The sequence below is a fragment of the Rattus norvegicus genome, chromosome 20 (assembly GCF_021556685.1).
Source record: "Rattus norvegicus strain SHRSP/BbbUtx chromosome 20, alternate assembly SHRSP_T2T, whole genome shotgun sequence".
NCBI lineage: Eukaryota > Metazoa > Chordata > Mammalia > Rodentia > Muridae > Rattus > Rattus norvegicus.
In genome coordinates this window covers 36,859,157-36,931,245 of record NC_141553.1, presented here as the reverse complement: position 1 = coordinate 36,931,245, position 72,089 = coordinate 36,859,157, and the positions used below count along the sequence as shown (strand labels likewise).

The 72,089-nt window shown below is 42.5% G+C and overlaps 1 protein-coding gene and 1 pseudogene across 5 annotated transcripts; both read right to left on the bottom strand.

Moving 5' to 3' along the window:
• Positions 1-17,404: 17,404 nt before the first annotated feature.
• Ldha-ps19 (lactate dehydrogenase A, pseudogene 19) lies at positions 17,405-18,741 on the bottom strand (annotated as a pseudogene). The gene has a single exon (XR_015645225.1). The product of XR_015645225.1 is annotated as a lactate dehydrogenase A, pseudogene 19, transcript variant X2 (transcript).
• Positions 18,742-36,041: 17,300 nt separating this feature from the next.
• Gja1 (gap junction protein, alpha 1) lies at positions 36,042-48,598 on the bottom strand. 4 transcript variants are annotated; one of them, NM_012567.3, is given in 2 exon segments: positions 36,042-39,013; positions 48,331-48,598. In NM_012567.3, a coding segment is annotated over 1 exon segment (1,149 nt). In that variant the 5' UTR covers positions 39,001-39,013; positions 48,331-48,598; the 3' UTR covers positions 36,042-37,851.
• Positions 48,599-72,089: the final 23,491 nt, after the last annotated feature.

The following is a 72,089-nucleotide window of genomic DNA, read 5'->3' as shown; positions in this document are numbered from 1 at the left end:
TAACGTTAATTATAACTTGGGTGGATATGTTGCAGCTCGCTCTCAACCTATCTGATGTGACAGTCAGGGGCAAAGCTTCTAGGAGACAGCGTTTTGCCTCTGTTATTATGGGTTTTGCCTGCAGTAATCCATGGCTATTTCTTCCCAGAAAACCTTTATAGATGTATTTATTATATGAAAAATATGAGCCTTTATTAGAAGCTAACACTACGGTCTGTGTCTACTCAGTTTCAGTTATGTACTTTGGGCAATGAAATGTTTTATTCTTATGTATCAGCGTAGAGCTTGCTACCTAAAAGATATTACGTTCAGAGAATTTATTACTGTTGAAAAGTACGGGCAACCATCTCTGAACTCTTGGTAATCTCTGGTGTCCTAGGTGAAGGTCATCGGCAAGTCTTTTTGGAGGGGCTGGGGGGAACAAAGGTCCAAAATAGTTAACATACTTATTGTTTCTGTAAGTGAGAGGTGTGTGGTTTAAAATGACCCTCACCAGATAAAACGCAGGCGAATAACTCAAAGTTAGCTGAAACACTCATATTTCTGTTTGTTAGGCCATCCTGTTTGCAGTCTGATTTTATTTAGCACGAATATTGTCATTTTTTTTTTTTTTGGTTCTTTTTTTTTAGGAGCTGGGGACCGAACCCAGGGCCTTGCACTTCCTAGGCAAGCGCTCTACCACTGAGCTAAATCCCGAACCCCAATATTGTCATTTTTTAAATAGAAATACTTGTCAAATTGGGCTCTTATTTTTAAATTACAGCTTCTTGAGCTCGCTGTGCACTGACCCATCTATAAATAATCTCCAGTTATAAGTGAATTCTTCAGTTGATATTTTACCTACTGCCTACCCAATGCCTACGTTTTCCTTTCTGGCCTCTCCTTTGTATGTTTATAGACTTCATGACTGCACACATGCAGTAGCTGTGATTTTCTTATCTTCGCCATTCTCAGATCCAGTTGAGAATCAGGTAATCATGTTGGAATGGCGTACCTTTACGATATACATCGTCGTAACTTATTATCGACACCTGAAAAGTACGAATGATTTCTGTCCTGGCTAGTTTCCCATACTTGCCGCAAGCTGGAGTCCTCAGGGAGCCTCCGTTGAAACAATGCCTCCATGAGATCCAGCTGTAAGGCATTTTTTTCAATCAGTGATCAGTGAGGGAGGGGCCAGCCTATTGTGGGTGACACCATCCCTGAGCTGTGAACATAATGACTATATGCTTGAGTCTTTGCTGTCATCAATAACTAATGATTCTGGGGATGGCAAGATGGCTCAGTGGTTAGAAGTACTTGACACCCTTGCAGAGGACCCAGCACATGGTAGCTCACAACCACTTGTACCTCTAGCTCCAGGGGACCAAGAGGAATTAGGCATGTACATGCACAAACATACATGCAGGCAAAACACTTATACGCATAAAAAATTAAAAATAAAGTCTTTTAGAAAAGTGACGTTAACCCCTAGTTAAGGCTTTCTAGACCTGACAAATCAGAATATGAGCTGCAGCAGCAGTTAGATAACTTACCCATATTACTGTAATGTTTTATGACATTGGAAAGCATTTATCTATTGTCAAACTTGCATAACATCACTGCGGATTGCTAGGAGACAGTAAATGTTTTTACAAGCAAAAAGCCTTCACTTTTTCCTACTGCTATCTACGGAAGGAAACAAAAGAAAGAAAGAAAAGTTTGCCCGGCTACTGGTCTACAACACAAGCCTTGTGTTTCGAAGCAAAGGAGAAACGCTTTCAGACCTGCCTGAGGAAGAGCGGTGTCTGGTTCTTTTCACCTAGTCTTCAGCATCCCTAAGGAGTGGGGGAGCACGGCTGGGTTGGCAAGTCTCTTTTCTATTGTATCAGGGCCTGAGATCCCCCAGTTTAGTTTTTTTTTTTTTTTTGGTTCTTTTTTTTTTTTTCCGGAGCTGGGGACCGAACCCAGGGCCTTGCGCTTCCTAGGTAAGCGCTCTACCACTGAGCTAAATCCCCAGCCCTGGGTTGGCAAGTCTCAAATTGACTGTACACCGCTGAGGCTGTGCATGGTGGCACACGATCTGATCGCAGGACTCAAAAGGTAGAGAAGAGAGGAAGGTTCAGGCTACCATGGGCTATCTAGCAGGTCAACCTGGGCTACATTACAGGATAGGTTTGAAATCAAACAAAACAAAACAAAGCCAGAATGTCACTGAAGAACTCTTGCAAGTAGTCCTCTGGCTAACTGAAATCCACCAAACACTGTGTAATTTGAAAAGCAGAGAGATAAAACTCTTCAGATCATGGAGACAAGACCACACCTGAATACTCCCACTCTCTCAGGAGTAAGCACCTACCTCATAAAATTCTCTTCTTATGCAAACCCACCAGACAGCCTCAACATTAATTAATATAATAAACACATTATCAATAGATGCCCTTATCACCCCACTATGTATTCCCAGCTTCCTGTCAGCACAGATCACAGCTCTTCTGAACAGCCAGCATTAACCTTACCCTCTTTCCCACAATTACCTTCCGAACTGAAAACCATCACACCACAAAAACTGAACACTGAGCCAGACAAAATTATACACTGGACAGAGAACTGGTTAGCCATGAGAACGACCAGGAACACGCTTCACAAGTTTATTACATCGCTGCTTAAGAAAAAAATACAATACTCCATTATTGTGCTTAGTACTCATGTGCGAGTACATGGGACTAAGAAAACAAAATAAAGTGCAAGTGCAGAAATGAAGACTAAAAACTACCGAAAATTCAAAACATTGCAATCATTCTCTTTGAGCTGTGTAACATTTATTTTATGTACTTAAAAGAAAAATATCAGCAAATAAGGTGTCCCAGAGCGGGGAGTGTGTCAGGCTCACCAAAGTAGCAGAGAATGTACACTAAAAATGATCCTCTGTGCGCCATTATATATCGTCTGTGCCACTAGGAAGTTGGCTAGATAAGAGAAAATTTTGTTTCTATTCTGGAACAAAAATAAAACTAGAAGCTGAGGTTATATATAACTCAGTGGCAGGGGTTTTACCTAGCATGCATTAGGCTCTGGGTTTGAATGTCAGGAAAAAACTTATTTTAGATTTAAAATATTAAGCCTGGTGCAATTGTGCACACATTTAATCCCAATACTAGAGAAGCAGAAGCCTTGTCTACCTAGTTTTCAGCAAGTCTCCATCTCAAGAAACAAACAAACAAAAAACAATAAATAGATGATAGATAGATAGATAGATAGATAGATAGATAGATAGATAGAGATAGATAGATAGATAGATAGATAGATAGATAGATAGATAGATAGATATAAAACTATTGTTTCTGATCTGTCCCTGAATTTCATTCTTCTGAGTGGTCTTATCCATTAACCATGGTGTATGTTTCAGTTTTTAATCTCCTTTATTTTGAGTGTTTCTATTTAATTTTTTTTCAAAGTTTCGATCTCCTTATTACATTTTCCCTCCAACTTTCACCTCTATGTTACTGTTACATTTACTTTGGAAACTATGTGGGAAAGGCCAGATTTCCTTAGCTCACCCATCTGCTTGACTTTCCTCTATAAGTGGTCATTAATTCTTCTCCAGTTACCTCTAATCTTGGACTTCCACACATGACAGGTAATGGTAATAGTTGTTTGGTAATGGGTGGGGGTCACGTCATTTTTTTTAATGTTGTTTTTTTTGTGTTTTATGCACCAAAATAATAAGAAAGGGTTGGGAAGGTAGCTCAATGAGAGAGCGTGACTAACATAAGGCCCTGGCTTCAACTGTCAGAACTAAAAGGGAAAAGAACTCATTACCATAAGCAAAAAGTCATTTATCATATCAGTATTCCTTACCAGCAAATAAAGGTTCCACGTCAGTAGCACCTGCCCGTGACATGTACAAAACAACCAGCATAAGGCTAACAATATGTTATACTCCATACATGTGCATATATGCCTGGTAAGTCATGTAAAGAGAAAGAAAACTCTGTTAGATCAGAGTTAAGTAACCCGATTCTATAAGATCACTTAATACCAGCAAGGACACACATGTATGCTCAGTTACTCAGGAGGAGGAATGAGCAGTTAATCCCAGGAGTTCCAAGCTTTTCTGGGAAATGTGGGAGGAAGAAGGAAAAAGAGGGGGGGAAGAGAGGGAGACGGGGAGACACAGAAGGGAGCTAAGGGAGGGAAGGGAGGGAGGGCTCTCAACTTCCTGTTTTCTGCAATGTTGAGATCTTAGTGAATTTAGGACGGTGCTTAAAAAAAAAAAAAACAAAAAACAAAAACGGCGGGCTGGAGAGATGGCTCAGTGGTTAAGAGCACTGACTGCTCTTCCAGAGGTCCAATTCCCAGCAATCACATGGTGGCTCACAACCATCCGTAATGGGATCTGATGCCCTCTTCTGGTGTGCCTGAAGACATTGTACTCATATATAATAAGTAATAAATAAATCTTTTTTTTTAAAGAATGGCTTTGTATGATGCTAAGCAAAACAATTTTCTTTTTGTCCAGAAAAATTTAACAGGTTTATTTATAATTGTTATATTTTGTTTGCATTAATGGCTCACATCTTACATTGATATTAAAAATCCACACATAAATGAACGTGGAGAAACTGACAATCCCTGATTCTGTCCCCTGCGTTTCCACTCGCAATCATGTACTTAGGTACCTTTGACCCCATGGAAAAAATATCTAATAACAGAAAGAAGAGGGAAAAACTTTTTTTGAGAATGAAGTGTTGACCCTCACAGTGGACTCTTAAGCACGTTCTCCGCGTATGCGGCGTGCTAGCTGGATATCTCTTGACATAATTGTTACTCATTGGGCATGGCTAGCCCACAGGTTCACATCTTCAAAAGGCCAACCAGACAGGCCTCACTCGCCTCCTGCGAAGCACCAATAGCTGCGCTCTGGAAGCGCAGGTCTGTTTTGAAGTCCTGAGCCATTTCTCACACCAGACACTAAAAGGGGAGCTTGTGAATCAGGACTTCAGTGGACTTCTGATAGCGTCTGATTTCATGGAGTGCCACAGTACCAGCCCTGTAACGATGAGGTTTCTTCACCCCTCCAGTAGGGGGCGCATTCTTGCGCGCAGCCTTTGTAGCCGGTTGTTTCCTGGGTGCTTTACCACCCGTGGATTTGCAGGCAGTCTGTTTTGCATGAGCGGTGGTATAGGCACCTCCTTACTTAACCCACTTCTTCGGCTGGAGCCCAGCAAGCGAGAGGTGGCGCTGGCGTTAGAGAGCGGAGGCAGCACAGCAAAGGACACCCTATACCCCGTAAATTTTAATTTTATTCCCAAGGGACAGTGCATAAGAATGTGGTAATTGGGGGGATTAAATAAAAATACTTACGCAGACAAAGTCATAGGATGGGGTAAAAATATAGCAGAAAGAAAAGGGCATATGAAGCAATTTCCCCCAATTTCCACAAATCACAAAATAGTGTTCTGTATATAATGGAAATAATGCTATCTTTTGAATACTTAACTAACTAGAGAGCCATATCCTGGACTTTGAAACCCTGATGGAAGAAATAGGAGACAGCTAGGTGGCCTAGCACACACAGGGACATCTGAGAGTGACTAAAGTGTCTCTCTTTCCAGGCTTCTTACAGCCTTCGTCTTCACGGGAAACATGTACATGTCCTCATGATTTTATAATTATTAAATATGAGCATAAACAAAATATTAAGTCAAAAATGATAAATCTCATATACAAGATTGGTATTTGCGCTTTTGTTCTGTGTTGAACACCGGGCATTCAAAGCAGACTGTTTCCTGTATAGTCCACTAAAGCATAGACTATATATGCTGGGGGCAGCTCTTTATTCTCAACAGGATGATGTCCTTCATACTGATTGCTGGAGATGACTTGTGTGAAAAAGCCTGGGGGTCGATATATCAAAGGGAAGAATAGCTATGGCCATAGTTCTAATAACAATGGTTACTAACGGTTAAGAAGCACATTAGAACATTCCATCTTCTAAGTTTGAAAAGTAAAGGTTGAAGGGCTGGAGAGAGGGCTCAGTGGTTAGGAGCACTGGCTGTCCTTCCAGGCGAGCTAGATTCCATTCCCAGCACCCACATGGTGGCTCACAACTGTCTGTAACTCCAGATCCAGTGGATCCCACATCCATGCACCGACAGACATACAGACAAAACACCAATGCACATAAAATAAAATTTAAAAGAAAAATTAAAAAAAAATAAAAAGGTCAAGAGACCCATAAGACAGAAGGGAAACAAAGAACCCGCTCTGGAGATGCTGGGCTCACTCCCAGCCTACAGCTTGTGTTGAGTGAAGGACAGATGAGCTCATCCTGAAAATTCTCATGGTGGGTGAGAGGCAAGAACATAACTCCCACCTGTGTGAGAGCGGTCAAGTGCGTCAGTTCAGTGCTGGCTTGTAATGCAGTGAATAAAATCATTTACGATGTATAATTACTAAGAGAATTAATACAAGCCCGCACAGGAAAGGTGCTGCAGTTTTGCAAAGGCAAAGTTTAATTGCGAGTCCTCCTTTCTAGCTAAATACCAGGTGAAGACCGATCAGGAAGACTATCTCAGTGAGAGGATCTCAGGTGAAAAGGATCTCTCTGCCAAGGACTAGCATTACCTTAATTAGACCTTTCTGTTCGAGATCCTGCCCTCTAGAAATTGCAGATGAGTTTGAAATTCAGATACAGTTAGTGATTGGATTCAGCTAACGCTTAAGAGAATAAGACATGGAGCTATGGGGTGTATCTGTGTGTCTGTTCATATTTTGTAGCCCATAAGGTAATGTGACATCATGACATTTATTTTGGGTAGTCTGGTCTCCATGGAACGTTAACTTACTTTTTTCTTTTTCTTTCTTTCATTCCTTCTCCTTTTTTGTGAGATAAGGTCTTCGAGAGCCCAAGATGACCTTGAGCTCCTGATCTTCTTGCCTCTGTCTCAGTGGAGCTGGGATTATAGGACTGTGACAGCCTACTTGGCTTTATTCATCCTGAGATGGAACCCAGGGCTTTGTACACACCAGCTGAGCATTCTATCAAACCCAAGCCACACCCTCAGTTTCTGGAAAGTGCTCTTATGGTTAGACTTAAGTATCAGAGGAGAGTCAGAAGACGGGCATGGTGATACACTGTTGATTTCCAGCCCTCAGAGACAGAAACAGAAGCATACAGAGTTTGGAGCCCTTCCAATTTATGCAGTGAGATCTTGTCAAGAGGATGAGGAGGGCGTACGGACCCAAAAACAAAACAAAATATTCAGAGTCAGTTTTAGCTTAGTTTTAGAATTATTTTATTATTTAATGTGCATAGGTATTTTGCCTGAATGTATGTCTGTACATACATGAATGCCTACTGTTTGCGGAGGTCAGAAGAGGGCATCACATCCCTTGAACTGGAGTTATAGATGGTTGTAAACCTCCATGTAGGTGCTGGGAACCCAGAGCAGGAAGTGCTTGTGACCGCGGAGCCAACTCTCCAGTCCTCTTATTGAAATATTTTATATCATCAAATCTCATTCTGGGGCCTGCCTTTCACCACAAGAATGAGACGGTTTTAGACCTTTAAAGATGCACATGTGAATGTCTGATCCACTGAGGTTTTGTTTTCTATTTTTCTACCTTATCATATAGTCTTTCACTATTTCTTCTCTTTTGTGTTACAATTGATCGGATCTTAGCTTAGTAAACACTTCAATAAGGTACCAAGAATGCTTTGTTCGACTGTTGGGTGTTTCCAAGCTCTTGGTTAAAAATTTAACCCTCTCTTAGCTGCTCCCACTGATAGGAACTATTGTTCCACGTGGTGGATTAAGTGACTTCAATTCCCTATTGTCTGGTGTTTGGAGTAGCACTCATTCTTTTCAAATACCGTTTAGCTGTTTGTCCATACAACCACCTCACAAGGATAATCGGTGGACACAACGTGTTTTTCAATCAGCTAATAAAAATGTTCAGACTTTAAAAAATTCTGTCCCACAAAACAGCCATATCCTTCAGGCCATACAGCTACTTGTACATTGTGAAATAAAGACAGAGTGAACACTGGAGACTGAAACGCGTCCACCTACGGAGTGTACTAGCGTTACTGAGCGGCCAAATTCCAAGGAGAAACAGATTCGGTGGGCATGGGATTAATTTTATCTGGAACCTGATATGTTCTGCATTCCTGTGAGATACCAAAGTATTTTTCCAGGAGATAGCACTGACCAAAATGAGGCGGTTGTTTACAGTGACAAATGTTTCTCAAGGTTCAAACAAGGAAACAAAAAAAGGTCTTTAGGGTCTAACAATTTGTGTGTTGTTGGTGACCAAGGTGAGACTGCCCAGAGCTGATGGGTGAGACTTCAGTGGGTGGCAGGGTGAGTTGGGCATGTTTAAACAGAACATGCATGAGATTCCTTCTACAAATTTGGCTGTGAACACCAGAAAAGAGATAACCACGCTGGTGCTTGGTGGAGGCAGAGGTGAAAGAGGTTACTTATTATTTTCCTTTGTGTTCCAACTGGTCGGAGTTGAGCACAGTTAAATGCTAACTACAAAGAGCTCAGAAAGAAGAACTGGAAAGGATCACAAAATCAGACAAGAGGAGCTGGAGTCCGGAAGCTCGGCAAAGTCACAGACTGGAGGTATCAAGTCTGGCTGGATCCGTGCAGTTGAGATAACCAATATTTCAGCAGGTGTGCTGGTTGGTCTGTAGGACCTGAGGAAATGCCAATGCCTGATAGTCCGGGGCCCAGCCATGAGAGCTGTCCCGTTGCTGTCAGGATAGTACCTGTGCCTGGCTTCTTAGCCACCTGTGGTAACTATACCAAGGAATCTGGGCCTTCGTACCACTGATTTCTATAAGAGAGAAAAAAAGAAAAAAGGGAAACAAAGAAAAATCCACCTACCATATTAGCACATTAAAGCTCAAACCAATCCATATATCTGACCTTACCTTACAGAGAACAGGACTTGAAAAGAGCTAACTCAAATGGTTGGAACTGGAAAATATCATCCTGAGTAAGCTAACCCAATCACAGAAAGACATACATGGTATGCACTCATTGATAAGTGGCTATTAGCCCAAATGCTTGAATTACCCTAGATCCCTAGAACAAACGAAACTCAAGACGGATGATCAAAATGTGAATGCTTCACTCCTTCTTTAAATGAGGAAAAAGAATACCCTTGGCAGGGAAGGGAGAGGCAAAGATTAAAACAGAGACTGAAGGAACACCCATTCAGAGCCTGCCCCACATGTGGCCCATACATATACAGCCACCCAATTAGACAAGATGGATGAAGCAAAGAAGTGCAGACCAACAGGAGCCGGATGTAGATCGCTCCTGAGAGACACAGCCAGAATACAGCAAATACAGAGGCTAATGCCAGCAGCAAACCACTGAACTGAGAATAGGTCCCCTATTGAAGGAATCAGAGAAAGAACTGGAAGAGCTTGAAGGGGCTCGAGACCCCAAAAGTACAACAATGTCAAGCAACCAGAGCTTCCAGGGACTAAGCCACTACCTAAAGACTATACATGGACTGACCCTGGACTCTGACCCCATAGGTAGCAATGAATATCCTAGTAAGAGCACCAGTGGAAGGGGAAGCCCTGGGTCCTGCTAAGACTGAACCCCCAGTGAACTAGTCTATGGGGGGAGGGCGGCAATGGGGGGAGGGTTGGGAGGGGAACACCCATAAGGAAGGGGAGGGGGGAGGGGGATGTTTGCCCGGAAACCGGGAAAGGGAATAACACTCGAAATGTATATAAGAAATACTCAAGTTAATAAAAAAAGAAAAGAAAAGAAAAGAAAAGAGCTAACTCTGAGTTAAGATTATAACTTCAGAAAAAAAAAAAAGAATCACATTGAAATGTTTGGGGTGTTTTCATGTTGAGTTTCTCCAGCACTCGGGAGGCAGGGACCACAGATTCTTGTGAGTTTGCGGTCAGTTTGGTCTATCCACAAGGTGAGTTTCACATCAGCTAAAGCTACAGAGAAAGACTTTGTTACACAAAAACAACAATCAGTGATTATCTAAAATAGACAATGGAGGAGCTAGGAATGAAACTCAGTTAGTAACGTGCTTGCCTACCATGTTCCAAAGTCCTGGACTCAGTTCCCACCACCACATAAACTAGGGTCACAGAAACACGCAGTGTGGTGCATGTCTAGGATCCTAGCGTTCTGGAGGTAGAAACTAGAGGACCAGGAACTCATGATCAATCTCTGTTATATATTACCTATTTCAAGGCTAGCCTGGGATGTGGCAGACACCCTGCAATGAAACAGAAATGAGAGAAAGAATGCACCATGCTTGAGAACTAAAAACAAACTGGGCCTTATAACTTCTTCATGCCATGTTTTCATATTAATGGGATTCATTAATTCATTTGACATTTTCATAAATACATACAGTGTGCACGGATCTCATCCAAAGTCCTCCTTACCCAAAGTTACATCCCATCTGAACATCACCAAGACCCCGGGGAAGGAATTCCATGAACAAGGCTAGCAACGGTTGATGGAAACAGAGGCTAACGTCACAGCTTTGTGAACGATGGCTCGCCAAACCAGCAACATGTCCTGGGTACCACAAGGAAAAACGGGGGTGTTGGGGTTGTCTGGTCTCAAAAGCAAGTGTTTCTTTAACTTGCTAAATATATTAAAATTCACTATAATAATAAGCTCTTGGGAAGAGCAGTTGAGGATGGACAAAATGACATACACACCCATGGAAAAATAAAACACTAACAAAGAATGATGTTACTACAGTGGCTAAAATACCCAGACGCCGGTCCCTTTGGCCTCTGGGCCAAAGGGGTTGTAAAGTCTAAAATACAGTCGATAAGACTTTTAGTTTTAGAGGGGGGTTTGTTTCTGTTTGTCTTTTTTATATTAGAAAAGTGAATTCTGTCCTTTCACTTTCCTACAGTAAAAATTAAAAAATATAATATATATAATATATATATATATATATATATATATCCTGTGTCTACTATTTTATGCTACGCAGAATAAAACTCATAATAGTATTTAAAACAACAAGTATCCACAAGCATCCAAGCATGGTTAGAACATTCTTATAATTCCAATACTCAGAATGCAGGGAGGGGCAGGAGAGTTGCCACACCTTCAAGGCCAGACAGACTAACATAGTGAATCCCAGGTCAGGTAGAGCTACATAAAGTAAACTTGTCTCAAATAGAATAAAGTTAACCAAAACCTGAGACATTTTATAAAATGTTTTCTGATTCTGTGTGCACACACCCCAATTCCTTCGCACTCCTGGCCACCTCCCCTCCCATCTGGGTCCACTCGCTTTCTGTTTCTCATTAGAGGACAAACTAACATGCAGAACCTAGTAATTCAATAAAAGAAGGTAAATCATAAACAAAAAATATGACAAAACAACCAAACAAGCAAAAGAGCCAAAGAAAATGCCTAAGAAATACATATAGACACAGAGACATACGTGTTCACACACACACACACACACACACACACACACACACACACACACACACACACACACAGGAATTCCACTAAAAAACCAACTAAATAAACAAACAAAAAAGAACACAAAATAGACACCATAGTATTGTAAGGTTTAAAAAATTGCCCTGGCTTAATTATGAGACAAAGAACCTCCAAACCTGTATTTGGAGTTTGTTTCATGTTGCCTGGTAACTGCAGGACCTGGGGCCTGCTTTAAGGATGGTTAGTTTCCCCTTATGAATGACCTGAGACTGCCTTGGAGAAAATTAATTTTGTATTTGCAAGTGGTTATCAATTGGACACAGCTCCTGGGTTAGGGATGGGGCCCTGTGTCCACCTCTCCCTTTCGTCCTAGGATCCCGAGAAGGCTTATGCATGTGCCAAAGTCTATGAGTATGAATGTATGCTGGTTCTAATGGATTTAGAAGGCCTGATTACCTTGGTGTTCTCCATCCCCACTGACTCTCATTACTCTTCCTGCCTCCTCTTCCACAGGGTTCCCTAAACCTTGATAGGAGAGATTTAATGGAGACCTCCCATTTAAGACTGAGTGTTCCAAAGTCTCTCACTCTCTCCAAATGTGTCTGGCTGTGAGTCTCTGTATTTGTTCTCATCTGCTGAAGAAGGAAATGATGATGACTGAGTAAGACACTGGTCTAGGAGTATAACAAAATGTCTTTAGGAGTTGATTGATTGCTACACTCCTTTAGCAGAACAGTAGTATTTGGTTTTACCCTAGGCCACTGGCCTATACAGTGTCAGGTTCTTGGTCACCCAAAAAGTATAGGTTCCCATCTCATGGAGTAGGATTCCATCTCATGGAGTAGGCTTGGAGTCAGTCAAATGTTGGTTAGTTATTCCCACAAGCTTTGTGCCTGTATTGCATCCCCATGCGTTTGCAGGCAGGTCGCTCTTGTAGAGCTGAAGGGTCCATACCTGAGTTGGTGTTTCCCTTTCTCTTTGGTAATAGGAAGAATACCTTCCAGCACCATAGGGACGAAGGCTCTGGGTAGGCATCCGCTCAACATCTTTGTGGCTGACGTGTTGTTTAGGTGCTGTCGTCAGTAATAGGGTCTTGCTTAAAGTTTGTGGGGTACAACCTACATAGTCTTGGGAACAGCCTTGGTTGTTTGGGGGTTCCCATGAGACCCCTTTGGCCAGGAACCTGGTTAGACATATAACCCATCCCTGGTACTCAAGAGGTTTCTTTTGGTGATGACAGATGTCCAGTGAGAGCTGTGTCTCCCTTGTTATTTGACAATTTTACTTGGGTCACCTTCATATTTGTAGGTATTACAGGAAGTGTCTCCTGCTTTAGGTCTCCATATGGCCCCTCAAATGGCCTTTAGTTTTATCTATCCCTCTATTTCCTCCCTCACCTTCCTTATTTGAGCCACTTATTCCAGTCCCCATCCTTATCCATCCATAACTATCTATTCTCTTTCTCTTTCCTAGGGAGATCTATTAGTTTTCCCTAGTCCTTTCCTCTATACCTAAGCTCTGTTGTTCTGAAAATTCTAACTACTTATACCTGGCTTAGCGACTAACATCCAGCCATACATGTCATATCTGTACTTCTGGGCCTGAGTTATCTTACTTGGGATGATTTTTTTTTCTATCTCCATCCGTTTACTTGAAAATTTCAGGATTTTATGATTTTAGTGGCTGAGTAATATTCCAGTGTGTAAGTGTACTCCATTTTCTTTATCTATTAATCTGCTCGGAGACCTCTAAGTTGTTTAGGGTTTCTGGATAGAAATAGTAATAGAGCAGCAATGAACATGGTTGAGTAAGAGTCTTGTAATCGGAGGCAGAGTCCTTTGGGTCTGCCAAGAGTAGAACAGCTAAATCTCTAGATAGGTCTGTCGCCATCTTCCAAGGCACAGCCACACTGGTTTCTATACTGGATGTTCGAGTTTGCACTCCCACCAGCAGTGAATGAGTGTCCCCTTTACTCCACATCCTCACCGGCATGAACTGCCGTTCATTTTGGCCGTTCTTACTAGCATAAGATAACATCTCAAAGTAGTTTTGATTGTTTCAATGTCTCAAGATGTTGAATATTTCTTTACTTCTCAGCCATTTGAATTTTCCCTAGTGAGAATTTTATGTTTAGATTTTGTACCCCATTTTTAGATTTGTTTATTTGTTTTCTTGATGTACAGATTTGTGGGTTCTTTATAAATTTTGAATATTAGCCCTCTAATGAATGGGTAGCTGGAAAGAAAAAGAAAACAAAACAGGAAGAAAAAAAACCTTTTCCCTTTCTATAGTTTGCTGCTTTATCTGAATGATGGTTTTCTCTGCCATACAGAAGCTTTTGAGTTTCATGAAGGACCGCTTACTAATTATATATCTTAGCGCCTCTGCTATCAATGTCCAGTCCAGAAAGTCTTTACCTGTACCAGTGCATTCACGACTATTACCCAGTTACTATGCTATTGGTTCAGCATATGTGGTTTTATGTGAAGGTCCTTGATTCATTTGAAGTTGAGTTTCACCACAAGGTGATAAGCATGGATTTATTTGCATTCTTCTCCCAGCAGCCATTCAACTTGACAAGCACTGTTTGTTGAGGATGGTATCTTCTTGCTACTGTGTATTTCAATGGCTTCTTTACCAGCAATCATGTTTCTGTAGGTGTATGGACTTCTATCTGAGTCTTCAATTTGATTCCATTGATCAACATGTCTGTTTTTGTGCTAAAGTTGTGCTGTTTTTATAACTGCAGCTCTGTGGTACAATTTGGGGTTAGGAAGAGTGATACCTACAGCAGCCCTTGTACTATAGGATGATCCTGCCGGGGGGGGGGGTTGTATTCCCATATGAAACTGAAATCATTCTTTCAACTTCTATGAAGAACTGTGTTGGAATTGGGATGGGGATTACATTGAATCTGTAAATTGTTTTTGGTAATATGGGCATTTTTGCTGTATTAATCCTAGTGATCCATGATCATTGGAGATTTTTCCATCTTCTGATATCTTCATTTTCTTCAATGTCCTGAAGTATTTATTATACAAGTCTTTCATTTGCTTGGTTAGTGATACCTCAAGATATTTGATATTATTTGAGGCTATAGTGAACCTCAAGGTATTTCGTATTATTTGAGACTATAGTGAAAGGTATTGTTTCCCTGATTTCTCTCTCAATCCATATTCCATTTGTAAATAGGAGGGCTACTAATTTTTCTGTGTTAATCTATATCCAGCTACTTTACTGAAATTTTTCATTACCTGTAGGAACTTTCTGGTGGAATTTTTAAGGTCAATTATATATACCATTATATCATCTTCAAATAAAGCTATTTGACTTCTTCCTTTCCAACTCCTTGTAACTTTCTTTTTAACCCCTTGATCTCCTTCAGTTGATTTATTCTTCCAGTTTAGACTTCAAGTACTATATTGACTAGGTAGGGCAGGAGTGAGCAAAGTTGTCTTGTTTCTGATTTTAGTGGAAATGATTTGAATTTCTGTTCATTTAAATTGATGTTGGCTATGGGCTTGCTATAAATTACCTTTATCATGTTGAGTTATCCCATTTGCACTTCTTAGCTCTCCTGGAGTTTTATCATGAAGGGGTGTTGAATTTTGTCAAAAGCCTTTCTGCATCTAATAAGATGATCATGTGACTTTTGTTTTTCAGTCTGTTTATATAGTAGATTACATTTACTGTTTACATATATTCAATTATTTCTGAATCTCTTACATGAAGCATACTTGATCATGGTGGATAATAGCTTTGATGTGTTCTTTGATTTAAAATATTTAATTCACAAAAACAATCTGTAATTATTTTATTGAAAAATTTAAATATATTTATAAAGGAATTAGTCATTAATTGTCTTCCTTTGTTAGTTATTTATGTGGTTAAGATGTCAGGGCAACTGTGACCTCACAAAAGGAATTGGACAATGTTTCTACTATTTCTATTTTTTCAAATAATTTGAGAAGTGTTGGTATTAACTCTTTGAAAGTCTGGTAGAATTATGTGCTAAAATCATCTCGTTCTAGGATTATCATATTAGTGATTGTTTCTACTTTACTAGGGGTTATAGGTCTGTTTAAATTGTCTATCTGATCTTGATTCAACTTGGATAGATTGTATTTATCTATTTTCTTAGCTTTTCCAATTTGATAGAGTACAAGTGTGGTAATTTGAATGTAATTGGCCCCTTTAGTCCCATGGGAGCACTACTAGGAGGTATGGCCTTGTTGGAGTAGGTGTGGCCATACTGGAGAAAATGTGTCACTGTGGGGGTGGGCTTTGAGGTCTCCTATGCTCAAGCTACACCCAGTGTGGCACACAGTCTCCTTCTGCTGCCTTCAGATAGTAGATGTAGAACCCTCAGCTTCTTCTCCAGCACCAAGTCTGTCTGCATGCTGCTGTGCTCCCCACCATGATGGTAATAGATTTCTCCAGGGTTTTACTGTAGGCGCTCAGTGCTGTGAGCTTGCCTTTTAGAACCTTCATTATGCCCCATAATCTTGGATATGTTATATTTTTATTTTTATTCACTCTATGAAGTTTTAAAATTTGCTCTTAGTTTTTGTCTTGAGCCATTTTTTTCATCCAGTAAACAGTTATTAGGTTTCCATGAGTTTGTAAGCTTCAGTTGTTTTTGTTATTGCTGATACCCTGCTTTAATCTATGGTGGTTAGATAGGACGCGGGGTGCTATTTCTACTGTCTTATATCTGTTGAGATTTCCTTTGTGCCAAGTATGTGGTCAATTATGGAGAAAATTTAATGAGCTGATGAGAAGAATGTATAATCTGTGTTTTAGTGAAATGTTCTACAAATATCTGTTAGTTCCATTTGACTTAATACCTAATACGTAATACTTAATACCCGTAAGCTCTACCATTTCGGTGTTACTTCTGGATTTTTGTCTACATGACCTGTCTATTGGCAAGATTTGGGAATTAAAGTCACCTATTATTAATGTGTGAGTGTCGATATTCAATTTAAGCTGTGGTGGTGGTTTTTTTCTTTTTCTTTCTTTCTTTTTTTATAAATGTACATTTGGTGCACAGATGTTATGAATTGCAATGTCCTCTTGGTGGATTTTTCCTTTGGTGAGTATTTTGTGACCTTCCCTATGTCTTCTGACTAGTTTTCAAAGTCTATTTTGTCAGATATTAAAAATGGCTTCCCTGGCTTGCATCTTATGTCTGTTTGCTTGGAATATCTTTTTGCAGCCTTTTATCCTGAGATGGCGTGCATCTTTTTTAAATTTTTTTTTAAGATTTATTCATTTATTATATATAAGTACACTGTAGCTGTCTTCAGATACACCAGAAGAGGGCATCGGATCTCTTTACAGATGGTTGTGAGCCACCATGTGGTTGCTGGGAATTGAACTCAGGACCTCTGGAAGAACAGTCAGTGCTCTTAACCGCTGAGCCATCTCTCCAGCCCGATGGCGTGCGTCTTTGATGAAGATTTTTTTCTTGGATGCTGAAGGAGAGCAGTTCCTGTGTTTGCATCCATTCTGTTAGTCTGTGTCTTTTTATTGATGAATTGAGACCATTGATGTTGACAGTTGTAAACGAGCAGTGTTTGTTGATACCCACTATTTTGTGGTATGAATTTTTCCCCACTTTTGATTTGCTGGTCTGAGGATACTTATTCTTTGTGTTTCCTTGGGGGTGGTTATCCTCCTCGGGTTGGAGTTTTCCTTCTAGCACCTTCTGTATGGTTGGATATGTAGATAGGTATAATTAAATTTGGTTTTTATCATGGTCTGTTCCTTTCCCATCTGTTGTCATTGAAAGTATTGCTAGGTATAGTAGTCTGGAGCACCATATATGATCTCTTAGAACCTATGTAACATCTGTTCAGGCCCTTCTGGCTTTTTGCGTTTCCATAAAGAAGTCAGGTATTATTTTAATAGGTTTTTTTTCAACTTTTAATATTTATTTTGTTCTGTGATTTTGATTATTATGTGTTCAAGGTTTATTTGGTGTTTTCCTTGGCATGACACTTGAGTGGTTGGTTCCATCATCCATATCCAGCTCTTATATTTCACATAATATTGCAATGTACACTACAGACACATATAATACAGAAAATATCCTGTAGAACATTTATCTATGCACAAGATATGCATGATGGACTTAACACTGGAGCCAGGTTAAGACTAACTGGGAACTCATTGGCCTAGGCATGTTTGGTGAGGGTGAGCAGAGCAGCAATGCAGTAGGCTCACAGGGTAATCAAAGCCTGCTAACAGTTGGCAGTGTCTTGGAGACAGTGGGACTGTCACACTAACCAGGTTACCACTACACCACTTAGCATCAGGGTAGAGCTGTGGGAACTGAGATTTTCCCCAGACCACCTCAACACAACTGTACTAACCACAGCTCAGATGAGAAGTGTGTGGTCTCCATAGAAACCTTGCCACAGCCTGGACAGTGAAGTGCCAGGACACTGGGAAGACTTTAGAACTGCAGCTCCTTCTGGATTGCCCAGAGGGTATCTGCACTCTTCTTCAGGTGGGTCTCCTCCTCAGGAGTCAGTGTCACCTTCACAACATCTGAGATTCCATTTTGTCCCAGGATACACGGGACACTAAGGAAGACGTCATCGTTGATTACATAGAGACCCTTAATCATGGTGGAAATGGGATGTACCCGCCTAAGGTTCTTCATTGTACTCTTGGCCAAGTCTGCCACGGAGAGGTCAATGGCCCAGGATGTGTAACCTTTCAGCTTGATCACTTCGTATGCACTGTCAACCACCTGCTTGTGAGCCTCCTTCCACTGCTCCTTGTCTGCATCGGTGCCTAGTTCTGGGTTCAGAGACTTCCGGGAGACGCTGGCAACGTTCACACCACTCCACACAGGCACACTGGAGTCGCCATGCTCTCCCAGGACCCACCCACCCGTGACAGCTCAGCGGGTGAACTCCCAGCCTTTCTGGTAACAGAACCGAGCCGAATCCAGATTGCAACCACTTCCAATAACTCCGCTTTTGGGAAAGCCACTGATTTTCCAAGCCACGTAGGTCAAGAGATCCACTGGATTTGAGACGATGAGCACCTCGCACTGTGGACTGTACTTCCCAATGTTTGGAATGATGAACTTGAAGATGTTCACGTTTCGCTGGACCAAATCGAGCCGGCTCTCTCCCTCTTGCTGACAGGCCCCCGTTGTGATAATGACCAGCTTGGAGTTTGCAGTCACACTATAGTCTTTGCTGGAGACAATTTTTGGCGTCTTAAGGAAAAGGCTGTCATGCTGGAGATCCATCATCTCTCCCTTTAGCTTGTCTTCCATGACATCAATAAGGGCAAGGCTCATCGGCCACGTCCTTAATTAAGATACTGATGGTACAAGCCATGCCAACAGCACCAACCCCAACAACTGTAATCTTGTTCTGGGGGACCCGTTCTTCCTTAAGAAGATTGACAATCAGCTGCTCCTTGAGGGTTGGACTTCATATCTTTTGAGACTGCTAGTGCATGTTGGGAGACGACGGGTGAGCATCAGCAGTGTGTCCTGGGCTCTGCAACAGTGGCTCCAGCACCAGGTAACTTCTTTTCTTATACAGTCTGTTTGGTATTCTCTATCCTTTCTGTATCTTGATAGGTCCCTCCTTCTGTAAGTTGAGGATAATGTCTTCCGGGGAATCTGAAACCCTCTTCTGGCATCCTTGGGTAGCAAGCACACACATGGTTTGCAAATATGCATAAAGGTAAAACAATCACCCACCTAAAATAACAAGTAGATAAGATGTTATATATTAACCTGGTGAACAGAACAATATCAGGGGAGGGGGTGTCTTCATTACTTTTCCTATCACTGTGACAAAATAACTTGACCAAGACAACTTATAAAAGAAAGCGTTTAATTTGAGGTTTGTGGTTCCAGGGTGTTAGTGCTAGACATTAGGAACAGTTGAGAGCTCACATGTTGATCCATAAGTTGGAAGTAGAGAAGGGGGAGGGGAGAAAGACAAAAAGAGAGGGGAGAGAGAAAGAGAATGAGAGAGACAGCAAGAAGGAGAGAGAGAGACAGACACAGAGAGACAGAGAGACAGACAGAGAAAGAGAGCAAGACAGAGAGAGACAGAGACAGAAAGAGAGAGAGAGAGGAGAGAGAGAATAGGAATAGGAATGGGAATGTCGGAATGGCAGGAATACTTTGAAGCCTCAAAGTCCACCCTAGTGACACACCCATTCCAACTAGAACACACTTCCTAACCCTTTCCAAACAGTTCGCACCGATTGCAGACACAGTATACAAACATATAAGCTCCTGGGGATCATTCTCATTTAAACCACCACAGGAAGGGAAAAAGGAATAGAGAAAAAAGAAACCCAAAAACCTCATATCCTATTTTTATTTTGTTCTGCTTTTTCAAAAAGTGTGTCCTTGTGTAGCCCAGACGTATCTGAAACTGAGGATCTTTCTGAAGCCTCCTCAGTGCTGGAATTACAGGTACAGCCTAACAATTCAGAAACTATTTGAGGATGGACAGATGGCTTAGTGAGTAAGAACATTGCTTACTCTCTCAGAGGACCTAAGTTTGGTTCCCAGCACCTGTGTGGTAGCCAACAATTATAATTCCAGGTATTCAACACCCTCTTCTAGTCTCCAGGTAGGACACAGACATAGCTGGAGGCAAGACACCATATACATAAAATAGAAATAAGTAAAATCTTGAAAGATAAAGGTTTAGTAGATATGATGCCAAGTTGAACTGTGCTTAAAAACCAGCGGCAAATTGTGCATCGAGTCTCATACCTATGACCTCATGACCCAGGGAGTGGGGGCAGGAAATACAAGAATTCACATCACTCCTGACTGTAGAGCAAGTCTAAGGCCAACGTGGGCTGCATGAGATACTGCCTGAAGGGGTAGACAGACAGACAGACAGACAGACAGACAGACAGACAGACAGGGAAACCAATGCCACTGTTTAAAGAAGAAAATGATGAACAAGAAATTAAGCGATAGAAAGGAGGCATGCCTGATGCGACCACTGAGATAAAAAGAGGTACCACTCTCTGGGTATTTACTTTGGACCAGCAGGCCAGCATGTGGACGGAGGAAAGGATGCACAATGAAAACAAGAGATTTTGGGGTTTTTTTTTTGTTGTTGTTGTTGTTGTTGTTGTTGTTTTTTCCTTTCTTTCTTTGAGTCAAGATTCCATTGTGTAAGCCTGGATGATCTAGAGCTCTCTATGTAGACCATGCTGGCCTCAAACTGGCAAAGACCTGCCTTCCAAGTTCAGAATTAAAGTTAGCTTATTTTTAATTAACTATGTGTTGGTGGCATGATTTTCTTGGAGGTCAGAAGAGGAAATCTGATTCATGGAGCTGGAATTATAGATGGTTGTGATCAGTTAAACGCAGGTCCTGGAACAGAACGGAGTCCTCAGGCAGAACAGCAAGCACTCTTAACTACTGAGCTAGGTCTGCAGCAAGATGTTTGCATTAGAATACCAGTGCCCTGGGTGGTGCTAATGCTTAGTGAGGTACTAGAAAACACAAGCGAGGTCAGCAATGCTATGCAAAGCTTCAGTGATACAACTCAAGCCCGTGAGGTTTTTCCTGATACCTAGCCACCTATATCTCAGGCTGGCCTTGAACTTGAATTTACTTGAAGTTGATTACCTTGAACTTCCCTCAGCTCCTCAGGCCAGGCCAGGATTTCTAGGGTGGGTACCAGCACCACTTGTTTATCAGTAGCAACTTCTTCCTCTCCTTGTTCTCTATTTCTTCCTCCTTTTTAAAGAGATAATGCAGCCCAGGATGGCCTGGAGTTTGCTGTGACCTTGCTATGTATTCCCAGGCTAGCTTTGAACTCATAATTCTCCTGCCCCAGCCTCTCTGGGTTTGAAATCACAGGTATTGCACTTCTCTGTGAGTTCTTGTTTTTGCCTGTAAAAGCCAAACAGGAAATGCTGGGTGTGGTGACACAGGACTGGAATCCCAGCAGGGTGAGATGGGAACACCATGTGTCTTAGGCCAGTCTAGGTTTCATCAAGGGGGAAACACATACATGCGTACGTGTGTGCACACACTCAAGCACACAGAGAGAGACAGAGACAGAGAGACACACAGAGAAACAAACAGACAGGCAGACAGAGACAGACAGACAGACAGAGATGGGAGCAATAAGAGAGGGAGAGAGAGAGAGGCAGAGAGACAGAGAGAGGGGGAGAGAGACAGAAAGAAAGGCGGGAGAGTGAGAATAAGATGATCTATTGCGTAGGCGACGCAGTTGAACCAACAAAATTGAAGATGTGGTGAAAAGGTTTTCTGTGCTTTTGAAGCTGGCAACTCAGATCTTGCAGGGAATCTAGTCAATTTATCTTAATTTTCTTTTCACCTCAATACACAGTGACCTGCCCTGTGTTGAGAAATCAGCCAGTTACCCCTAAGCAGCCTCAGATGTCAAAATCTCTCACGCCTCATTTTTTAAACAAGTTAAGCAAGTTACAAAACCTAGAAACTTCTGTCCTCTGTGGACCCGGTGTGCAATGAAGAGGGAGAGTGAAAATAATCGCTATTCTGAAGCCAAGCCAGTTTGCTGGGTCTCCAAGGACGCCATCTTTCAAGAAGGGAACTCTATAAGCTTGCTTTTTTTTTTTTTTTTTCTCTTCTTCTGCCCTTCTTGATGAGATTTATATCAGCAAAATGCTTTGGCACCATCTCCCCCGTTTCATCAGCAATTTTATCTCCGGTTTCCCATCTTCTTACTTTTGCCCTAGACTCAGCTCAGAAGTAGTAGCTCCGAAGTCCAACCACCCAAGGCTTCCCTTTTCACTGAGTATGGGCCAGGTGGGTTCTTATGAAGTCCTTTCTTCTTTGATTTAACTTTGGAAACAATGAAGATACTAAGTACACTTTGTTTCTAGGATTGCTTTCAGAAACGTTGAGAGATTTTTTTTTTAAATTGTATTTCTTTATTTTATGTGTCTTGGTGGTTTTTTGCCTGCATGTATGCCTATGCATGTCAGATCTTGGAGTTACAGATAACTGTGATCTGCCATGTGGGTTCTGGGATTTGAACCTGAGATTTGAACCAGAGAACTCTGGAAGAGCAGAAAGTGCCTTAACAGTTGAGCCATCTCTCCAGCATCCCCTCCTCAGCCCCCTGCTTTTTGATTTTTTAACATTCTGTAGCCTGGGTCGAACTGGTACTCACCATGTTGCCAAGGCTGGTCTTGAACTCAGGAGTATCAATCTCAGCCTCCCACACAGATACGAGTCGTCACAGAAGCAAAGCACTGCTATTTTCAGAAGTCGTTAGCTCAGTTTCTGTACTATAGGAACTATTGATTTAGCTCAGCTTTTGTCCCATGGAAACTGGTGTGACTCAAAACTTTGGAATTAGAAGCAATGTTCTTAGAAAGTTGAAGGGAACTGAAATTGTGCCTGCATGAATAGGGATCTTTATTATAAATACATACAAAAGTGGTTGACTGAATTATAAATCTTCCTCTAGGTAATAAAACCTATCCTGAGCATAAAGTGTGTGTTTTTTTTTTTTTTTTTTTTTTTTTTTTTGGTTCCTTTTTTTCGGAGCTGGGGACCGAACCCAGGGCCTTGTGCTTCCTAGGCAAGCGCTCTACCACTGAGCTAAATCCCCAACCCTCCTGAGCATAAAGTAACCCTCACGAGGTTATGTTATTGATAAAGATTGAAGCTCATGCCAGGCAGGTACTAAGCCATATCCCCAGCCCCCCCCCCCTTTTTTAAATTTCTTTATTTATTATATATGAGTATACTGTAGCTGTCTTCAGACACACCAGAAGAGGGCATCATATCTCATTACAGATGGTTGTGAGCCACCATGTAGTAGCTGGGATTTGAACTCAGGACGTCTGGGAGAGCACTCAGTGTTCTTAACCGCTGAGCCATCTCTCCAGCCCCCCGCCCCCCGGGCCCTTTTTATATTGACTTTTTTTTTTTTTTAATTTTGAAAAAGGGATTCACTAAGTCATCTAGGCTGCCTTCGACCTTGTAATCTTCCTGCCTCAGTCTTTAAGATGTGGGGTTTGGTGGTGCACACCAGTAATCTGAGGCAGGAGGAATGTTTAAGGCAAACCTGGGAAAGTATCTAATTTAATAGTGCTAACCTATCTTATGTATGGAAACTTGTTATAATAATAATTGTCTTTGTTTTGTTTTGTTTTTCCCTGACATAAAACCCCATGACTAAAAGTAAGGTGAGGATGAATGGAGTTTACGTGTTTCATTTACACTTACAGTCCATCTTCTAGGGACATCAGAGCAGAAACTCAAGGCAGGAACTGATGCAGAGGCCATGGAGGAGCACTGCTCTCTGGCCTTATTCTTCAACCTGCTTCTTACATAATTCAGGGCCACCTGGCCTTGACGTACCACACAAACTGAGCTGGGCCCTTGCACATCCATCATCAGTCAAGAAAATGCCTCATGGGGTTGGGGATTTAGCTCAGTGGTAGCGTGCTTGCCTAGCAAGCGCAAGGCCCTGGGTTCGGTCCCCAGCTCCGAAAAAAAAAAAAAAGGAAAGAAAAAAGAAAATGCCTCATAGGGTTGGTTGCCCATAGGCCAACTCTGGTAGGGGAATTTGCTCTATTGAGAGCACATCTTCCCAGATGAACCTAGTTTATGTCAGGCTGACATACAACTCGTCAGTACAATAATATATTTTTTAAAAGTTGGTGAGAAAAAAACAATACCAAAACAATGACAACAAAAATAACAAACCCAAGGGAAAAAATCAGCATTACAGAAAAAGATTGTTAAGAAAAGGATATAGCATATGACTTCCAAATCCCTTTTTTCTTCTTCTTTTCCTTTATTTTTATTTTAATTTTTTATCTCTTTTTACTTTTTTGTGAAACAGGATCTTTCAGCCCTGACAGTCCTGAAACTCATTATGTAGACCAGGCTGGATTTACTTAAAAAAATCTATTTGCCTCTGCTTTTTAGTAGTGAGATTAAAGGACTGTGCCACCATACTGGTCTAGAGAAATCACTTGCAGACTCTCTGGGGAAGAGAGAAGTATACCAGTGGTTAATAACACATGCTATTCTTCCAGAGGACCTGGGTTCAGTTCCCAGCAGCTACAACATGTGGTTTATAACCACCTGGAATTCCAGTTCCAACTCCTCTATCCTCCCAGGACATAGGACATCTGTGCGCACCTGTACAGAAGCACTTACAAGTACACAAATAAAATTAAAATGAACCTTTTAAAAAGACTCTGAAGTATCAGAAAAGTCTAAATATGGAAGGTTAGCTGATTTTAACAAATTATAGTTAAATTTCTTAGGTGGAATAATGGCATAAAATTACACTTTGAAAAGTTATCTTTCTCAGAGAAACATAAGAGGGCTTAAGAGTAACTATATTCGTAGAATGCTTGCATAGCCTGTATGCAGCCTTGGGCTCCATCCCTAGCCCCACATAAAATTAGGCAAAGCGACTCGTATATATTACCTCAGCTGATCAGAGATGGAGACAGGAAGGATAGAAGTTCTACCGCAAAATTACAAACAAGAATTTCAAGGTCATCTTGGATATATCATGACTTCAAAATTAGTTTGAGAGAACCCAACTCAAAACAAACAGGACGGGAGAGACGGTTCAATGGTTAAGAGCACTGACTGATCTTCCAGAGGTCCTGAGTTCAAATCCCAGCAACCACATGGTGGCTCAGAACCATCTGAAATGAGATCTGATGACCTCTTTTGGTGTGTCTGAAGACAGCTACAGTGTACTTATATAGAATAAATAAATATATCTTTAAAAGCAAACAAATAAAAAAAAAGTGGCGTTAAGTGGATCTGAGTGAGTTTGTTTTCAATATGGTCAACCCAGAGAGTTCTAGGTAAGTCCAGACTACATAATAATCCTGTCTCAAAACAAAACAAATTTTGTGTGTGTGTGTGTGTGTGTGTGTGTGTGTGTGAAAGAGAGAGAGAGAGAGAGAGAGAGAGAGAGAGAGAGAATCAATGAAACAAAGATACCAGATTAAACAAAAGGAAGACTAAGTAAGGTAAATTAAGAAAGAGCCAATGATTGTTCTGAAGAATTATTTTGTAAATTTCTTATAGTTTGGGAAATTTCTACAAAAACAAAGTTATGTAAAAAACGCTAGCTTTTTTTTTTTTTTTCATTCTCACATCAGAACAGAGTAGGGAAACCAAAGGTAGTTTTCCTCAGGTGGAAGAGAAAGGAGGAGAGAGTTAGAAAGGCCTAGTTCTTCTCCTTTCCTGGGAAAGCTCCTGAATGTGGATTGGAGACCATTGGGTCGGCTTCAAGGCCATCACCTGATGGCTCACGCTCTCCCTGTAATTGCGTGGGTTTTGTGCAGGCTGCTCCTGTCAGCCTAGACTTTGTTACACAGTTGCCGCTATAATTATCTGTGTGACTCTTTCTACTCCCATGGTAGGGCTCTTCTTCTGTATCACTCTGACGTCCCACCTTCTTGCTCTGGGTGTCTTCACTGGTGCCATGGGAACAATGTTTCGCCAAACGGTTAATGAGGGTAGCTCTGCTCAAAGTAAAAACTATTGTTGAAAATAATACAGGAGGCTGGAGAGATGGCTCAGTGGTTAAGGAGCAATGACTGCTCACCCCAGAGGTCCTGAGTTCAATTCCCAGCCACCTATGGTAGCTCACAACCATCTGTAATGGGATCCGATGCTCTCTTCTGGTGTGTCTGAAGACAGCTACACGGTACTCATGTACAAAATATTATTGCTAAACTCAGTTTTTAAAAGGTTTAAAGCCGGGGTTGGGGATTTAGCTCAGTGGTAGAGCGCTTGCCTAGCGCCTTGGTTCAGTTCCCAGCTCCGGAAAAAAAAAAAAAAGCTGGATGTAGTGGCTCCTTCCTGTGAGTTCTAGCACTCAAGAGGCTGAGGCAGGATGATTGCCACAAGTTTGAGGCCAGTCTGGGCTCAGTGATAAATTTCAGGCTAGTCTGAACTTTAGTGTGAGATCAATGTTCAAAAATCTTACACTAATTCTTAAAATTATAATTAATATTTCTTAAAATTTCAAAGAGGGAACAACGTTGTTTAGTATATGCTACACACAATAGCAATTTATGGAGTAAATTAAATATTTTCGCCATGGACGGTCCCTCACATAAATTACGGTAGCAGTGCCTGAGAATTTCTGTCATCACTCGCCTGTATGATGGAATATGGATACAGGACAGGGGTAGAGTGACTAGCATGTACTCAGTCCTGGGGTCAATATCTAACAGCAGCCAAGAAAACTACACTGAAGACCCCACCATGAACTATAACTAAGAGATGAAGAGTATAGATTTGCATATAAAAGTGTCTCTCATGCTTTTGACGATATAGCAAACGCGTATGCCCCAAATGTAGCTCAGTTGGTCGTGTGCTCGCTTAGCGTTAGGGAAGTCCTGAGTTTGATTCTTACTTAGCACTGTTCGAGTTTGTAATCTCTGCACTGCACAAGTAGAAGCACATGGTTACAAATTTGAGGCCACTTTGATCAACATAGCCAGTTCTGGGTCAATCAAGACTACAAGTGTAATCCTGTCTCAAAACAAAACAACCACAACCACAACAACTACAACTACAACAAAACTACAGGACACACGGAGAAGAAAATTCTATATTTAGCTACTATCTTTCTCCACTCTCACCCACCCTTCTTGTTGCGAGATGGAGTCTTGTTACACAACCCAAGCTTTCCTTGTGTTCTCAGCCACGCAGCTGCCTTACTTTAGGACTGATGGGTTTTTAGGCATTGGCCACTATGACCAGCTTCCCCTGTAATTTTCTTTGTTTATTTGGTTTCGTTTTGGGTCTTGATGCTGGATTAAAGAGTTTTCGTTCCTGTTCAAATTTAAAGACTCTTTTAAAAATTCTGTAATAAATTTTCATTTTCTTATATTTTTGCAAGCTATTGTTTAGACCAAGAGGTACAGCTTAGCTATAAAGCCCTTTGCCTGGCATGTGCAGATCCTGTCCCCAGAAAGGCAAAACCATAAATAAACAAACAGACAGACTTTAAGCAAGGGCATAGGATCCATGATGAAGACTTCTTGTGCTTATTAGGAGGAGTAAGCCAGGAGTACGGAAACTCACCTACTTGATCTTCACACTGATAGTTTGCTGTGTTGAAATCTATCTTGTCCTTTAATTATAGCTCTCTGTGTGAAGGAGCTAGGCAGGCAGAAAACAAAAAAAGAATTGCTGAGTGACGATGGACTAGAGAGCTCTGAAATGTTCTCGGTCTTCCCACAGAAAAATTTGACAGATACGACTTCATATCCTTCTGAACTGGTAACTAACTGCCGCAAGCCTGGAGGCTTCCTCCTGTCTTGAGCTAGAGAAGGCCAGGTACATAAAGAATCCTCACAATGACTGCAAAGCCATAAGGGGAGCAGTCGATGTAGATCCCGGGGCATTCAACCAGCTAAAGAGTATTCCTGTAACTTTACACACGTTGTCAAAGTAATGCACAAACACCGCACTATTATTTATAATTAGGGCAAGTGAGGAAAATAAAATATCACACGATGAAAGAATAATTCTTTGCAGTATGAAATTGTCACTGTATAGAAAGCTATACAGTTATTTCACCTGAGGTAAATTTGCTGGGTGTGATGACTTACTTCTATAACTGCAGTGCTTGGGAAGCAGAGTCAGGACTGTGAGTTCTGGTACAGCCTGCGCTATGTAATGAGACCCTGTCCCCAAAAGAAAGCAAAATATCTGGGGATGTGGGTGGCTCCCACAACTACCAGCTTCGAAAATTCCTAGGTCCATATATTAAAAGGAAAAATTTCCAGAGAGACTAAATAAATTTGTGTTTGACATTATAGACATGGAAAATCATGAGAAGAAAAAGGTTCTGGTCCACTTCTAACCAAATAAAGTAAAACCCAGATCAGTGATGAAAAATATCCATGTTCTGTGCTCTCCGTAGCAGTCAATGGTTAAAAATAACAGGTCCAAACCTTCCGGACAGCTTTGCACGGACATCCGCTGATCCTTACAGTGTCTTTGGGTTTGGGAAGAAGATACTAAAAATAACAAGAAAGGACAAGTTTTGTTTAAGTCTCCCTTTTAGTATCATGAGCAGATGAACACATGATTAAATCTTCCTGAACAATTCCTTCAGTCACCCCATCCTTGCTTGTAACACTGCTTCACCACACTGAGTGTCTGACTCTTACAAACACTTCTCAAAATGGGGCTAATTTATGTCATGCGCGTTTTGGAAATCCCCCAGAAGCCCTGGGATTCTTGGAACCCCTGAAGATCTGCATGCTTCTAACTCCTGCCAACACACCCAGCCTTTAATGTAGCCACCTCAAAAAGGTCGTGGGGGCATCTAGTCACATAGTCATTCACGAATATTTTAATGAAAACTGAGACACCCATTGCATTCTGGGATGAATCGTTGCCACCACTAACTGTAAGTTTAGTAAAGGTCTTAGACTGGATTGAAAATGACGGAATGTTAATTTTCTTTCTCCTGTGATGTAGTCAGAACTGGGGCATCCTACAAGGCAGGAACTCTGCCACTGAGCCAACCTGGCCTTGAACATTTCCCTTTAAGGCTTTACTTCTCAAACAGACGCGCTGCTGGCACAAACAGAAAGTCTAAAGATGTCTCTGACACAACAGCTGTGCAATGACCTTTTCTCCCCTTCTCTCTATCAGAATGTCTGTCTTAGCCAATTTGCCTTCCTTCCTTCCCTCCTTCCTTCCTTCTTTCTTTCCTTTCTTCCTTCCTTCCTTCCTTCCTTCCTTCTTTCCTCCCTTCCTTCCCTCCTTCCTTCTTTCCTTCCTTCCTTCCTTCCTTCCTTCCTCCCTTCCTTCCTTCCTCCCTTCCTTCCTTCCTCCCTCCCTTCCTTCCTCCCTTCCTTCCTTTTTAAACAGTTTTTTATTTTGCTTTGTTTTTTTGAGATAGGGTCTACAGAGATAGGGTCTATAGGGTCCAAGCTGTCCTGGAGCTCTCTGTATAGACCAGGCTGGCCTTGAACTCACAGAGACCCTCCACCTTCCTCTACCTCCCGAGTACTGGGATTAAAGGCACTTTCAGTACACATGGCAACTAGTTCTTTCGACTTCAATGTATTTTCGTGTGAACAGGTTCCTACTCTGAAAACTCCTCTAATTCACTTACTTGTATCGTATAAGTCAAATACTTACACTTTAAGATAGCCTAGCATATAACCTCAGCTAGCCTTGAACTCCTGATCCTCTTGCCTACAAGCTCCCAAACCGGGACTCGGGGTGTGTGCCGCTCGCCCAGTTTATATTACAGCCTCTTTAGCTCTTCTCACTCGTAAGAGCTTATTATCAGGGAGAATCATCAGTTTAGAGTTTGAGCTTGCTCTAGCGCTGACTGAAATCACTGGTCACACGCCAAGCAGTACCCTTGTTCCCACATTTGCTACGTTTGGAGTTTTAGATAATGATCACCTGCTTCTCTCGTTCTCTTTAATTAGGAAATACTTCAAGTCCCCCAGACAAGTGAGAACCTGAGGGAAGATAAAAATTCAACACGTTCCTGATGGTTCCCAGTGGCATGCTTTAATTACAAAGGTGAAACATCTGCTGGATTACCCAGAGTTACTTTTGAGCTATTTCACTTGGCACTTGTTTTTAAAAGGGAACTATGTGTGGGGCTGAGATGTGGGGGTGTCGAGGTATTTGCATGAAGGGTGCTTGAGTTCACAGATGAGCCACAGGAATCTAATCAAAGATGGTTCTAAAATATGATCAAGAAAAAGAAAGGAAAGAACTTGATTTTTTTTATTTTTTATTTTTTTTATTTTTTTTTAAAGATTTATTCATTTATTATATATAAGTACACTGTAGCTGTCTTCAGATACACCAGAAGAGGGAATCGGATCTCTTTACAGATGGTTGTGAGCCACCATGTGGTTGCTGGGAATTGAACTCATGACCTCTGGAAGAGCAGTCGGGTGCTCTTAACCACTGAGCCATCTCTCCAGCCCTTGATTTTTTTTTTAAAAAAAGCTTCATGTTTAATCCATTTAAACCTCAATTGTAGGTTTAAGGTTAGAAGCTAGTTATAGAACTCTAACTCCACAAACGCACACACAAATACATGTATACATACACACACAAACACACATGTGAGCAAACACACACACAAACACATATACACACAAACATACCCAAATATATACACAAATACATACTCATAAACACATACAAACACACACACATACACACACACACAAATACATGTATACATACACACACAAACACACATATGAGCAAACACACACACAAACACATATACACACAAACATACCCAAATGTATACACAAAAATATACTCATAAACACACACACACACATATGAGCAAACACACACAAACACATATACACACAAACATACCCAAATATATGTACAAAAACATACTCATAAACACACACACACACACACACACACACACACACACACACACACACAGAAAATAAAGGTCAGCAACAATCACGTGTGTGGTGAAAGTATCATGTCTCTCCACACCATTAGAGACCAACAAAGCTTCAAGCAGTTAAACACAAGCAGAGGAAAATAACAGATTGGAAGCTTTTCGTCCGAAGCGATGATAACTTCGGCTGTGTTATACTTTATCGTATCTGCTGGTTTTGTTTTTGAACTATGAAGTAAACATTATAAATTGTGAGTTCTACAAAATACACCAGGGGCATTGGCTTTTGTTGCTGTTGTTTGGTTTGGTTGCCCTAGACCTCCTGGTCCTCCTCCCTCTACCTCCAGAGCCCTGAAGTTACAGGTGCGCATGCATGCATCATGCCTGGCTTCTGCAATAATGTTGACATGCACTGAGTTATTCATGACAGAATGCCAGATGTAGTTAGGCTTAAATTACAACCATCTTAGTATCATTAAAATACAGTTCTTTTTAAAAGACATGGACTCTACATAGTCCTGTAGTTCAATACATAGACCAGGCTACCCTTTAACTCCCAGAGATCCACCTGCCTCTGCCTCCCAAATGCTGAGATTAAAGGTGTATTCCACCATTCTCAGCCCCACTAAAATCACGAAGGTAGGATGGCTCTCCCGAGATATTTTGTGTCTATTTATTTAGCTAGTTAGTGAGTTTGTTGTTTTCCACATCACTATGCAGTTCTGGATGATCTTAAACCTCTGATTGTCTGTCCTGCCTGCACCTCCCTCATCCTGAGATTACAGGTACAGGCATGTTCCACCATGCTTACTTTTCTTTGCTGGGTTTTGAAAGACTCTTGTTACCTGGCCCCAGCTGGGCTGAGCTCACTAGGCTCCAGGCTGGCCTTGGAGTTACCTTTGTCTCCTGTCTCTGCTGCTCAAGTCTCACTGCCACAGTCTTGTCACTTCCCCAGAGAATATAAACCCTTCTACTTCTCTTGATGGTCAGGAGCTCTGTGAACTGAGGTCCGTATTCTAGAGAACTGCTCCAATGAGATTGCATTCTAGTGGCTCTGAGTTGGGGGGAAAAAAACATGAGCTTGAGCCACGGCTGTGTCAGGAGCAGAGTTTTGCTAGGCTTTGGACATTCAGACTCTGCCACTCCGGCTACGAATGAGGCTCCCGGTTCTGTTTAACAAATATTGATAGTTTGCCCTCTGTTTCTAAAGGGCTTCAAGTTAAGCTCGATTATAGTAATTTTCTAAGTTTGTGACTAAAGATGGTGTCATTTTATTTTTTTATATATTTATGTATTTGCGTGTTCGTGTGTGAGAATTCCTGCCACTGCAACTTTATTGTGGTGAGAAGAGAATACAGGGCAGGGGTTAGTACTCCCCTTTTATCGTGCAAGTACCCAGGAAATTGACTGGCAAGTTGCTAGGTTGGCAAGCTGGGACCTCTACCTGCCAAAATAGCTACTTAGGTGAGGATAGATTTTTTTTATTTCGTAGAATTGTGTGTGTGTGTGTGTGTGAATAAAATGTACTTCTTTTATGTTTATGTCATGCATGTATGCATGCTTGTTTGAATGTGCATGGAAACACGTGCCGTGCACGGGTATGTGGCATGTGAGTGTAACCCCTTGTGTGTGATCTTCACTAGCACTTCCAGGTTTGTGTTTGTCTTGTCTTGATTTGTTTCGTGTGGATTTTGTTTGTGTGGTTCATTGTTTTTGTTTTTTGTTTTGTTTTGTTTTGTTTTTTGTTTTTTTGTTTTGCTTTTCTTTTTTTGAGACTAGGTCTCACTGCATCTTTCGTTGACCTGGAATTCACAGAAATCTGCCTCTGCATGCCCTACCCTGTCTGCTGAGTGCTATAATTAAAAGCACCCACCACGATACCCATCTAGAATTCTCCATCGTCAACTTTTCCCTCGGAGGTTACGCATGTGTCCCAATAGCCTGGCGTTAGTGTTTACTTACCTCTTCCTTCTCCACCTTCTTTTTGTGACCAAGAGTCACTACGTAAAACAGGCTATCCTCAAGATCACAAAGATCCGAACCCTTCTGCTTCTCTTCAGTGCTGAGATTAAAGACGTGCGTGCCTGGTTTTATTTACTAATAAAGCAAAATAATCGACTGAGTTTCTGCTACCTTAGCAAGGAAAACCTCTCCTATACGGATTTACCAAATCTGGAGGTCAGCATAGTTAAAACTACCTGGAAAGGGTGCAGCAGAAACTCTCAAATAGGCCCCATTATGAACCACATTGTATGGGGGCAGGTGTCTCAGTGCATTAAATGCCTGGGGCAGAGGGTTTGGCTTTCCATGGGTGTGTGTGTTGGGGATTCAAGGGGTCCCTCCCAGGCCTGTTTATATTCAGCGAGAAAGTGTGTGGGCACTGAAATTTCTCTACACATCAGAGCTCAAGTAAGCATTTAGTCATTTCCCAGAAACATCTGGTGATCAGGAGGGGGAAAAAAAACTAACAAAATAAAACAAAACAAGAACTAACTTAAAATATCACCGTTTTGAACACCTCCAAATGAACCATCGTTTCCACGGGCTCCCCCGTTTTCCTTGCCTTCTCCATGCAGTGTTTTGTGCGGTTTGTTCCATGTCTCCTCTTGAGTTCTGAAAGTTGCCAGCTGCAAACTCTGACATGTCAGGGGCTCAATTATATTTGCCTCCATCAAGAGAAGGTAAAAACAGAAGCACAGAGCCAATAGACTATAAACACGTTCCTACTGTTGGTGCACTGCCGTTTATGGAGAAAATTCACTTTTAAGATTTTAATAAGCTCTCCAACTTCATTATTATTTTTTCTTTCTCCAAACACAAAGTTCAGCTGTTTTGGCATGTTGGAAACTTGAAGACGTCTGGAATTTTTAGAAGAGGTAACGTGTGGGTGGGGCCCTAGCACCCTGGGCAGGTGGAGAAGCTGAGCAGTTTTCACAAAATATGATAAAGGAACAGCCCTTGGCCTGGAAGCTTAACCCAAACATCCAGAGACTAATGTGAAAATTCACCGAATAAAATAAGGGAATTGAACTGGGCCTCTAATTTCTAAAGATATGAGTCAATTCTGTCACCTTTTAAAAACGGTGGTGTGTGTCTGTGTGCATGCGTGTGTTGGGGGTGGGGCTGTTTCTCAGCTCTTAACAGCTCTCTCAGCGGAGGACCTGTGTTCTGTTCCCAGCACCCACATCTGTGGACTCACAGCTGCCTGTTCCGATGCTCTCTGGCTTCTGTGGGTACTTGCATGTATGTGGTACCCATAAACTCACATACACATAAATAACGCTAATAAATCTGTACTAATAAAAATTGTGTGTAATGACAGAGATTGAACCCGTGGCCTTGTGACTATGGGCAGGACTGTCGTGTTACGTCACTCTGGAGCTATCGTTCAGTTACAGCTCAACTAAATTATCCCAGTTGGCTTCTAATGGCTTTTCTGCCTCCCCCCCCCCCCCAAAAAAAAAAAAAACAGAAAATGTACTATCACCTGTATATATTAGAAAAATAAGCAAACGTAAGTGTTCCAATATCTGTAAAGATTAATTTTGTATGCTTTGGGGACAGGAACTAAACCACTCAGTCATTTCCTACTTAACACTTGATAGCTGTTAGTAGTGAGTATACAATGAAGTTGTTTCTTCTACAAATTAAGGTTTCTCTGATGTTCACTGAGTATAAAACGATGATCCTTAAATCTGACCCTGTTTCACATACGTCTGAATGTTCAAACTTTGTACACACGATGACCTAAGTATTCTTGCTTTCTTCTGCTGAGATGCAACCAAGGGGAGTTTTGAGGGGGCTCCCTGTATAGCTACAGCTTTTAACACGCTGAGAGAAATGTTAACTAACAGTGGTTTTGCATGACTAGTTCTGTCTTCTTGAGTTTCGTTCTTTTGAAAATAGGGTCTCATACTCATAGATCCCAAGCTGGTTTCAGCCTTATGTGGCTGAGAATGACCATAATTTTTTTGTCACTTTAAAGTTTTTTTTGATTCCTCCCCAATACCTTGAACTTCTGATCCTCCTCCATTACCTCCCAAGTTTATATACTGAAGATCAAACCTAGGACTTCATAAAGGCTGGGCACACGTTCTACAACAGCGGTTCTTGACTTTCCCCATGATGCAAACCTTTACAGTTCATGTTGTGGTGACCCCCAACTATTTTGGTTGCTACTTTGTATGCTGATATTACTGGCATTTACATTTTATTTATTCTTGATACTGCATTTTGTGGCTGAAGTATCAACTGACCAAAGTCACTTTCCCCTTACAGGGTTGACTTTTCGTGGGTCCTTCAGGTCTGCTTGGTTTTTGGTCTATGTAGCCCTGGCTGGTCTGGAGAGCACTGGAGACCACATTTGCTTCCAAAGCCCAGAGACTCATTTACCCCTCTCTACCCGTGAGTGCAGGGTTAAAGATGTCACCCACAGTAACCAGCAAGTTACCGTCACAAGATTTTTCAATAAGATCACCAAAATCTAGTTACAGTAGTTGCGGACAACTTAACAAGTCTCATTAAAGTTGTGTGCAGATGGTGCTAAAGCAAGTGCTCAACCTATGTGAGGGCTTAGCCTCCCCCAAAACTGTAATCACAAGGCCTGGCTTACAGTTCCGTGTATAGAGGAAGCTGTGGCAAGAGAAATGCAGAGGCTTGCGTACAACCTAGGTTCGATTCTGTGCATGTGTTGGGAGGGCCCGGTGTGGAGTGAAACTGTATTCCAAATTAAACATTTGGATATCTTATTTCCTCTGTTCAAAGATGAGGCACAGAGCATGGCTTATGGTGATTGTACTCAGGACAAACAAAAAACCCTCTGCCACCTCTCTTAATTACTCTTTAAAATAGGAATCTTAGGGCTGCAAAGAGGGTTCAGTGGTTAGGGGCACTGGCTATTCTTCAAAGAGCCAGATTTGATTCCCAGCACCCACATGGCAGTTCCCAACTAACCTTAACTGTAGCCTCAGGGGGTTTAATACTTTTTTTTTCCCTGGCCACCGCAGGCAACATCCGGCAAACACACATGGCGCACAGACATACAGGCAGGCAAAACATCAAAACCCATTAAAAAATAAAAGTAAATTTCGTTAGTCCAAGGCATTATGATCACCGGACCTATTTTTGGCAATCTCGATTTAAGTCATACAAGACATGCAGGCTATTTTTATTATATACTAAATTAAAACTTTATTGGATAAAGAACACTCTCCCGAGCACATGATTGGATGGGCTAGGTCTACATTACATGCTACGAAGCCGAACACGACAGCAGTTTAACGTGGAATGTCAAACACATTAGTTTCTCATTGTACAAAAACTCTTTTCTGTAGCTGACGCGCAAGAGGGAAACACATGATAACTCGACATTTCAATCATCCGTGATGAGTTTTGTTTTTGTTTTTGTTTTTTTTAAAAAAAGTCATTTGAAGAAACTGGTGTCTTTAGCATACAGTTCAAATAAATTAGTTACATGTGCACTGTTGAAACCTCCCTCGCCCCTTAGTGTTTCAAACAAAGTCTTAGTGCAAACATCCAAGTTGCTCGTCAATCTAAAAGACTGTTAAACTCAGAATACAAGTTCTGAGTTATGTGTAGTTAAGTAGGACAAAAAAAAAAATCAGATTACCAGTTACTACAAAGTTCCTTTAGGCTCACTTGATAGTCCACTCTAGGCAATCCCCATCTAAGTCTCTCACATTAATGACTAAAGCCCGTTTACAGTACTAAAACTCTATCATTCAAGCATCAATGATTATATTTCAAAAAAAAAGAAAATCATTCATTTCAGTAATGGCGATTACTGCTACATTCTAAAAGAGAGAGAGAGAGAGAGAGAGAGAGAGAGAGAGAGAGAGAGAGAGAGAGAGAGAGAGAAATTATAATTAACAAAACCAGTATCCATAATGGAATACCTGGAAAAAAAATTTTCAGGGAAAAACTGTGCTTTACTTGCACGGCAGGAATTCTATAATGTAAACACCGCATTGGCCCACACCACAAAAATCCACTAGGAAGGTTCAAATTTGAACACTGTGCATTAGATTCAAATCTGTATTTGTGAGTCTAGACTGCCTCTGCTTGTACCAATAATGACAAAACACACACTTACACATGCGCACATCCACACGTAGAAGCGATTGTTAAATCTTGAGCATGGCTCACCTCCCTGATGCTAACTCAAAAGAAAAAAAAAAAAAACTAAACTAAAAATGACGTTATGACTGTTTTAAAAATGTTGATAGAAGCCGTTTGGTGAGGGCGAGGACCAGTCGAGGATGATGTTTGGAAGGCACAAAGGTGAGACAGATTCAGCAAAGAACCCAGTGAGATGCAACTACATGGGCGGTCGTTTTTCTTTGAGCCTTGTCTGAACTTCAGATTGATACTAAGAATGAAAATCGTGTCTAGCAAATAACACAAGGTCCACTCACACCCAGAGGGGTAGACCAGGGAAGCTTACCTGCAAAATGCAAGTTTTTAAACACTGGAATGTTTTTTTGGGGGGGGGGGGGGATGTAGGACAATCTGTCTTTTCATAAAGGAAACGCTATGTGGAGGACTCAGATTTCTGCTCAAAGCTATCGCAGAATCTCAGTAAAACAAAATTAAAAAAAAATATCACTCACTCAATTCATGTACACAGACTCATTCTTAAGGTTCAGTTGGGGGATGGGGGCAGAGAGAGAAAGCCCTTATCTATGTTCACCCAATGCGACTCTTACTAGAATTTAAGTTCTTTGAATCTTCTACATTAAATATCAATGTGTACCTCCCTTATCCCCACCTGTTCCGCCCAGCTATCCCAAGCACCCCCAAGGAACCTAGGTATTGTAATGTCTTTGTTTTCTATGCCTCATTGCTGAGGTTGTTGAGTACCAACTCCACGGGAACGAAAATGAACACCCTAGGTGCATGTTCTGCAAGCACCTTTTTTTCTCCTCCATAATCGACAGCTCGATGCTTAAGCCGGTTTAAATCTCCAGGTCATCAGGCCGAGGCCTGCTGCTGGCGCGGCTGCTGGCTCTGCTGGAAGGTCGTTGGTCCACGATGGCTAATGGCTGGAGTTCATGTCCAGCAGCAACTTTTTTGGCATTCTGGTTGTCGTCGGGGAAATCGAACGGCTGGGCGTGCGAGTTGGAGATGGTGCTTCCGGCCTGCCCCATGCGATTTTGCTCTGCGCTGTAGTTCGCCCAGTTTTGCTCGCTAGCTTGCTTGTTGTAATTGCGGCACGAGGAATTGTTTCTGTCACCAGTAACCAGCTTGTACCCAGGAGGAGACATAGGCGAGAGTGGAGCCGTTGGTGAGGAGCAGCCATTGAAGTAGGCGTATTTTGGAGATCCGCAGTCTTTTGATGGGCTCAGTGGGCCAGTGGTGGCGTGGTAAGGATCGCTTCTTCCCTTCACGCGATCCTTAACGCCTTTGAAGAAGACGTAGAAGAGCTCAATGATGTTCAAAGCGAGAGACACCAAGGACACCACCAGCATGAAGATGATGAAGATGGTTTTCTCCGTGGGACGTGAGAGGAAGCAGTCTACCTGGTGGGGGCAGGGATCTCTCTTGCAGGTGTAGACCGCGCTCAAGCTGAACCCATAGATGTACCACTGGATGAGCAGGAAGGCCACCTCGAAGACAGACTTGAAGAGGATGCTGATGATGTAGGTTCTCAGCAAGCCGCCCCTCATTTTCACCTTGCCGTGCTCTTCAATCCCGTACTTGAACTTCTTGATTTCAATCTGCTTCAGGTGCATCTCCACGTTGACCCCGTCAGTCTGGGCCACTTTGAGCTCCTCTTCTTTCTTGTTTAGCTTCTCTTCCTTCCTCATCACATAGAACACATGGGCCAAGTACAGGAGGGTGGGCACAGACACGAATATGATCTGAAGGACCCAGAAGCGCACGTGAGAGATGGGGAAGGACTTGTCATAGCAGACGTTTTCGCAGCCAGGTTGTTGAGTGTTACAGCGAAAGGCAGACTGTTCATCACCCCAAGCTGACTCAACAGCTGTCCCCAGGAGCAGGATTCTGAATATGAAGAGCACTGACAGCCACACCTTCCCTCCAGCGGTGGAGTAGGCTTGGACCTTGTCCAGAAGCTTCCCCAAGGCACTCCAGTCACCCATGTCTGGGCACCTCCTAAGAAAAAACAAAAAACAAAAACCAAGAAAACAACTCTGATTATAGACTGTAAATTGATGGTTTCATATATATAGTTTCTTTTTTGGGGGAGGTCAGTCAAAATAAGGCAGATTCAACCCAAACCAAAACAGGATCCCAGTGCAAGTCTGGCAGCATTTCCCAAATATGAAGTTGAGTCAGAAAAGTTAGAGTACCCAGCTACAGGGAGAAGAGCAAGCCCAACATGCACTACCAACCTCTGGACACCACCTTTTCACGTGGCCTGACAGGCCTTCGCTCATTTTACTTGACTGACAAATGGGGACAGTTCTTTCCTGGGAGACTAAGGGCTTGTATACCCGTCTAAGCAAAACGTTGACTTGTATCATGAAAGTATAGACATCTAAGTAAAGACTGATCTAAGGACCTTCAACAACCAACCGTGCTGCCCAAGATGCTAGGCTATACCAGTTTACTCCCAATTTTACTCCTAACTGTTTCTCCTCGATATATCAAACATGTTTTTTGTGCACATTCTGAGTTAAGTTCGTCCGTATGTTTTTCTTTCTTTGATGGCTCTCCTCTGTTAGCCCAACTGTTATCTTTGCCTTCCCAGGCATGCGCTCCCATACTTGGTTTCTTTCCTAGCACGAGGCAGGAGGATTTTGTGAGAGAGGGAGACTACCCTGACACTCAGCCTCCACCTCCTGACTAATGTACACGTTTCAACCGAGTTCAATTTGTCCCAGTTCTACTTAACAGCTTGATAAACAAAAAGGGACCATGTCGGAATATTTTCTCAGCCTGGTGGCGTGGCACACACCTTTCATCCCAGCAACTGAGAGGCAGAGGCAGGTGGATTTCTAAGTTCAAGGCCAGACTGGTCTACAGAGTGAGTTGCAGGGCAGGCAAGGCTGTACAGAAAAGAACCCATCATGAGAAAAATAAAGGAAAAAAAAAAGAATGCTTTTCATCTTCTGGTATTTTACATTTTAACAGTTCTTTACTGAGCTTTGGGCCTGAGCCAGTGTAAACCCTTGGACCTAGCCAGGGGTGGAAGCTCGTGCCTATAGTTTATGCACTGAGCATATAGAAACAAACAGGAGAATCACTATGCTCATGAGGCTAGCCTGGTCTATACAATGTTCCAGTCCAACAAGGGCAACAAAGTTAAGCCCTGTAACCAGGGTCAAAGCAAGAAGCATTAGGCACAGAGGTGGTTTCTTTTCAGCAGAGCCTTTCAGAAAGATGTAGTCAAAAATCTAATAATTAACTGCCTGTAGCTTTTGAGGGAGAGGTAGGGTTGTGAACCTCTCCCCACTCCATGGGTGCCTTTGAAGATGGCAAGACTCGTGCCAAAACTAGACCAGTGAGATGTGGGTGGGCAGGCCCGTGCAAGTAGCATTTTCATCCCAGCAACTGAAAAGTTGTAGACAAAAGGCTCTTGTACTTTTTGGAAGGTATTTCAGACAGTGAAATGACAATTGGGAAAGTGAAATTAGTATATGACGTGTAAACAGAGAGGAGCGAAGGCTGGCACAGCCCAGAGTTCAACAGCCAGGGAAAGGCTTGAGGAGAAGGGAATAATTTAATCTTGATGGACAGCATAATGGTTCGAGAACGTAAAAAGGGCCTCTAATTTAACAGAAAATACTAGACTAGAACTGAAGGGTAGTCCACAGGGTCAAACAAACAAGAAAAACTTTTGGAGCCATATCCAGACAGTTCTATGTGATGATGTGTAAATTGGCCCCACTTCTGTTTGTAAAGATTGCACTACTCTGCCAGGGTCATCTGCTTTTGCTCAGATATACACTCGCTGGGGAGTTGGGGTGGCGAAAACAGAGTTGGCATGCATCTCATCACGGTCATACAGCAGGAGATCAAGCAAGCAGCACACTCAGGACAGAGTGGGCACAAGGTAAAGCACAGTTGAGGGGCGCTGGTGGGAGTTCATTATTAAGTTTTTAATATTCTGGAGAAAGAAACCTGCCTTTGTACAATTCTGACATTCCACAAAAAAAATTAAAATATCCCCAGTGCCCGGGCCTGTGAATTGGGTCACTAGTCTGTTCTCTGGGTAATTTTTTCTTCGTTTTATTGCACCAGCGATTTAATTGCAAAGCTGTCTTTTCTTTAAGCACCCACGCAGTAGTCATTTGCATTAATGAGTTACAGTCGTTACAGTCTTTCATCTGAATAAGATACGAATTATCCAATTTGGGCACCCTAGCTCCTGTAACATGTAGACACCTGTCTTTCCCACTATCGTAGACACGGTCAAACAATGCAATGCCTCATCTGTGACTTCAAACTTGGTTTCATCTGGGCTTTTAGCCATTCACTACCACCAATCAACAGGTCCATCCGCTAGCTGTGGCTCTTCTTCAGCCCATATTAGCAAAAAAAGAAAAGAGGATTTGGTTTTTTCAGCACAATGGCCTTTTGAGGCCTTGCTAGATACTACTGACTAGATTCTATCTCAGTATGTAGCCCAGGCTAGCTTTAAACATGTGGCAAACTTTCCACCTTACTCACCCGCAAAATGCTTGGAATATAGACGCTCACAACCAGATCTGGCTCTTAGCAGAAACGGTAGTGTTCTTCCATAACAAAAAGGGCTTAGTTATGCCCAGAGTCCCTGGCACTGCCCTCTTTCCTTCTTTCTTCAAGGTATAAACTACACTTACAAGATGGGCACACGCCTTATTTGACACATGGGGAAACAGGCTTCTCGGTGCCCTCACTTTCTAGATGCTCAGATTGAACCTTTACAATTATACCAAGTTAATGCTTTGTGCAAAATTCTCAGATACAGTTTATTTTTATTTCCTCTTTTGAGTCAGCCTTATGTAGCCCAGGCTATCCTCAAAACCTATAGATATAGATAGACATAGATGGATGGGCACGGTCCTCCTGCCTAAACCTTTACCAGGATTACAGGCCCAAACAAGTGCTCAAATTAGCTAGATCTCCAGCCCCTAGCAGAAGTGATCCCTTTGGCAGTGACCGAGTTGGTCACTCTAGAACTTTTGGCATCCCTTGTTAGATTGATTGCCAGTTCTCCACAATCCTCGAGTCCAGATGCCCCGGGCACACAGTCTGACCTTCCCGACAACACACTTGCTCTCTCCAACTACACCGGTCACACAGCAGCATTTGCTGACACACATGCCTGTCCCTCAAGAGTGGATTGAATCTGAACTTCTGCAAGGGGAGCCCTGGGAAATCAGACTTTGATTTTCTTTTTTTCTTTTTTATTACTATTTAAAACAAATGTCCCAGGCGGTGAAGGGGCTCCTCCGAAGCCCGGGTGCTTTCCTGCCCAAAATATTTCCGAGTGGCGGAACATCTGGGAAAGAGAGAGGGCCAGAGCGTCTAAATATTTAGTTTGAGGCACAGAGCATCTGGGGACAGCAGCTCTCAGGCACCTGTGAACTGAGGTCACTCTTGGATCTGCTGGTTCTGTCGGTCGCTTACTCCTTGCCACTGCAAGATCACAGGAATGAAAACTGTTTAACCTAAATGAGTTGTCTTCAAAATAGTTTACATTTATCTGAGAGTTTAAAACTAGCCAACTTTGTGTCTTTCCCTGGAGTTTTAGCAAATCATCGTACAGAAGCTGCAGGTGAAGCCCATGCTGCTGGTACTACAATATCATCACGATCAGAACAAGTGACTTTTAATTGTACAGACTTTCCAACAGACAACCATAATGCTGGATAAGAAATAAAATTATGGGTCATTAAAGTGAGATTTCATAGCTTTTGAGAAGGGTCTGACGCAGCCCACTTCTAGCACTAGGGTTGGCTTTGCATCTGAGGGTGACCTTGAACCCCCGATCCTCCTTCTATCTCAAGTGCTGAGATTGCAAGTGTATGCTAGCATGCTCAGCTAGTAGCAATCTTCTCTGGACAAGATCTCACAGTATGTAGACCAGGCTGCCCTCAGAGTAAGAAGGCGACCTGCCCTGCCTCTGGAATGCTGGAATTAAAGGTTTGCACCACCATCTGCCCGCCATGTCTAGGTAGCAATCATCTCAGGATGACTGAAGTGAATTTAGATGAAGGTCCTTCATCTAAAAACGCACAAGGAAATGTCTGTAGAAGTTCTTGATTAAAGCCACTTAATGGGCAATTTAATGGAGGAGGTTACTGCTTTGCGCGTGCTCCCACCCTGCCCTGTCATTATCCCCAGTGTCCTCGCCTCAGCCTCAAACTGGTGTCTGGGTGGTTACCCTCCTCAGCCTTCCAAATGCAGAGAATAATTATTCCAGCACCATGGTGGGTTTTCCTGTCACCATTGTTTAGTAAACTGGGTTTCTGTGTGTCCCTGGTTGGTCTTGAACTCAGAGATCTGCCCGCCTCTGCCTGACAAGTTCTGAAACTAAAGTTGTGTACCATAACAGCTCCACTGTTATGTACTTTGTGTGCCAAGTGCAAACTATTGCGTGCCTCTAAAACTTAAGGGCAAATCCTGCCTGCCATTATTTTTTTTCTTGAACTTCTACAAGGAAACCTGCCCCTCATACCAAAAGCTTCACTGTGATCCTTCCTCTTCGCTTCCAACCGCAGCCAGATCTGTCAGTTTTAAGTTCATACACAATTAACATACCTGAATGTACCGTGCAAATAAGCTTTATCTTCCTGATGAAATCAGACTGAGACTGCTTCCGCTCGGCACCCCAGCATTTAGCCTGACTCACCTCTCTTCAGTTTTCCCGTCTCCCCAACTTGCCAAAATATTTGCATTTGTACTGTCCTTTCAGGTCTCTCCCCTCATTAGCCAACTTTCCTGAGCAGGAACTATGAAATAGCCCTTCCCCAGGTCCCGGAATTTCCTGTTTCCCCTGTCCTATTTTTTTTTTTTAAAACAGCTTTCCTCTATGCCACATAACATGCATTTGCTTACTGTCAGAAACCTCCTCTAGAACTGTGAGGGAGCTTGCTCTCCCACAACTACACCCCCAGTACCCAGGGATAAGACACACAACATAAATGTCTGTGAGGAAATTCAGAGGATTCTCATCTGGCAGGGCGGTTGACGCCTGTAATCTCGGCACTTAGGAAGCTGAAACAGAAGGATCCTGACAAATTTAAGGTCAGGGTCAGGTCTATAAAAGCAAGACTGTCTCAAAACAAAACAAAAGGAGCAAAAACTTCCTTTAATAAGCCAGAGAGACTGGAGAAAAATGACCCAGCAGTTAGTTAGCACTTGCTGCTCTTGTAAAGTTTGGGCTCCCAACATGCCTATGACATAGTTTCAGTTACAGAGGATAAAATCCATCTTTGGACCCGTAGGCACCAGGCACACACTGTGTACATTCATGCACTCAGACAAAACACTCGTCTACACCAGGCAAAGGCTATTTGCTTTGCATGCCTTCTCTCCCCTGCTTAAAGTAGTATCTAAAATTTCCAAGTTTGCTAAAAGACTGCTGTTGGTTGAAAAGACATGCTTCAAATCATTCTCGAGCTGTTTAGATTTACAAGGAGACCTCGATGGTGGTTAAGACCCTCCGAGAGATGCTCCAACTCCCCTCCCCCCCCCCAGTTCTGAGTGTTTTAATGAATTAACACAAGGATAGTCACAGCAACCGTCTGCTTGAAAAGTTTACTTCAAGGACGCAGTGAGAAATGGTATTGAATAGGAGTTAACCAGTTATTTAAGTGTAGTACCTTTACAGTCTGAGTCCACAAGCAACACCGTGAGTTGAATCCAGCCCCACAGAAAAAAAACTTCTCCAGATCAGATCAAACTCAACCTTTGCAGCCTTACACCAGGTGAGTATGTTTAGCTCTTTTGTCAATGAAACCTACTCTTTAAACATTGCTGCTACCAATTCTGACACACAGGGCCGAGAGTATCCCAATTCTTTTGTAAGGAATTTCTTAATATTCCTAGTTTCACAGGTTTTGATATGAAACACCGGTCGGCTTCTTTGTCCTATTCTCTCTACATAGCCTTCTCTGTACACAGTCAAAACACACCAGACTCCACAGAACAAACTGTGGTTAAGATACCCCACCCAAAGGAAGATGGTGAACCTTAGGGATGAGGGCTAGTGTCAGATCAGAAGCCACATTTAACTGTCGCCCAAATAATTTCAAAAACCATTTTTCTTTTATTTCATCTTCCTCTACTCTCCTACCCATCTCCAAACAGATAGCCTCACTAAACATTCCTGCAAGTCCATAGTCAACGTAAAACAGGCTTAGTATGCTTGACTCTATTTGCTTCAATAAGCAAGAGTGAGATTATAAGACTATGATAAAATATTAGTTCTTTCTTTCAAAAGTACTGTAAATTTATTTCATCCTGCCTTCTAGTTTTGGTATCCTTTTTTTTTTCCTGCAGCAAAGCAGTAAACTAGAACTGTTTGGAACAACAGAGTTTCTAAAAAAACGTAGACAACCAGAAAATTGAGACGTGAATTTAGGCAGTTACTTCAAGAACTAATCATGGTTGGATTTTGGCAAAAGGCATTTTGCTCACACATCTCTTTATGGTACATTAACAGTTGTGGAAAGTGGAGATTTTAACCAGTTCTCCCAAGAATTCAACACACACACACATCTGTACCCTCCCACTTAGAAGCAGCTAGGAATGTTTAAGCTTGGGAGGAGCATCTACACTTAATGCAAACGTGGATGACACACCCAAGATGATTATTTCTCTCCTTAGTGAGCTGGATAAGCCTCGACACATCAGAAGTCAAACAGAATCATGAAGGGAAGGTAGAAGATCAGGATAGGTGGAGTTCGAGGTATTAATCAGTGGGTGACTTTCCTATAGTTCCCTTCCCTCGGGGCATACAAATTTCTACAATTCACATGAACTGCACCTCTGCAATACGGTGATAAAGCAAAGCAGAGTATCTGCTATCCCTTCTCTCTGCAGGAATTGAAGACGGCTAAGCAACCAAGTTCTGCTCCCTTCGCGGAAGGAAACGCAGCCTTCCCCTCTTGCTGCTGGCTTTAGAACCACATTTCCCCGTGGAAGGTCAGCAATAATAAGAATCCCAACCTCAAAGGATGATGGGACAACGTTGAAGAACATCTATGTGGTGTGTGTTTAGACAGTGGAGTACCAAAGCACTACCACCTGGAACCCCAGCAAGGGACAGGTAGCCCACTGTACCCGAATCTAGATGCACAAAGCTTTCACACACCGGGGAGTGCATTCCAGTAATCCAGAGTTCAACACCTCTCCAGGACAGAAAGTACAGCCTGTAAATGCGCTCATTTCCACACAACTTGGCCTACCCAGCAGAATTAACTAGTACGACCCCACCCCCGCAGTCTATGCCCTCGTTTACTTTAACACACTTTTATTTTCATCAATCCTCATGAAAATAAAAAAGAAAAAATTAACCTCAGGCTTCCTCATGGGAAGCTACTGACCATTCAAGGTTGCTGCCCAGAGGTCTTTTTGGACTGGTAAGATTCACTACCTTCCAGTCACTACTATTGTGCTTGGGGAACAAAGGAAATCAAACCCACCTCCAAAGTCTGCCCTGTAGGCTCTTCTCCTCTCCTCAAAACCCAGTAGTGGGAGGGAAAGGGAAGCTCACCTCCGGGCGCGGGCCGCCGAGTGCTCGGCCAAGGCTCTGCCAGAGATGCCCAGTGAGCATTGGGTGGACCCGAGGGCACTAACGGGGAGAACTCTGCTCGGAAGTCAAGGTTTGAATTTTCCAATCCTGAACGGATTTGCCTCAGCACACGTCAGTAGCTGTCGCACGGTTTCTCGAAGGGTCTTCTTTGCCCCTCCTTCTTCCGCCCCGCCTCATTCTTGGGGAATTTCAAGAGTTTCCAGGAGTGTTACAAGTGCATTTACCAGCACCCGGGCTCCCTAGGTGTTCAGGGGACCTTCCCGGGGGCTCCACTCAGCCACCCGACAAGTTTAGGCAGAGAAACCACGAAAAGGCGTCTCGGAGGGCAGGGGAAGAGACTTCAGATTGACAACTTTAATAAAGTCGACCACTTGCTGCCTCTGACGGTCCGGCCGCGAGGCTCGCCTCCCCTCCCCCCCAACCCCCCTCCGTCGCAGGCAGCGGTCTGGACCGCGAAGCCGGAAGGCTGCGGGGAGCCGAGCCCGGGATGATGCTAAGATTGGGCAGGAAGGGCCCGTGCCACCCTCTGCCCTAAAGTTTTCACTTCAAAAGGACTCGGCCCGTCTGGTACACGGGAAAAAAAAAAAAAAAACCAACCAAACAAAACTACAGACCCACCCTGAGTCGTTTCGGTGTGGATTTAGGCCGGACAGAATGAAGACTGGGCAAAGTGCTTTACAGAATGTGTTACCAATTTAAAAATAAAGAAAAAAAATAACAGCTTTAAGACGGATCCCCTTTAAACTGCACGTTAACATCATTTTTGCTTAGTGCTTTGCACCCTCTAGAAGCTAATTCAAAACTGTCCCAACAGCTCTGAAGTCCCTACAGGTCCGGGCAGGCAGGCGAAGGGGGGTGGGGGTGGGGAGGGGGCAGCCCCTTCTAAAGCGCGGCTCCAAAATTCCCTTTTCCCCATTCCTTCTAGGAGCTTGGGTTTTAGCAGTTGGTTTTGGAAAAGCACCCTGGCACACACTGTTTCTAACGCCGGTTCCTCTAACGCTCCCCAAGTCACCACCACCCATTCAAGATTTCTCGCGCCCGCAGTTGCCAGCGTGGAGGGGAAAAAAAAAAAAAAAGCTGGCTGTGTGGGCTGAGGGGTTCGTCCCGTAGCACCGCGCTGGCTCGCACAAAGTAACTACTGTTGGTCTAAAAACCCTACCCGCAGCACCCCGATCTACGTATTTTCTGGCTTAATCCAGAAAAAAGGCTAAGGAAGAACCACGTGGAAGTCAACTGCTGCGGCAGGGGCTCAACAAAGCACTGTTACAAAAGGAGCCAGCTTTCTCAAGGCTGTAGAACAGCCGACGGGATTTTCAGGAGGAAAAAGGAAAAAGCCTGCAGTGTCCTGCACTAGAGGAAGCAGGCTAGGCAAAGTTGACGGAGGGGACCCCCCCTTCCCTCCCACCGCAGCACCTTCTCCATCAGGGACTACAGAAAAGTGAAAATTAGGCTCCACAACAAAGAACCAAGTCTAGGAAATTGGTCCTTCACTCTAGCTGGAAAAAGTTTGAGCCTTTTACCTGTTGCACGAGCAGCGGAACTTTTTAAACAATCAAAATATAAACCAGCACGTGGAAATGGCAAAGACACTTGGAAGACCATCGTTCTACTTACGATATCCTAAGCCAAAGACGCAACGCGTTTACAAAGCACAGTGCAAGAGTTTTCCTGACAGAAAGAGACGCTATTAGGTAAAAGCGGGTTTTTTTTTATCAAAACTTACTCTTTCACTTAATGAAAGTGAAGCCGGCGCGCCAAAGTTGGTGGAACTCCTTGGAGGCTGAAGTCAAAGGAAAAATGAGAGTTCAGGCTCTCAGACCTGTCTGTTTAAAGTTTAAAAGTCTGCTGCTGTTTGGTACTTTCCTCACGCCTTCCCCCCAATGAAAGAAAAGTGCTGATACCTCGTAAAAGCGTTTTTCTAACTTGGAGCGCAGAGCTTTTAAAAGTTTCAAGCCACTGACTCAACTGGAAGGAGGGGCCAGGAGAAAGGGGAGGGAGGAAGAAAAGGCGGGGAGAAGGTGGGGAGGAGGCTGACGAACGTGGGGCTGAGCAGGCAGAAGCAACCTGGTCAAGATAAAGTTGTAGTTTGAATGTGCTGACGAGAAGGGAAAAAAATATGAGAAAACAGCTCTAGCTGTCCGTCGGCCACTGCAGGGCTGTGACTCCTCACAGATAAAATACTGTTGGGTGTAGTAGGGCTTGTTTCAGGGGATGACCAGGGGGAGGGAGAAGACGTACCTTTCGTGTTACATTTTCTAAATGAAAAAAAAATGCAATAAATAAAAATGGGGGGCGGGGGGGGACAAGGTCAACTCGTGCAGACTTGTTCTGCGTTCCCCAAGGTGTGTGAAGCTTGAGGTGGGTGTGCGTGATCTTTCTTATGACCTAATTCTCCTCCTCTTAAACACGGACAATTAACAAAGGAAAAAAGGCGGTGGGCATGGGAAAGGCATTTCACAACCAGCCCCAGTGGAGGGGTATGTCTACTCGTCGGTTTCTCTGCTGCTTTAGATAGTTTTGTGTATTCCTTCGATTAAGAACAGGAAGGTAGATGTTATGTATTATGAAAAATATCATGTAGGTAACTTTGGACTGAAACGTTGATACTGACCTCTACCCAGTCTCCGAGGAAGTGAACGTCCTATCTCAGTCCTATTCATGACTACAATTTAGCATTTAAATCGGCAGGAAGATGCCAGAATTCTCCCCCTCCCCTCCCTCCCTCCTCCTCCTCCTCCTCCTCCTCCTCCTCCTCCTCCTCCTCCTCCTCCTCCTCCTCCTCCTCCTCCTCCTCCTCCTCCTCCTAACTGCAGACTAGAGTTTCCAGATACATTATGTTAGCATAAAGCCAGTCTGAAAACTTCCTCCTCTCTTTCCATCATGTCCCTAGGAAGCCCATCCAGGGGAGAGACGTCTGCCTGGTGACCGCCTGCCTACAACTTCATGGCTTTCTCATCATACCTGATGGGGTTTATGAAGGACTGAGTCATATAACCTCATTCCTAAGGGTGGGCAGCTCCTTTGAGGGCTCCCAGATGTCCTCCAAGAGGGCTTATGGCAGGGCAATAAACAGGCTTCAGCGGTGTTCCCGGGGTTAGGCAGGGAAATCTCTCGGCCTTTGTTCAGGCATCACCTGACTGGGTTGAGCATCTCACTCTAAGGCAAACAGCAGAACAAAGGATGGCAAAGACTTCGTAGAAACACTTTCCTGTGCCTGGCTGGAATGCCTAAGGAGGCACCACTTGAAATCTCACAGTTTAAGACCCCAGCGAGCTCTCTTACTTTTGAGGTTTGTCTTTAACTTAAAGAAGGGAAACAATGTGACAGAAGCAGAAACTGTAGTCTGACTTTCAATGCTTTATGTCCAGAGATGTGACATTAGACTTTTTAAACATGTATTTATCAAATGTGTGTATTCACATATGTGTGTGCAAGTGGAAATTTGAAGACAGTTTGTGAACGTTGGACCCCGTTTTCCATCTGGAAAGTGAACTTAGAGAGTCAGACCTGACAACAGGCACCTTAACCACTCAGCCATCTTGCTGCTTCTTACTAAACTTATTTAATTACTTTTTTGTTTTAAACCATGAAGTCTCGCTGCATAGCTCTCCTGGAACTCACTATGTAGACCAGAATTCTGCCTGCCTCTGCCTCCTCAGCCCTGGGATTAAATGTGAGCACCACATACCTGGTTTATTCAATTTATCTTTAACTGATAAAACATATAAAAATTGCATTAATGTTTGGGGTTATATGATGTTTTGATACAAGTGTAAAATTTGTGGTGTTGAACTCAGTATAAGAATATTTGTCTGTTGTAATACTTATAATATAATTTGTCTATGGGAAAATATCCAGACTTCTAAAGGTTTTTTTTAGAAACACTGCACTGTCATCCATCCATAGTTAGTTTACCCATTCTTAATACACCACACATATAGAACCTCAGTAGAACTTAGAGTCCACGAATCAACCTCTCCCCGTTCCTCTTCCCCTCTTTACAAAAACACATTTTATTTCATTTAAAGAAAGATTTGCACAGTGGTCTCTGTCTACAGCCCCAGTCAATTGAAAGGGTAAGGCAGGACAATCAACTGAGATGAGTTTCAAGCAGTCCTCAACCACACTAGAGAAAACCCAGTGTCGAGTTAAACAACAACAACAACAACAACAAAAACGGGCTGTAAAGAGGGTATTGAGTGGGGCTAGAATGGAGAGCTGTGAATGTACCAACCTTAGAGAAGAAAAGGGAGCAGAAACCTTAGTGTCTGTTCATGGACTGATAGGGCGGAAAATCTAGAGGCAGGAGGAAGTGGAGAGCAAGTTTGGAAATTTAATAGGGAAAATATTACTAACACCAAAAAAAAAAAAAAAAAAGAAGCTGGAGGGGGGCGAGGGGGGGGAGCTCGACCTGCCGTCGGAAGACACAGGAGGAGGGAGTACCCTGTGATGGAGAGCAAAAACACCTAGGCAAAGAGGCATCTCAACTGTGGGTAAAGGTGCTCTGGTTAAAACTGTGTGAAGATTTCTGTTTAACTGCAAAGAATGGGCAGTCAAGGCCACAGGTTCTAAGGCGTTTGCTAAAAGAAGGAATGTAGGCCGTGAATCTCCAAGACAAAGCACACAGCTCCGAAGGGTTTCCTTTAATGCCCACAAAGAAAAGAATGACAAAAGCCAGTAGGGTCCGGAGGAGCAAGGCATTCAAAATGGCTGGGAGGAGGTTTAGTTTTAAGGAAAATAACAGTAGCCCGAGGCTTTCTAGGTCTTTAACTCTGAAAGGGCAATTATTCATCGAAAACAAGGGTGAATGCAGACCTTACTGAAAATAAAGTGTGGGGGTAGAGCGGTAGGAAAAGGGAGAGTGAAGGTGGTTTCGCTCCAAAAGGAGTGAGGTTATCTCTCACCTGACTGAATAGCTGATATGTATCTCCTTGGGAATCGAGATGGATCTGTCGAAGACAGACTTATGGAAGACCCAGAGGATTAGGGATAACATTGCAATGGGGCTCAGATTTTATTATCTTATCTTTTCCTTTCCTTTCTTTCTCTCCTTCTCCAGCTTAGTCTTTGAGTCAATATTTATCCCTAGCTGGTCTGCTGCCAGTTTTTGATTAAAGACACCTTTTTCTGATGTTGAGGGGTTTTTGTTGTTGTTGTTGTTTTAAATTTTGAGATAAAGTCTCACTAAACAAGTCATGACCCCGCCCCCTTACTTCCTGTGTTAGGGATGCTGGTATTAGCAGCCGTCCGGGTTTATATTTTCCTCTATCGGAACCACAATAATTTTTTTGTATGCATCGAAATTCAATTTAAACTTACGTTTTTTTAGTCCGCAAGGAAGGAGTGGACGGGAACGTGAAGTTTAATGGTTTGCACATATAGGAATAATTTACCTAAACTGGTAACCGGCGGGGAAGGGATCTTCCTGTGAACGTTGAGGAGACAAGCAGATTCACAAACAAATTGCAGTAGAGTGGAATCCATATCAACCAAGTTTCTGAAACCTGACAATTCACTTCCTTTTCCACCTCCCGGAGGACTCCTGTAGCCGAAACCTCGCTCCCCATTTATTTAGCTCCGGGTCATCTTTGAAAGCATAAAGGTCAGAGTTTGACTCCATCTAGGTAAAATTTCAATGGGTCCCCCATTTACCTCCCGGTGAAGGTGGCTTTGAAGCTAAACCAAAAACAGTGTTTATAAAAGGGAAGGAAGAATTTGCTTTGTTTTGCTTTGTTTGGTCAAATGGGAGAGAAGTTGTGGATAAATATGTCTTTGGCTCCATCTTCTGTACAGAGTGCAAATGAACAGCCCAAGAAGCAACCGTGGCAGCCCTCGTAGACCTAGGAGCCCTTCCTCCCAGCCCTTCTCTTAATCTAGATACAGGCGCCATTCAACAAACTCTGCTTTAAAAGACTGTAACCGTTAAACCACTTGCTGTTTATTTAATCTTTGATATAATTTTTTATGAGGCTTAGTTAATCTTTTAGGACGCTTACATTTAATTATGCAGTAAATATTTACCGGGTCTTAAGAATTGCGCCAGATGCCAGTGAGAGAATTTTTAAAAAGATTTATTTGTTTGTTTATTTAGTGTACTTGAATAACACTGACGCTGTCTTCAGACACACCAGAAGAGGACATTCAGATCCCGTTTACAGCTGGTTGTGAGCCACCATTTGGTTGCTGGGATTTGAACTCAGGACCTCTGGAAGAGCAATCAGTGCTCTTAACTGCTGAGCCATCTTTTCAGTCAAAATCAATACGGTGCTACAGTGAACATTGTTGAGCTTAAGTCTTTTCATTCTCTGAAGAGAATTTTGAAAATGCAGCAAATAACAAGAAGGAGAATAAAAAGAATACTAGTTTTGTGTTTTAAAAGGGACCACAATCTTTTCCCTCTATAATTAGGCAGTGAGGTACTGTTTTTAACAGTCCCATAAATAGAGAGTTGGTGAGATATAGTTCAGTGGGTAAAAGTGAGTTTGATTCCCCAGGACCCTCATTGTAGAAGGAGCAAGCTAACTCTTGTAAATTGGCCTCTGACCTCCACATGTGTACTCTGGTATGAATGTACCCATATATACATGTGCTAAATAAATAAATAAGAATAAAATCTTATAAACAATATGTCTATCTCCAAACCCCAGGAAAAAAAATAGTTTAGGAGCAAAAGCTGGAGAGCTAGTTTCATTTTGGGACAAGATCTTCTGTAGCCCATGCTAACCATCGACGAGCTATGTAGGGAAGGCCAGTCTTGAGTTCCTGATCTTCTATGTGCTGGGATTATGTGCAAGTATCATCATGCCTGGCTCAAAACAAAGGCGATTTTACATATGACCAGATTTTCATTCCATAAAGAGAAGCAACATCCACTTACCCAGGTCTTCTGACCACCAGACTTTGTATTCATATATTAACACACCACACATTTGCATGACTAAAGGTAAAAGTAGCTTTAATAAAAAGGAACCCCCTCCCACTATTGAGAGTTTTTCTTACTTTCCCTGTCTATCTTGGTTCTGCCTTAAAATGAAAAGAACCAAGGGCTATTTGTACTGACCATCTCAATTTTGACTATACCTGGAATTTTCGTCTGCTGATTATCTACCAAAAGAGAAAATACTTTAAGACCTTATTTTAGGTTGATTAGCATGAACATTACTCAAGTATCTGAAAGTCACTGAGCACGCACCTTTGATTCCAGTGCTGAGAAGGAAGAGGCAGCCAGAGTCACAGAGCAAAAACCTGCCTGAAAAAAATAAATTACTGAGGGAGCTAGCTCTCTCGTGTGATACCTGCCATCGGCTCATAGTCCATAAGTTCATTCATATTCAACATTGCATCCCATGCTGGGGAGATGAGAACAGTCTGTGTGTTGAAAGCATCCTTGTGTTCAAGAATGAACGTACATAGTTGAAGTCACAAGTTCAAGAGGAAAACTATTCATACAAGTATTGAATTGAGTTAATAACACGTAAAAGGAAGGAAGGAAAGACAGACTGACCTAACATTGCTTTAAGAGTCAGCTGAGATAAAAATTCCCAAATGAAATGTTTACAGCGCTTGGTTACACTACCACTTGCCAAGGTCGTTAAAGTGCCCTTCTGTTGTATGTCTGAGCTGGCTTTGGGACACAGGAAGCAGGACCTATCTCAGCTTTATCCCATGCGTGTCTGTGATGATGGCACCAAGCTTCATGAAGTTTTGATTTAGTGCCAACATAAAGCGACACAATTATTCCCAAGAAATCTCTCATCGCAGAACTATAAATTCTCTATGCATTAGAAAGATTTCAGCCTGAGGAGGTTCCGATGACTAAGGCTGAAAAATTACTATAGCATGATTCATATGGCTACACGTTTCTTGTGACTTTTTAAGATTTATTTTTAGTGTGTGTGTGTGTGTGTGTGTGTGTGTGTGTGTACATGTATGCGGGTGGTCTTGGAGATCAGAAGAGGGTGTAGGATACCTTGAGCTATCCAGTATGGGTGCCGAGAACAAAACTAAGCTTGTAACTAACTACAGAGTCCTCTCTCCAGCTCCATCTAGTGACTTTTTAATCTCTTGGTGGTTCCTGCCACCCGTTATTATGAAATATCTGAGGGTATAATAAACTCATATATTAAAGTGTGCTTTTATTTTAAAACTTCCAAACACGTTCAGACCCACACCATCTTCCCCAACACTCTTTGATGGATGTAAGATTTTCTACAGTTAGCCTTCCAGGTTTCTTATTGTCTACGTTTTTGTTTTATTTCGAGACAGAGTTTCACAGATCCCAGGTTGGCCTTGAACTCAAGAAGCAGAATATTATCTTGAATGTTATCAGAATATTATCCTGCCTCAATCTCCCAAGTGCTGAGACACCATAGCTGCTTAGCATTCCACATTAGATAAAGATACTAAAATCCTGGAGTTCTGGATGAGATCTTGTAAAGGGAGCTGCCATCCATTTGTCTGGTTAAAAAGAGTACAGGTAAGAAATAGACTGTCTCGAAGAAAGAGGAAAAGCAGCAGAACTTACCAAAGGTAAGGACAGTATAGACGAACTGAGAAAAAAGTAAACCCAGCTGAACACAGGCCCGTAACACAGCTTCTTGCTGGATAGAGGGAAAATGGAGGTTTCAGAAGGAAAGCCTGATGGTCAGAACCTACTGTGGTTTCAGACCCCCAGACCTTAGCACAACCGGTACCAAAATGGATGTAGCAATCGGTTGGTAAAACTCAGTGAATAGAGAACACCACCTGCCCTAACAAAAACAAAAACCTAATCCATCCAAGTCCACAGTTCCAGGAGTCTCAAAATGTGCTAACCTTGGCTTTTGGCTTTCGTAGTTCTGCTTCTGGGTAACTGTTCTCGCTAAATGAAGTATGTCAATCTAGAACGTGTTTTTTGGTGTTTAAAAGCTCACCCTGAGAAAGGCGTGGGCTACACTCGGATCCCAAAACCCAGTGTGGTCGCTGGCCTGCTAAGAAAGACTTCCTAGTGGCTTCAACCTGTGTCCAACTAGTTGTTTTTTTTTGTTTTTTTTTTTTTTTTACCAAGGACACCACACAGCCGTCTTATCCTCAAAATAACCCTCACAAGCTCAAATTCCAATGGAGGTTTTGATAAAACAGCAATTCGTCTGGCAGACCGGTAGAGAAGAATCTCGTGTTGTCACACTATATGATGTAGAGAAAAATAATCAGGTGCCATCTCGAGACGAAAACTATTACTTAAAACGGAGCCACTCTGGGGATCGAAGAATAGAGACAGATAAGTCAGGGAGCCCAGATTTCAGCTAACATTGCTTCCAGGGTAAGAGACAGCCCTGGGAGGTAGTTTTGCAGAACGGAAGGTTGGTTGCTGGAAACAACAGGCAGAGGGCAACAGGGCTCAGGCAGCGAAGGGCACAGAGAAACTTATATCCATCTTGGCTGAGAGCAGATCTCGCCTGAGAATAACCCCGAGTGCCAGGAGCCTGGTCAGTGGGTTGATCTCTGGCGCCACCTATCGTCCTAGAGCCCCAAGGCTTTGAAGTCCAAAGCTCCGTTGGGTGCCCTCAGAACTTTGGAGGTCTTGAAGGTAGAAAGGCGGGTGCTCTGCCTAACATGGCTGCTTTCTACACTGTGGGAGGGGAAGCAATTGCGGGGACACTGTCAGCTAGAATCAAATCATTCCAGCTGGCGAAAACTGGGGAATCCCCGGAAATTGAGAGAACCTGTCCCACCTACAGATTGCATAGCCAAGTGCCACCAACAGAGACTCTCTGTGAGTGAAGATATGTGACCAAGCTGAATCGGTAAGACAAGACTCCCCAGGTTCAGCGGGAAACCCTGCTTCTAGCCTCCACCCTCAGTCTAATGCTCAGCATCCAAGGCCACAAATGGAAGCTGCTCCAACGCTGTTGCCAGAAAGGGGTGTGAGGCCCCTCAGGACTGGAGTTAGAAGTGTGTGAGTGGTAGGATCCTGAACTCCTTTTCTCTGATGGAACAGTGAGCAGTCATACTTCTGAGCCATTTCTCCAGATCCTTTAGTGAGCACATTTTCCCTTTATTGTATCTAAAGAGAAACTACTTGGGCTGGGAGAGCAGCTCCATTGGATAGACTGCTTGCCTTGTACGTAGGAGTCCTGGTTTGATCACTGGCGCTGAAAAAGAAAGAAATCTTTATGTTTTTAATATTTACCTTTATACCCCCATCCAATTTTGTTTATATGCTGTTTTCATTATGGGGAAATCTTTATTCCTCCTCTCCTCCCCTCCCCTCCTCCCTCCCTTTCTCTCTCCCCTCTCCCTCTCTCCCCTCTCTCCCCTCTCTTCTCCTATCCTCTCCTCCTCTTTCTCGCCTCTTCTCTCTCCTCTCTCTCTCTCTCTCTCTGTTTCCTGTTTCTCCCATTTTTCTCATTTCTACTATAATTTAAATAGCATTTGAATTTATCTCATTGCTTTTGATTATTTTTAAAGATGAAGCTCAGTCTTAGGAAATATTAAGTATTCCCCCACGATTCTCACTTAACAGTGAAAACCAGGGCCATATATAAACAAGGCAGAAGATAAAGTTTAATGAGAGCAAAAACAAGCCCAGAGTTGAGTCTGTCTTGTCTGAGAACAGCTGAGAAACCTCCAGTGACCTGGAAGGGACCTCATGTCTGACCTCCAAAAGAAAGGGCAAAGGCCAGCTGCTATGGGCCTCCGGTGCCTAGCTTTATCCGTTAACTGCTGGAGCTAGGATTGGTGGAGCACACCTGTAGGATCAGGTGAGGCAGAGCCAGGTGCATCTCCATGAGTTCAAATCGTGTTTATCATAACCGTCTCTTATAACCAACTGAGGACAACTAATCTTCTGATGAGAATGATGTAAACTGAGAGCTACAGAGTCATACTACTGCATAGATCATATGGGCTCAAAAATATTTACTGAACATTCCATCCAATAGAAAGCACACCCTTCTCAGAATCCCATGGGATCGTCTCTAAAGTAGACCACATTGTAGGCAACACACCAAGTCTGAAAAAACGAATTCTTATATTGTATCAGGTCGTAGTAGAATATTGCTAGAAATCAATAGAAAAGAAGAACTACACAACTACTTGTAGACTGAGAAGGACAACTTTTAATGACTAGTGGGCATCAGGAAGGAAATTTTACAGTTCCCAGAATCATGAAAATGAGTGCATAACTTACCAGAGTCATCAGATACACCTAAAAATATTCCCCTCCTTTTTTGTGTGTGGGTGGTTAAGACATTTCTTTCTTTTGTTTTTGTTTTTGTTTTTGTTTTTTTTGTTTTTTTAATTTTTATTTTTTATTAGATATATTTCTTTACTTACACTTCAGACATTATTCCCCTTCCTGGTTTTCTGTCCATAAGCCCCCATTCCCTCCCCTCCCCTTCCCCCATATGGGTATTCCCCCTATACATCCCCCTTACTGCCCCCCCCCCATATTCAACTGCACTGGGGGTCCAACCTTGGCAGGATCAAGGGCTTCCCCTTCCCCTGGTGCCCCAATAAGGCTATTCTCGGCTACATAAAGACATTTCTTTTCAAAGATTCAGTTTCTTATCGAGGTTTAAGAGACAGGTTAGAGATTAAGGGTACTTGTTGATCTTCCAGAGGACCCCAATTCAGTTCCCACGGTTTGTGTCAGGAAGCTCAAAATTGCCTATAATTACAGCTCCAGAGTCTCAATTCCCTTTCTAGTTTTCATGGGAACCCGCACACAGGTAGCACACGTACACACAGATAGAAAAATACACATAAATAAAAATTAACACAAACACTTTTCTTCTACTGAAAATCGATCCCCCCCCCCATAGTATATCCTGATTGTGGTTTCTCCTCCCTCTACTTCTCCAAGTTCTCCCCTCCCACCTGGGTCTACATTCTTTCTGTCTCTCATTATAGAACAAATAGGCTTCTAAGCAATAATAATTAGAAGAAAATAAAATAAAAAGAAACCTAACACATTGGAATTGGACAAAACAAACAGTAGGAAAAGATCCCAGAGGAAGGTACAAGAATCAGAACGAGAGACCCATTTGTTTGTACACGCAGAATCCCATAAAAACACTAAGCCAGAAGCCGTAATAAATGCACAAAGGACCTGTGGGGTGGGAGGTGGGGTGGGGAGAACCAGAGAGAGCAATTAAATTAAAAATTTTTTAAAGACTAAAAAGAAAAGTCCTGAGATGATATTTTGAGACAAGGAAGCTTCACAGAGACCTTCGCTTTTCTTGCTGTAGGCATTTACCTTGGCGCACGCAGCCTGCCCTTAATATTTTTTTGCTTTCCCCTAGAGACTCCCTTAGAAAAAACCCAAGTTCTCATTTGCGAGTGGGTATCATTTGGAGACAGCTTCCAGGTTAGGAATGTGAGCACGTCTCCTGTCAGCTCTAGGACGCCATCTGGTGTAGACCGGTGCAGGGCCCTGTGCCTGCTGCCTCAGTCTCTGAGTTCCTAGGAGCCTCAGTCCTGTTGTTTACAGGTCCTTGTCTCCCATCCTTTCTTTCTGCCCCCTCTTCAACGTAGCTCCCTGAGCTCTGAGGGAAGAGACTTGATAGAGACACACCATTTAGGACCGAGTGTTCCCAAGTCTCGCACTCTGTGTAATGTCTGTCTGTCTGTCTGTCTATTTGTTCCCATCTGCCACAGGAGGAAGCTTCTCTGATGATGGCTAAGCAAAGCACTGGTCTTCTATGTGAATAGCAGAATATCATTAGGAATCATCTTAATGCTACATTCTTTTAGTAGAACAATAACATTTGGTTTTGCCCTGGCTCACTGACCTATCCAGTCTCAGGTTCTTGGTCACTCAGAACAGGATATGGGTTTTATCTCCTGAAATAGACTTTAAGTCAAACCAGACATAGTTTGGTTACTTCCACAACTTTGTGCCACCATTGCCCTAGTGTACCCTGCAGGTAGGAGACCATTGCAGATCAAACCATTTGTACCTGGGCTAGTGTTATTCAACGTACCCATCCAGTATCATGAATAATAGTCTGTGGAGATGAACACTTATATGTACCAGTCGACTTTTCTATATTCAATGAGCTATCTAGGTGTTGCCTTTAGCAATGGGGGTCAGTTTGTGGCGAGCAAACTATAGTCTTGGCAACAGCCTGGGTTGTTTGTCTGGTCAGCAACTCAACTAAATGTAGCCGATTCCAGGTATTGAAAGCTTCATATGATGACAAGAGTTGTTCAGCTGGGGTTCTGTTGCTCCCACTGTTTGGTCATTTCGTTTACATTTTCATTTACATTTTCTTCCATATTAGGAAGCTTATATTGTACTAGGTTTCCAAACTTCCTCAAACGGCCTTTGATTTTGGATGTCCATCTATAACTATTCTATTTGTCTATTTGTCTTTCTGGGTCAGACTCAGGATGATTCTTTTCTAGATCCATCCATTTACCTGAAAAGTTTAACATTACCCAAGAGTAATACAACTGGATCCTGAACTAGATCAATGTCCATCTTCCTGAGAAACTGCTACACCGATTTTCATGGCTATAAAAATATGTACTGCCACCAGCAATGGATAGGTAGTGCCCTCACTCCATACCCTCACCAGCTGGAGGTGTCACTTGTTTTATTGATCTTGGTCGTTCTGTTGAGCGTAAGAAGAAATCTCAATGTAGGTTTAACTTGCATTTCCCTGATGGTTCAGGATGTTGAACAACTCCTTAAGTATTCCTCAGGCCTCTGAGTTTCCTCTTACGAGAATTCTCTGTTTAGATCTGTGCCCCATTTTTCAATTGGGCTTTTATTGACTAATTCATGTATTTTAGATATTAGCTCTCTATCAGATGTGTGGTTGGTAAAAATCTATCTCATTCTATAGGCTACCACTTTGTCCGAACGACAGTGTTGTTTGCCGTGCAGAAGATTTTCAGTTTCAATACGTCCTATTTATTAATAGTCTTAGTGCCTGTGCTTAGAGTTTTCTATTTAGAATACCCCCCCCACAACCACCTGGGTCAAATAATTCAAAACAACACCCAATTTCTCTTCTATCAATTTCTGTGTATCCAGTCTTATCTTGAGATCTTTGATCTGTTGGAGTTGAGTTTTATGCAGGGTGATAATTATGAATCTATTTGCATTCTTCTATGTGGATCCATCTCCTTTGACCAGACCATGTGTTGATCAATTGTTGCTGGCTTTTTTTTCTAGTGTGTGTTTCTGGTGTCTTTATCAAGAATCAGGTGTCGATAGGTGTGTGGATTCATGTCTGTACTTCGATTTCATTCAATTTATCAACAGGTCTGTTTTGTCTTAATGTCATGCTGTGTTTGCCACTGTAGCTGTGTAGTACAATTTGAGGTTGGAGATGGTGCCATCTCCAGAAGTACTTTTATTGTTCAGGATTGTTTTAGCTATCTAGGTTGTTGTGTTTCCATATGAAGCTGAAGATTATCCTTTCCAAGATCTGTAGAGAATTGTGTTAGAATTTTGATGGTAATCGTATTGAACCTGTAGATTGTTTTTAGTAAGATGGCCATTTTTATTATATTAGTCCTATTGATCCCTGAGCATGGGAGATCTTTGCATCTTCTGATATCTTCTTTAATTTCTTTCTTCAATGTCTTCAAGTTTTTATCATATAAGTCTTTCACTTGTTTGGTGAGTTACCTCAAGACATTTTATATTGTTTGAAGCTATTGTGAAAGGTGTTGTTTCTCTGATTTCTTTCTCAACCCATTCATCATTTTATATGGGAAGGCTACTGATTTTTTTGTTGTTGTTGTTGTTAATTTTATTTACAGACATTTTGCTGAAACTATTTATCAGCTGTAAGAGTTTCCTAGTGAAATTTTTAGGGTCACTAATATATATTATCATATCATCTACAAATAAAGATATTTCAATTTCTTCCTTTTCAATTTGTATACCTTGATTTCCTCCGGTTGACTTAATGCTCTACCTAAGAGTACTGGTATTGGATAGGTACCAAGCAAGTGCCCAACCTTTTGTTCCTGATTTTAGTGGAATTGCTTTGAGTTTCTCTTCATGTAACAACAACAAAAATATTTTGGACACAGTGTCTCACTATGTAGCATGTTTGGTGGTGATGGACTATAAGCTGTAAGTCAAGTAAAGACTTTTCTTCCATAAATTGTTTTGGCCAGAGACCAAGCCAGAACGATGTATAAGATTAAAACTGCCATAAAGAAACCTGCTACCTTCTATGCTTTCTAAGACCTATATTTAAAAAGCTCACACCACAAGTATTTTAAATGCAGAAAGTGCAATACTGCAAGTTATAACTAACCAGAGGGAGTGCTTTGAAACTTTCTAAAGAATTAACAGAGGCTTATGAATGTAAGCTCATGGCATGGTTCATTGATGGATTTATACATAAAGATTTTCAGCAGCGTGGTGTTTCATTAGTTTACCTAGTGAGGGAAGACTGAAGGCTATGAGTCAGACCCCTTGATTACACTCATCCATAAAAAGACAGCATACTCTGTATACAACCTAAAATGCAGACATCTTAATGAATTTGCCACTAAACTGGATAGGACATAAAATCAATCTTCATCTTGGGCCTTAATTAGAAGATGAAAACTGCAATTTTAGATTTATACTTGAAAAGCAGTTGTGGAAGGTGTCTTAGTTAGGGCTAGGATTGCTGTGACTAAATGCCATGGCTAAACTAACTTGGGAAGAAAAGGGTTAACTTAACTCGTGCTTCCATATTGTCGTTCATCATCGGGATAAACCAGGGCAGGAATTCACATAGGGCAGGAATCTGAAGGCGGGAGCTGATGTGGAGGTCACGGAGGGGTACTGCTTACTGACTTGCTCAGCCTGCTTTCTTATAGAACCCAGGACCACCAGTTCAGGGATGGTTCCACCCGCAATGGGTAGGATCCTCGTGAATCAATCACCAACTAAGAAAATGCCCACAGCTTGTCTACAGTTGGGTGATAGGGATGCATTTTCTCAACTCAGGCTCCTTCCGCTCTAATGACTCTAGCTCCGGTACAGAAAGCCCATTACTTATTTTAGTATTTCTATGTTTTTATGTGCAGGCAAACCTGATGAATTTGACCTCTCAGTATTAAATCAGATTCATTTCTAATTTGTGAGGGTATCAATATCCTGAAAACGAGGCTAGGGCCAGATGCAACATACTCAGCCTTCTTTATTATTTATGTTACTTTTATTTTCTTTCTTTTTTCAAAAAAATATTTATTTATTATATATGAGTACACCGAAGCTGTCTTTAGAGACACTGGAAGAGGACACCAGATCTCATTATAGATGGTTGTGAGACACCATGTGGTTGCTGGGATTTGAACTCAGGACCTTTAGGAAGAACAGTCAGTGCTCTTAACCACTGAGCCATCTCTCCAACCCACTTTTATTTTCTATATCTGCCTATATGGTTGCATTTGAATGTAACAGTTTTAAGGCATAGATCCTTAAATTATGCTCCCATGAATGAGTTTGGTTTAGGGCTTGGCTCCTAGTGTGTGGGGTTTTACTTGTATCATTTCATACAGCATGATAGAAGCAACACGATCTGACATCAGACCAGGTCAGGGAGGGACACATGGCTTCATTGACACATTCTCAACTGGAGTCCTGAGCTGCGGTGTAAGAAGTTTCCCAGCAGCCACTATGATATAGAAAGACAGCTTCCCATGAAGAGACCAGTAGGGATTTGATTGCTAGTCCTCGCTGCACCCGGTTTTCAAGGCATCCCAGTCCAGGCATACATGCGACACTAAAAAGGACTCCAGCCCTGAGTAATTTGAGTTCTTCCAGCTGTTTGAGGGTTTTAATTAGGTGTCAGACTTTGTGGGACCAAAATGACTTTGTGGACATAAGAACATGGTGGTATTGTGTGTTCGTTCTCCTCCTAGAGTTCACAATCAATACATTACAGCACAGGAAATCTTGAACGCCCAAAGAAATGCTCATTTAGTAAGAGGTGATACGCCACCCCGACCCACATTCATTTTGCTCCTCTCTCCTTGCTCGTAAGCTTGTGACTTTGGAGTTCCTTACAGGAGCATGGGAGGAGCTATTTACAGGTGCAAGAGCTTCTCAGCAGTAGGTGCCCTACAGAAGAACATGTCTCTCTGCACCTAGAATGAATTGCTTACAGATTACCAGGAAGGGCTGGTGGTCTCATGAGCCCCTCTCTTGTAAATGACACAATGTTGATGGACTCTTATTTCCTATCGATTTTCTGTAAGAAGTCACAGCTGGTGAGAGTTCAAAAGGTGATAACTGTTTCAAGCCCAGAAGACAGAGGTCTCCCTACAGCTCCTCAGGCCTACCATTTCTTCTTGCCTTCTTTCTGCCTGCTCTTCTGAGATGTTCCCTAAAGTGGCCACACAGACATATTCAATGATCACTTATTCTCATCACTTTACCTATTACATATTCCTTAGACAAATAACTCCTACTGATAAAGGGAAAAAGAAAAGATGATGATGATGATGATGATTATTATTATTATTATATCAAAGTTGAGAGCAGAGAAAATTTGTAGGCACAGAACAATTTGACAGGCACACTGTGTCCCTTTAACAACACAGCAGCAGCAGTCGCTTTTCCTTCGCAAGCTGTGATCTTTCCAGTCCCGTGTTTTCTACAAGGTTTCCAGTATGAGATGTGATTTCCTCCTGTGGAACAAACCTCACATCTAATGAGAAAGACATTAGTTACCCTGTAACTGCTGAACCAGTGGACACAGCTGATCTATCACAGCTCCAGTCTGGTTTTACACAAGAAGAAATAACAGGCCCGCCAAGGCGACATGGTGAGGTCCTGTTTCAAAAATAATAAAATATACAAAGCTATATAATCTTCCTATCTATGCAACACAATTTGTGAATATACAAACAGAACCTAATTATTTATCATTGTGCAAAATTAATATTCACTCACTCACTCATTCATTCATTCATTCATTCAAGTATTTATGTATTTATGTATATGTGTTTGCATAAGTAACTAGGAAATTGAATACTAGTTACAAGGGCTTTTATCTAGGTAAAAACTCTGATTGTCAGATGTAGGGAGCCATATTGGATTTGGGCCTAGCCGCTTTTTGACTGCATGGCTCAAAGTGGCTAGGTGACTCTGGGCTGTTTGGCCACAGATATTCACCCCTAAGATGACTGCCATAAGTCTTAAGATTGTTGGACAGAGGCCTCTCCCATGAATTTACGGCACAGGAAGATAACATTCAAGGGATGCCTCAGCTCGAGCAGATACCAGTTATCTCCTCAGTCAACACCCGGTGTCTCCACCACCTGACCTCATCTCATCGCCTGACCTCTTTGCCTCCAGCTATCACTCCCTATACCCTCATCTCCCCCTCCTCTGTGTTTCACAAGGGACACTCCCCCTACCTGAAAGCCTTAAAAGCTGTAACGTTCACCCCAATAAACGAGACCTTGACAATAGAATCTTGCTTGGTCTCCTTCTTCTCTTCACCCTCATTTGGCCCACAGGTAGAAAGCCTCTTCGGGACCCTGAATAACTGGGTCCCCACTAGCGGGGACAGTCAGAGATGCAGAGATGCTCAGCAGTTAAGAACACTGGCTGTTCTTCCAGTGGGGCAGAGCGCAGTTCCTAGCATCTGCATGGAATGGCTCACAGTTGTCTGTAACTCCAGTTCCAGGGGATCTATCATCCTTTTCTGGCTGAGGTGGACACTAAGCATTCATGTGGTACAGACACACACATACATTCAGGGGGGGGACACTCATACACACACATACATGCAGGGGGGACACTCATACAAACACATACATGCAGGGGGAACAATCATACACACAAAATAATCTTTAAAAATTAAAAAAAACCTCTATTTCTCTTGGCTATATTTAGGTTGTTGGGTTTTGTTGTTGTAGCTGTTGTAGCTGTTGTAGCTGTTGTTGTTATTGTTGTTGCTGTTGTTGTTGTAGTTGTTGTTTTTGTTGTTGTTTTCAAGTGCTTTGTTGGCAGTTGATGTTGTTAGTGATAGGATCTATTGTAACCAAAGTACGCACACATACACACGTGCACACACACGACACACAAACACACACACACACATACACACACACACGAACCACACAAATAAATTTAAATCTAAGTCACACATTTGAGAGAAAACGTGCAGAACTCGTTTTTCCAGCCTGACTTATTCATTTAACCAAATGACTTCCAGTTGCACTCATTTCCCTGAAAATGTCCTAATTTCATTTTTCTTCGGAGCGGCACTTTTGTATCTCCATGCGCCATTTTTTTTTCTGTCTCTTCATTTTCTTGTGGACATCTAGGCTGGCTCCATTCCATGGTTACTGTGAACCAGGCAGCAGTCAATATGAATGTGTCTCCGTGGTGTGCTGATTTAGAGTGTTTTAATTATAAACCGAAGAGGTACAGGTAGGCCCCAAGGTAGCACTCCTTTAAGTGTTTCTTAGGGAACCTTTACCCTGATTGCTAGCGTAGCTACATCCTTAGCAGAAGTGAAGGAGCACCTCCCTTCTCCCACATCCTCACCCGTATGCTTTCTTGAAGATAGCTGTTCTGACTGGGGTGAGATGGAATCTCAGAGCAGCTTTAATCTGATGACTGAGAGTGTTGAATTCTTTTCCAATTAGTCTTGGTCCTTTGCGTCTCTTCTTTTTATTTATTTTGGGACAGGGCTGGCCTGGCACTCACAAAGAAATGTCTGCCTCTGTCCCTATCTCGAGTGCTGGAATTAAAGGTGGAGATCATCATATCCAGCCCAGTTATATTTATTTTGAGAACTTTCTGTTTAGCTCATTAGTACTGACTACATGAATTGGTTTTTGATTGTTATGGCTGGTCTGGAACTGACTAGGTAGACCAGGATGACCTTAAAAAGATCCACCAGCGGGGTTGGGGATTTAGCTCAGTGGTAGAGCGCTCGCCTAGGAAGCGCAAGGCCCTGGGTTCGGTCCCCAGCTCCAAAAAAAAAAAAAAAAAAAAAAAAGATCCACCAGCCTTCGCCTCCTGAATGCTGGGATTAAAGGGGTAGCTTCAGTCAGTCACCCATTGCCTGAAACTTCAGCTCATCAGCTTCCCCCATTACTTTACCGAGACTAGTTAAAATGACCACTTAAACCTATAATTTCTAGTTCCAATATCTGGGTCATCCCAAGATGCTGTTAGTTGGAGTTTTCTTTGGTTCTTTTTTTTGGAGCTGGGGACCGAACCCAGGGCCTTGCGCTTGCTAGGCAAGCGCTCTACCACTGAGCTAAATCCCCAACCCCTAGTTGGTGTTTTCTGTTGGCCCTTTGTTCCATTCTTTTAGCCTCTCCTAAAGCAGCAGTTCTCAATCTGTGGGTCACATGGGGGTTGCATATCAGACATCTTGAATATCAAATATTTACATTGCAATTCCTAACAGTAGCAAATGTACAGTTATGAAGCAGCAAAGAAATAACTTTAGGGTTGAAGATCGCCACAGCATGAGGAACGGTATTAGAAGGTCACAGCCCTGGGAAGCTTGACAAGCATTGGCCTAAGGCAATGTTGGATCATATTCTTAAAACGCTCTTCTGAGCATGTGGATTCTGCGATTTCTTTCTATAATGTGCATTGTTCAGCATGCTATTATTTTCCTGTTATTTGTATAGGATAGGATTATGTTACAGTTGAACGGAGACAATCGTGTCCATCCCGGGGGATATCTAGAAGTCTGGCGTTGTGTCTTGGTAATAAGGGCAGTGAACTCATCCTTTGTGATGTAGTGCTAAATTCAATTCTGCCCTGAAGGCAACTAAGGATGGTTTATATGTTGATAAACGACTCCTGACACGACCAGTTAAACATTCTGACTTGACTCTTACACCCAGAAGGACATCAAAAGACTCCCTAGAAGCTTCTTCCCACTTCTCCTGAAACCAAGGCGTATCACACAAGTTTTGGGAATATAGTCTGAGATAAAAACCTATTGGCTGTAAATATGTCAAATCCAAGAACCTATGCCTGGAAGTTTTGTAGCCCCAGATGTTAGCTAGCTACCTTCTTTTCTGCTATACCACCTTGTTTGTCTTTAGGATGAATTTTACATAAATTGCCTTATGAGCTTTATAAGTCTTTTCAACAAACATAACACTTGAAAATCAAACGGTGGACTCAGATCTACAGTTCAGTGCTAGTTTCTGTCTTAGTTGGTTTTCTGTTGCTGTGATAAAATACCACAACCATCACAATTTATCAAAGAAAATGTTTAATTGGACTTATGGTTCCTAAGGGTTAGAGTTCATGAGTGTAGTGTAGGGGCAATTGAGAGCTCCCACCCTGACCCACAACCACAGGCAGAGAAACACTGGAAACTGTGGGAGTCTTTTGAAACCTCAAAGTGTGTGTCCAGTGACACACCACCTCCTCCAATAAGGCCATACTCCCCAATTCTCTTCAAACAGTTCCATCAACTGGGGACCAAATATTCAAACAAATGAGCCACGAGGGGCACTTTCATTCAGATGGCCACAGCTTTCTGTCACTATTTCATAGATCTGTTCCACATAAGGGAGTCAGGACAGGGCTGGAAAGAACTTTCGTATTCCCATTTTAAAGTGTGGAGCAAAGACTGAAAGGCCATCCAGAGCCTGCCCCACCTGGGGATCCATCCCATATGGAGCCACCAAACCCAGACACTACTGTGGATGCCAAGAAGTGCATGCTGACAGGAGCCTGATATAGCTGTCTCCTGAGAGGCTCAGCCAGAGCCCCACAAATACAGAGGCAGATGCTCTCAGTCAACCGATGGACTGAGAACAGGGTCCAATGGAGGAGTTAGATAAAGGACTGAAGAAGTTGAAGGGGTTTGCAACCGCATAGGAAGAACAACAATATCAAACCAACCAGACCCCCCCAGAGCTCCCAGGGACTAAACCACCACCCCAAGAGAACACAGGGATGGATCTATGGCTCCATGCGCCTGTGTAGCAGAGGATGACCCCCCTCCCCCCAAACAATAGGAGAAGAGGCCCTTAGTCCTGTCAAGGCTCAGTGTCCCAGTGTAGGGGAATGTCAGGGCCGGGAGGTGGGAGGGAGTGGGAAAGCATGGAGTTGAGGTGGGGTGAGAGATAGTGGGTTTCTTGGGGGAAACCAGGAAATAGGATAACATTTAAAATGTAAATAAAAAGTGCAATTAAATAAAAAAGCAACCTGTCCCCGAGGAACTGACTTAATTCTCAATCTGGCCAAAAGTCAACACTAAGAGATAGGAGGGGTGGGGGTGGGGGAGGTGGGGATAATCCTGCTGCTGATTGGTTCAGAGTGGGTAAACTGTGAAACCTCTCTCACAATGCTAATAAACCTTTTTGTGGTTTTTGGTAAATAAAGAGCAGGAGGCTGGAACTGGGGGAGGGGCGGGGCAGGGAGAGCCAACTTTGTAGAACTAAGGTGGTAGGGGAGTTGGGTTGAGCCTAGATGGCTAACAGGCTTATACTATACAGAAGTTTCCACTATACCCCAAGTGGAACCCTCAAAATCCCCCAAAACATCTTCAGCTAAAGGTCAACTTGTTTGTTTGTTTTTGACATTCTTTCTCTATAATCTTGGGATTCCCATGCCATAAATTGTTTGCCTTGTTTCAAGGTATGTTAGGGGAGCCATCTGATCATAACTCCACAAATACTTTTCCCATGCAAAACCCCACTTTTGTAGTGACTTGCTTGCTTGCAATAAAAAGGCCCTCCTGCTCTTAAAAATAAGTTTTTTTTTAAAAATTTTGTTTTAATGTGTGTGTGTGTGTGTGTGTGTGTGTGTGTGTGTGTGTGTGTGTGCGTGCCTGTGTGTTTATAGATGCCTGTGGAGGGCAGAAAGGGACATTGGATCCACTGAAGCTGAATTCTAGGTAGTTGTGAACTGTCTACTGTAGGCATTGGGGAGTGAACCCGTATCTATTACAAGAGCAGCACACACTATTAATCACTGACCTCTATTTGTAGCCCTAGTATCTTACTTATAACTCTTCTCAACTTCAAAGTTGCTAGTCCTTTTCAATGGCTCTACATTCCTGATCCTTTGGGCTATCTTTCAGGTTCCCCCAGCCTTCGATATCATCCGTATTTGACCTTATGCTAATAGTAGCAAACAAGGGGTTTATCTTTGTTTTTGCTTTTGTTTGTGTTTTGAGATGGGGCCTCAATAGGTAGCCTTGGTTGATGTGGACCTTATTATTCAGGCTAAGCTGGAGACCTGCCTCACTTTGTCTCCTGAGTGCTGGAATAAAGGCTGCTGCAAACAATGAAAACTTGAGTTATCCAGACTGCCCTGCAGCTAAGAGCCTTTGCTGCTCTAACTTAAGGACTGGAGTTTAGATCCTAGCATCCACATCGAGAAGCTTACAGATGCCAGTGCCCAGAGATCCTATGCCCTCTTTTGGTCGTAATGGGTACAAGGGTACACAGGTACACACAACAACAAAAAATATGAATAATGGCAATAATTAAAACTTTAAAGGTGGGGCACCTAGAGAGATGTTGCATCAGTTAAGAGCATAGGGTGCTTGTGCAGAGGACCCAGGTTTGATTCTTAGCACCCACAGGGTGGCTCACATCCATCTGAAACTCTAGTTTCAAGGGATTCAACTGCATCTTCTGGCCTCCACACATGTGCTGCCTGTACATCCATGCTGGCAACCATGTATAGACAGAAAGTAAAAATAAATGACTCTTAAAGAACAATAAATATTCTAAAAAGGTAACATTTCATAGACCATCACTCTTCCAGCAAGGATACTTTGCTAAGGCTGATCGGAAACATTTTTTTTTTTACAAAGAATAGTAAATAATTAAGCTATATAATAATCAGCTATCTATTAATTGCAGTTTAGTGATCTACTGCCGTACCTGACTGACTTCAGATAATGTCAACCAAGAGAAGGCTGAACACAGTGCATGGAATTTCAATCTTCATGTTTGTTAATATGTTATACAATCCCGATAACAATCCAATAGTAAGTGTTGTGCACCTGATCGATGTAGTTGACAGAAAATAACAGATACTCTGCAAAGGTGAGTCATAAAACCGAAAGCCCAAACACGAACCACTTGATTTCTAAGTCTGGCCTCTTTTGTACGCTCATATGACACAATATAGCTGTATAGTTTATAATTTTAAGTGTGTGTGTGTATGTGTTTGTGTGTGTGTGTGCATGTGTGTGTGTGCGTGTGTAAAACCAGAAAGTGTGGCAAATGCCTGTGATCCCAGTGTAGAGATATGGAAGAGGTAGGTTGTTGTTGTAAAAATATAGAAATAAAAAGGCAAAGCTGTCTTTTACCTCGCTAGGTCCGCACCGCGGTGCCCCAAGATATCTGCTAGATATCTTGGTAGAAAAACATCCCCACTCCTTGGCAACCCAGTGTCTCTTGCTGCCACACACTTTCCTATACTCAAACCCTCACATAAAAGAACACTCAACACAATAATCTTTGACCCAATTGGTAAGATATAATTGCCCACTTACACATAAAAGGCCTGGTACCATCCATCCCTTAGGAACATTGATAACAACCTGTAAATACACAGAGCAGAATCTTAACATCACCTGCCATGGCTTCTCCCCCCTCTCTCTCTCCTCTGACTCCTCCTCTCTGTTCCAGTCTCCTCCTCTTCCTTCAAACTTCTCTCTCACCCATCCTTCCTTCTCCTCCAATGACAGGCCTCCTTCTATCCTGTACGTGCCCCTCACCTCTACTTTACAAATTCAATGGGGAAGTTCTGGTGAAGTCACCTGAGTTCTGAGTAAGTGACTAGGCAGCTGTCCTTGGGGCAGTGGAATGAGCATCAAAATACAGATAACTTCAGGGCAAACCACAAAGGTAGGTCCCTGGGGCTTGGTGGCCACCCAGCCTTGCTTCTTCAGGCAAACTCTAGGCCTAAGAGAAAACCTATCTCATAAAACAGTGGTGTTATGCTAAAGAATGATCCTAAAAGTTGTCCCCTGGCCTAAGCAGGAATGCATATTAATGAATCATATTAACACATATACACATGTGTTTATACACACACTCATATCCCTACCACAAGATATATATTTTTATGCTTGTGCCTGTTTTTAGCATATTTTTAAAGAATGATGTACTAGACAGAAGGAAAAACATTACAAAGGAAACTACATTGCCAAATGCCATCTCTCTCTCTCCCCCTCCCTCCTTCCTTCCTTTCTTCTCTCTCTCTCTCTCTCTCTCTCTCTCTCTCTCTCTCTCTCTCTCTCTCTCTCTCTCTCTCTCTCTCTCTCTCCATTAAGAACAGTTTATTACGGCATAACAGGAACGCCCATGGCAGGAAGGTCACGGGGAGTGGCTGCTGCTACTGCCAGAATCCACTTTCTCCATCCGCAGCTGCAGGGGCTGAGGGATAGGAAGGAGTTTCACATTATGGGGCCTGACTCAGGTTCCCCTACACTAGTGCTGATTCGTATGTTCTAAGGGAGTGGCGAGAATGCACATTCAAGGGATTCTCTTAGGAACTCTGAGTGTTCTATTTCAAGCTGCAAG